General features: G+C 38.2%; 1 long non-coding RNA gene across 1 annotated transcript; it reads right to left on the minus strand.

The window, feature by feature from the left end:
* Positions 1-21,254: 21,254 nt before the first annotated feature.
* Positions 21,255-54,632, minus strand: LOC102029918. Its single transcript, XR_259050.2, has 3 exons — positions 54,534-54,632; positions 38,541-38,608; positions 21,255-21,513 (listed from the first exon to the last, which is right to left on the minus strand). It is a non-coding gene; the product is annotated as an uncharacterized LOC102029918 (long non-coding RNA).
* Positions 54,633-72,089: the final 17,457 nt, after the last annotated feature.

Here is a 72,089-nt window from a genome sequence, read left to right on the forward strand (position 1 = left end):
CTCATGGCTTCCAGGAGCAGATCTGTGGTCACCTGTGTAGGAGGAACAAATGTTAGAGCCCTACACTTTACCTTCTCTAACTATAGGGCAAAGTTTTATGGAGTTCTTGGGAGGACTGAATGAAATACATGAAAGTACTTGGTAAAGGACAAATCTGTAAAGCAAACGCTGAATGTTCATTGATTGCTCAGCATGTGACAGACTATGCAGTGAGAATATTCCACACCTTCAGCTACTTTAATGCAACCACTGCATAGCAAATACTGTGGGGGCTTCTCCCCACTCAAGATCCTTTTCCTTCTTTGGAACTGAATGCAGAGCTATTGAATTGACCCAGAAAATACTTGAGTAACAGTCTGACATGTGCAGAACTATTAAACCAGTTCTATCAGACTCCAAACTTTTAACCACCACCCATATTTTTGTTGTAGAATTCATTTAAGAGTTCTGATTTGATAATTGGTAAGGCATCATCAAAATTCCTTATTCTTTTCCTTTTTCAGGGTAATTTTGATAAATCATTAGAACATTCGATTAACTATAAAGGGCTAAGAAAAGAGTTAATCACCACTACCTAGCATAATAGGATGGCTATGTAGTAATAGGATTTTCCTACTAAAGCAAATATATTAAGCAAAAAACATTTATTACCATTTGTAGAAGACCTAAGAGCCATCTGCAAAACTGCCTAGTTATGTGTAAGCCATAAATTACTTCATGCTTTGTAAGCAAAGATATATTTTTTAAATGGAATTTCCTGAAATAGCAATTACAATGCTTCATGGCCTAAAATACCTCCATGAAAAAGTGAACTAGGGTATCCCCGAAATCTGTTTACCATGCTCTCTCTTGACTCTAGGGACTGGAGTATATATCCATCACTCATATTTTCAAAGTTCTTTCCTTATCATTTAATACTCACAGGAGTCTGGAGGTTATCAAGGCAGGTACTTTGACTTCATTTCATAAGAAGGAAATTAAAATGCAGAAAGGCTAAAGCATTCATAGACAGTCTCCCAGGCAGAATATGCAGGAGTTTAGATTTGGAGTCAGGACATCTGGATGGACACAGTTTTGCTCTCTGAGGTACAGTATTTTTTTTTTTTTTTTTGGTTTTTCTCCGGTACCGGGAACCAAACTCACGACCTTGCGCTTGCCAGGCAGGCGCTTTTGCCACTGAGCTAAATCCCCAGCCCCCTCTGAGGTACAGTATATACCTACTTCCGTATAACTGTACTTTAGTTCCTGTGCCACCTCTCCCAACATCCCTGCATCTTTCAGTTCCATTCAAACCAATGGAAATTTATGGGGAATCAACTTTATACCAAACATTTAGCTGGGTGCTAGAAATTATTGAAGGAAAAACACAATCTTTGCACTAAAAGAACTCCCAGTAGAGAAGGGACAGAAGCACCCAGCTACCAGGCAAACACAAGAGTGTAGAGAACTAAACTATACTAAATCTTTGAAAGCTATGGGATAGAAAGTTTGCCCTGGTTGAAGGAGTTTTAGACACCAGCTGGCCGCTGGGAGGTTATTTGGTGATACTGGGGTAGACACATGGGCTGCCTTGAGAGGAGCCTGCCCTGGCAGCCAAAGGGTAGCTGGGAAGAGGTCAGGAGAAATGGACCTGATATCCCCTCCCCAGTGTTTCCCCGAGATGACAAGCCACCTTCTATGGCCATTGCTGCGCTAGTTCTGACAAGGTTCCATCTGCCTCTCCCATCCATGGCATTCACCTTCATGACAGACACCAGGCTCCGATACGAGACTCCCAGAGTTTAGAAGCTGTTGCGCTCTCAGCTCCAACCCCCTTTGCACCCATAGACAAACCATGTCCTTGTCCTAGATATCTCTAAAGAATTTGCTTCTGAGCTTCATTTTTTCCTTTGGAAACAGAACATTTTTTAAAAAAGCAGAATATACAGTCTAGGAACAATTCTCCTAAGAATACTTTGAAAAGTGACTGAGTGTTTAGGATCTGGGGAATGAACAAGGGGGTAGAAAAGAAGAGTCCCAGGTACTGGCTGTGATGTCAACATAACAGATCCTTGCTTTTTAAAATGTGGCAGCGTGTAAGGATGAGCACCAAGTACGGCGGATGTGAAAATGTTCCATTCACCTCTGCTGCTACCCGGGGCATAGCTGACCAATAGCCCCAGCTGCTGCCCTACTGGACCTGTGTCTGGACGGAGGCCATGCCTCCAGCAAGGTGCTCCCACTCAGTGACCAGGGGCAGCAGGAAACCACTACAGGCCCATTCCAGTGAGAACCAGGGCTCCTCTAACAGGTGTCTGGGCTCACGGACACCACACCAAAGTTTCCTTGAAAACTCTTTATTTTTTCTACCCAATCTGCTCTGTTGGTGTAAGTACTGGTCTCCAGGCATATCCTGTCCCCATTCTTTTTATCCTTCCCAAGTATCTCCCCGAGGAAATATCTTGCACCTCTAATCCCATTTTGGCATCTGCTTCTTGGAAGACCAGCATTTACATGGTGTGTCTGATGAAACTTCTCTAAATTGTAACAATGATACTTTATAGACGACTCTGAGATAAGGAATTATAAGCAAAAAGTCACTAAAATATGCCTTGGTCCTATACAAGTAATAACAACTACAGAAACTTAGAGGTAATACTTACCATTTATGCCTAATTACCATCTGGAACAACTTTAATTATGCAGATTATTAAATTCAGGTCAAATTGACTTTTGTGAGTCAAATGTGCTAGAAATGAAGCTTAAATTCAGGACATCTGTAATCAATGTCTACAATGATTATAGCACTGAATTCTGTTAATTCTACCAATAAGGACTTAAAAAAAATTTTTTTTAAACATTAGAGGAAAATATATAGACCAAGGCTAATTTTCTTCAAAATCTACATATCAAAAAGGGACAAAATTAATAGATTTCCTGAAGAAATTTCTAACGAAGAAAAAGATTTGTCCTTCTTTGCCTCTGCCTGGATTATGAGAGTTTAAGAAATCAACTTCATTTCGTGTGGAATCCTTTCGAAATTTTTTTCCTCTGGGATCACTCCATATTCCCTAGGGAAAATGGCGGCATAAAGTGGTTCATGTTCTCCAGGTCGCCTGAGCGCATGCTCAGCAATGCGGACCCTTAATTTTGCACTGAACATGCTGAGCAGCCTGGACCGGCAAACAGGCAACAGCTCACACTGCCTGAGTCACGGAGCCCACAAGCCTGGATTTAATATTTAAACCCCAGGCAGCTGCTGCTGAGTATTATGGCGCCGCATCTGTGAGTACAGGCTTTCCATCCTCTTGATGAATCAATACAAGATGCTGCTGGGGGTGAGACAGAGCTGTTCCCGGGTCACAGACACACAAGGTAAAACACGAAAGGTAGAACGTGTGCAAGGCAGACCCACCCGCACCTGTACCCCAAGGGACAGATTTCAGCCTCTTCTTAGCTTGCAGGTGGGGACAAGCTCTCTAAGTCAGGCTTTTTGCTCTGACTCCCACTGTGAGACTAGGATGGACCATTTCCCAGAAGGCTCTAGGAGCTCCTGACCCAATGGAGAAACTACCCAGTGGACCATTTTCATGCAGTAAGCCTTAGTCTTGTGGAGTGAGTCGAACATTCCCCAAATGCTTGTCTTGAAGGCAATCATCTGTGCATGATGCTGAGCACTTTGCATATCTTACCACGTTTAACTCTCACCACAGCTCCTTTTCCTAAAGAAGAGAGGGTCCAAGGAATTACATAAATTACTCAAGATCATAGAGATGCAAAATGGCAACAGCAGGATTTGAATAATGACCTGTTCAATTCCAGCTTCTCTTCCTCCTTCATTGTATTCATCCTCAGGAGTTTTCTCTGAGAAAAAGAGGACATCAGAGCTCAGAGATGTTGTTTCCTATTGCCTCTGTAAAATGTCACCACAGATTGAGAACTTAAAACAACACAAGTTTGTCATCTTACAGTTCTAGAGGTCAAAAGTCTAAAATGAATTCTCGTGAACGAAAAGCAAGGGTTTGCTTGTTGACAGGGCTGTATTCCTCGTGGAGAACGTAGGTGATAATACATTTCCTGCTGCCTTTTCTGGCTTCTAGGAACTTCTGCCCTCATACCTGTCCTCCCTCATCTTCAAAGTGCACCATCCCAACTTCCGCTTTGACCCTTCAGACTTTGACCCCTTTGCTGTCCAATTATAAGAATGTTTGTGATTACATTGAATCCACTAGGATAATCCAGGATAAAGTCCCCACCTCCAGGTGCTTACATTAAACATGTTTGCAAAGCTCCCTGTCCATGTGAGGTGACATATTCACAGGTCTGGGAATTAGGGCATGGACATCCTTGGGTGGGTGAATTATTCTGTCTCCCACACATATGTAGTACGACCTACGTCTCGTTTCTCGTGTCATACCCATGGCTTATAACAAAATTCTTGTCTGTCAGACAAAATCACCTATAATCTCTTGAGGACTTTTACCCAAATCTAAAACAGAACAACATTTCTTTGCACAAAATGATCCACATCTATCACCTGAAATATCAAAAACATAGTTTTAACATTTTAAGAAGCTAAAATACAGGTACTTCTTTCTCTTTGGTTGTTTGGCTAAGGTGGTTGGTGATACTGGAACCTGAAGAGACTATTAATTCTCCTTCATAAAAGTTAACTTTAAACTTGAATTTTTTTCTACTTTGAATATTGAAAAGTTGATGTAACATTTAAATCACAACCAAGGACAGCAGTATAAAGTATGCTTTTTTACCCAAACTGATAGATTTTGCCTAACAGGAAACTGTGACAAGCAGATGAAATTAATATTTTGAGTAGAGTCTTCTACTGGTAGGCAAAAATGAATACCTTACCTTGACATTAAAAATACAAACTTGTTGTTTTGTTAAGGTATATTTATCTTGTATGATGTGGTTTTGAAATATGTATAAAACAGTATATATTTATATGTTAATAATCTGTTTATTCCTTGAAACTTTATTAATTTATCTTTCTGTAGTGGAATCACTAAATACCAAATATTATAGTGTTTGTTTTTAAATTTTGTTGTGGTAACTTTAGGAAAATTAACACAAACCATATAAGAACAAGGTTGTATAGCTGAATTGTATTTTAATGGATGAAAATTTTCAATAGAATACTCTTAAAATTTGTTTGGCTTTATGACTGGCATCCACATGGCTAAAGGATTTATCTCAATTTATGTCTGCAGTGTTATTCCATCTGTATGCTGGAGAGATAGGCCCAGGTTCCAGTCAGCAACTTTCTTTGGATGTCACTTTCCAGGTGACACTCACACATGACACCTCTTAGAGGTGTACGTTTTCCATGTGTTTTTTAGATATACATGGTGGGATAAAGCTAAAAACAATGTGTATGTACACAAGGGGAGTCAAGCAGTAATACAGAATGATTATAGTTAATAACTCCACGTCAGTATCTGAGTCCACTAGTTTTTGATTGGAAATATTACAGGCTCCACAATATATGCAATTCCACATTCCCAACTGCAAATTCATTCCTTTTTTTCTATATTAAGAAATAATATTTGCAGGGCTGGGGATTTAGCTCAGCAGCACAGCACCTGCCTGGCAAGCACAAGGTTGTGAGTTCGATTACCGGTACCAGAAAAAAACAACAAACAAACAAACAAACAAACCAAAAAAGAAATAATATTTGGGGGGTGGAGGTATGGCTTAGTGATAGAGCACATGTGTAAGGCTCTGGTTTTTGATCCCCAGTACACACATACACACACATGCACACACACACACACACACACACAAAGATATGATGTTAAAATGCAAGTGAACAAGACAGAAGAATTATAAAAATAAACTTAAACTTTGACCTTAATTTTATTTCTTTTGTAATAATGACAAAAATATATTTGTACAATATTTATGATAAATATTATATAGGTATATGTATAAATATTGATAATTATAAAATACACATAAATTTAATAAGATTAGCATAGTTGATATAAAAAAGAAATGGGGAGGCCTAGGCTGCCTTTTGAGATCTTTTATCTTGTCCCTGTCATTGTCTTTTTTCATTTCTGCTATGAACATAATTGGAAAGTAGAAAAAAAATACACCTTCAGGGTCTCCCACTTCCTATATCTCAAATATATCTTCAGTGCCTCTAGCCTTTTACCACTACTCCTGACTGCAGGGCCTCTGCCGTGTGTCCCCAGCACTGCCCCATACTTCTCAGCTTCTTCTCCCCTGTCAAAATTTGCCTGTTCTTTTCCATAGGACCCTGCTTTCTGCGATGCGAATATGACTACCACTATTGGGTTGGTGTGTTCATTCTACCACGTCCACATTGCATTTTAGCAGGCATCATCCGGGAACTTGCCTTAACTAAAAAAGTGCATTGTAGGCAACAACTATTGCCTCCCGTAGTACTAGACCTATGAGTAGAGCAGTGTGCTTTAACTTTCTCCTTTCCCTTCTTATGTCTTTAATAATAGAGTAGTACCAGTAGGCCCTGAGAAACATTTTTTTTTAACTGAATTCTCACACATACATAATCTGGTGGGCTATACCTCTGAGTTCTTTACTTCTAACTCAAGGTACTCACTGTACTGTCTTGGTTACTTTTCTCTTGTTGCTGAGACAAATTACCTGATGCCCAGAATTAAAGAAGGAAAGGTTTATTTAGCTCACTGTTTATGGAAGTTTCAGTCCATATCAGCTGGCTCTGAGGCAGAGCGGCACATGGCAAAGGGCAACAGTCCATGGTGGCAGAAGACAGCAAAAGCAGGAGCAGCACGGTAGGTGCGGCACTAACACCCATAATCCCAGCACTGGACCAAGAATCAATCACAAACTCTAGAAGCCACCCCATGACTGCACGAGGCTTTGGGAGCCATCTAGGCACGAACCAGAAGAGCAGCCCATACAGATTCTACTAGCGCTGGTTGTGATTTCCCTACGTTGCTCAGTTCATTCCACAAGCCTTTTAAACTTCTAACCATTTGGTCACCATTTCCCCATCCTTGACAGAGCTTCGCCCTTCTGTACAGTCTCTTCATCCCCACTTCTTGGTCTTTTCAGAAGCCCTAGTTCTTCCCCCACTTTTCTCCTGTGATCTTTAGGATGGACCTCTGGTCACTTCTTCCAACAGACTTTTTTATGTTTGTTCATGCCTTTTTTTTTGCTTATAATTATTATTTTCCCTAAATGGATCTGGATAAGACTTGAACTCATGAAAACAGTGGGGGAAATGGAAAAACAGTCTTATTTGGGTCAGATGTCTTCAAAGTGATCACATTTTTACACTGGCAGGACTTTTAGGATAATTCCCATGTGTTTTTAGACCAAAAAAAGGTCTGTCTCCTTTCTCTAGCTGCACTTTAAAATGATATGCACTTAACTTCAGAAGAGGAATAGAAAGATTCCATATTTTCTAGAAGGGGCCGGAAGGAGAAAAACCTATACATTACAGCTCATCCACTGATTGTACAAATATTATTTATCTCTCCCTCAACCAAGTAAAGAACTCAGATGTGGTTCCCTGCCCTGCCGGAGCTTCTGATTCAGATTCCTAGAGCTGCGGCAAACTTTAAGGACCCCTTAATTCAGTGGTTCCTAAATTATCTACCAAAGATCACTAACATTCATTTGATGTTAATGGCTCTTGGGGGTTTGGGGTGGAGGGAGGAGTTGCATTCCATGGTAAAATTAAGGTTGAAACATGAAGGTAAAGTTAAACTAGCTTACTCCAGGCTACTCAGAACCTGTGTACGCTGACACATTGTGCCTCTCTGAGAGGCTGTCCGGAAAGATGAGCTGTTATCTAATAACCTGCTTTCCTCGCTTATTCCAACACAAACGTTGTTGAAGAGTACTGTATTCATTAACATCAACTGCTGGCAGAACTTATTGCTATTAACGCTTCTAAGACCAAGACCTAGGTCCCCAGGCTTCCTTTGCACATAAAGAAACTGAGGCGGCCTAGACGGGAGAGGGGCAGAAGTGCGACCAGAACCAGGGTCTCATTACTCTCGCGATCCCTCGACATCCCAGACTGCCCGTTCTCGCCTCCTCGCACGTCTCTTAGAAAAACACACAGACAGGAAGTGTTTTTCTCCTTTATTTCTCTCCTTCCTCTCATGACGGTAATGGCACTTGGCTTTTCACATGTTTCCTGTGGTTTTTTTCTCTGTTTTCTATGGGTTTGAACCATAAATTCTTAAAAGACAAAGACTAAGCTTTTAAAAATAAAACAAGGGACAATTTAGTAAATGCTTGTAGCCAAAAGGTGACAGCTGATAACTTCCCTGTGGCTCTCTCCCTGCCGGGCTCATACAGACCCTCCTCCATTCTCTCCCACACCGGCCCCAAACTACTGAGGCATCCTGTGGGCAGTAATACCACCTCCTCCCCGTAGGGTATTCTTTGTATACTCCCTTAAAAGTTGTACTACTAAGTCTTAAATTTGATTTTGTCTGCTTTGTAAAAGATCACTTAATTATTACTACATAACATTCATACACAACTGTGTGCTAAAAAGAATGAGTATGCTGTATATGAGAGTTTTTGTGAGTGTGAGAGAATTTGAATTTATGAGGGTATGTGTCTAACTTTCAAAACCTACATAACTATGAATCAGGACATATGGATATGATTTTAGAGTTTAGAAACTTGAGGAAGAGAAAAATAATCTCTCCACTATCTGAAGAGATAGCTGTATCCCTAATAAGCAAGGGGCTGTTATACTGCCACCTTGTGGTAAATATGTGTGTGTCAATTAATTAAACGCTGTAAATAGAACTGGTCATTATATTTACTACTTTATTACACAATGCCCAAAAGAGGAAAAATGCTTTTATTAAAAAACATTAGAAACATTAACTATTTTGCCATATGGTAAATCAAATTTTTCCTTAATAGTCAAAACAGCAAATAATGGTCACACTGAACACTTAACTACATGTGTGACCTGTTCTATAGAGGATTTCATAACTCTCAGTGGATCAAGACACGAAACATATCTCAGTAAACTAAGGAGCAAGCATCAAGCAGGCTCTGCTGAGTCAGATCAGACCATGTCTCAGTGACTTTGCTTATTGGGTCTCTGCTCATCACTGTTGGGAGAACATTACTAAACTAGTCCCTAATTTGGTACGTTAGAGTGGGTCATTAAATATTCCACTTGCATGAAGTCTCATTGACTGCAAAGGATAGTGAAATGCCATGGGGGCTAATAAATCTGGCTGGGGGGAGCAATTAAAGCCATTCCACACTTCCAGACGTCAGCTAGCTTTCCACAGGACGAGAGATTCACCCAGGACTGGGTCAAGGTAACGTTCATTCCCTCATTCTTTCACTCAGCCAAAAATTATTACACATCCACTATGTGTCTTGTACTTGCTAAATAGAGGAAATGCAATTCTGAGCAAAATCAGATATGGTCTGTCATGGATTTTTATACAAAACCTATTAGACATGACCCACCGGGCCTGAACAAATACAATGCCTGGGGAATCAACAGAAAATGATTATTTTGCACATCTTATCACTTCTGTCTCCCCATCTGCCCTTGAGGGAAATTACCTCAAGTCCTGAGGGAGAAAAGAATAGTGCCCAACCACTATTTCTGTGCTTTAAAAGGCACAAAAGTCCAAAGGAGCTCAGCAAATAAGTGAGTTAAAGGGAAGTGCTGAGGAACTGAGAGAAAAAAACTTCCAAGTTAGTGGCCCATTGAACAGACATAATTATGGGTGCAACCCAGCTACCAGGTGTTCATAGTATGAGTCTAGCACTATGCAGAAAGATACAAACACCTTAAAACCCAGGGTGGCAAGTAGCTGAACTGTCATTGCAGAATAGCTCACACATGAAAAGTTCATTAATATCTAGATCTTAACGCAGCGTAAAATACAATGCTGATAGAAAGGCTAGAACTGGTGAGAGAAAGCTCCAAGAAGGAAGTCGGGCCCAAAGATGGGCGAGAATTGGGTAGGTGGCAGAGTAGGAAAAGGACTGATGGGAAGACATCCTAGATGGTGGGAACATCAGAGAATGATGGGATGAAACAGACCTGGAAATATACACTATGACCAGGAGAAGGAATTTGAGATTCCTGGGATCCACTAAGAAGTTCATTTCTCTGAGTATAAATAGAAAGTTACAATGTTGAAAGAGTGAATTCTGACCTGAGGTTTTCTCCTAGTTTTCCTTCCAGCTTTAGTGGCAGGACCAACCACCCAGGTGAGTGGAAATGTGTCACCAAACGACAAGGTCACTGGATGACAGCCAGAAGTAGGCAAAGGAAGCAAATCCCTGTTCCTATCTAGTCTCCCAGATCCTCTTTTCCTGCCAGGTTTCCTGTCCTGACCTCGGGGCAGAGCCTGCATCTTCTTGTCAGGATGTAGGGACCAGGATACTTGTATCAAAAGAGAGATGACAGCTTCTAGGAAACGTGATTCTCCTAGGGAGAGAGCTGAGAAAACAGTCACGGATGCCGTGGCAGTCGCACTACAGAGCACTTAGAAAATCACTGCTCAGCACCATTCATTCACCTCCCTCATCCATGGTATCTCCTGAGCTCCTGCCATCTCTCTATTAAGTAACCTCCTCATCGACTTACTTCTCTGAGTTCTTTCCTTGCTGTATGAATCACATTAGGTTAGATTGCATTCCTTCGCAGTCTATTAATATCTACATTTTAAGAATTCAAATGTACAAGATTATGTAATGGTCTATGAATCCTTACTCTTAACATCAGGCCAATTACAGCCTTATGGCATAGGACAGGGGTCTATAAACCATAGGCCACAAGCCAAGTAGGATCCATCACCTATTTTTATAAATAGGGATTTATGCAACATAGCCCATTTGTTTATGTATTGTCTGGATGTTTTCATGCTACAAGGGCAGAGTTGAGTGGTTGGGACAGAGACCATGTGGCCCACAAAGCCTAAATTATTTATAACCTGGGCCTTTACACAACAAAATGCTGACCATCTAAGCATAGGATGTATGTAACTGATCACAACATTTAGGTTCAAACTTACTGGCTGAGATCATGCAATCTCTCAAAGTTTCAGTTGTCTCATCTCAAAATGGGCAATAATGATGCTTGCTTTGTTTACTTCATGGCACCGTGCTAAGAAGCAAATGAAATAGCATCTAAGGTGTTACAAACTGTAAGTGCCCTCTGAGTCCCTAACCTTCCCACTACAATTTCCCCACAGCTCCGAGACACCATGCTACCCTCCTGCTGGCTGGATTCTTTACCTTGAATGGATTTTTCACTCCCTCACTGCTACTACAAGAGCACTTCTGAAATGCAGCTGGCTCTGTCTTAATCTCCTCGGTATGTGTTTGGTTGGTTGATCGGTTGGCTTTTTAAAAAATATCTGTCACCAAATTCACACCAAATTCAAAGGAGTTAAGCACAGTTACTCCATCAGTGGGTAGCAAAGATTTACAAAAGAGAAAAAACCATATAAAGATATCAAAAGATGGTTAGGGAGGCTAGATTCAAGAGTGGAGAAAAGATACGCTCAGATGTTTGCAGATGAATGAGAAGACTTTGAAGACAATGTGCAGAAGTTCCTTTCTGAATCCATGAATGATGGAACAAGTAACTAAGCTAAAGCATCAGGTGCAGAAAAGGATCTTAGCTGCAGTGCAGAGGTCCCCAAGGGGCTGCCATTCTGTACAGGGTTTCCAACCAGGCTCCACTTGACACTAAGACCAGGCCTGAAAGTTACCTTTCATGGCCTCCCCACCTCTCACCCTCTGGTTTTCTCCGTGATTAACAACCTGGCTCTGGGCCTGACAGTAAGCTGTAGCTTCCAACTCAAAGGAAGCTCAGCAAGAATGACCTTGTTAAACTCACTCCACAGAGCACTGTGGATGTCAGTGAGCATCTCCTGGAGATTTATGGCCATGAACCTAGTCTCCTGTTACTTGGTGATTCCACTGAACTTTCCATTGAGCAATAAGAGCAGGATACCAGCAGAGCTGCTCAAGGTTAGCAGTCTTCTGAAGTCCACCCAGTACCACAAAACTTCCTAATGGTATACAGAGGAGATTTATTGGGATGTTTTTGCAGATCAGGAAATTGCTACACGATTTTGTCATTGACAAAGGAGCAAACGTCACTGCCCAGTTTCTGTTGAATTTTCTCCACCTAATTAGCTCTTGATCTAAAAATGATGAAAATAGGCTAATCCCTTGTTCATTTATCAGGTGGGAGGGCCACCCAAACAACATTCTAATTTCATTGTTTTCATTTCAGGGATAATTGATGGCAACTGTAGGGCATAGCTTATATTTGAATTTCCACTTGGTTTCCTGTTCTTGTGGGATTTGTTTGAATGGCTACGAAGTTGGGCATTGAACATTTCTTTTATTGTGCCTGTGAGGGAAAAACTACCTAACTACAATGAAGTAGTTTTATTTTCATCATGCTTGTAGATGGATGTGTCAGACCTATTGATCAAGACATGTTTTCTATGTAGAACAGAAGGCTGTAGATGTGACATTAATTCTAATCTTCATAAGCTATTTATCAGACACTCTTCCTTAAAATTAGGGAATTCTCAAAATTCTTGTATTTGTTCTAATACTATTCATGTCCATCCTGACATAGAGGCAGTGAAAAAGCATGCAGTAGTATGATGGTTAATTTTAATTGTCAACTTGATTGGCTTGGGAGCTGCCCAGGGAATTAGTAAAAGGACACTTCTGAGTGTGTTTGGGTGGATCATGGATTCATGACCTACGAGTCTGTAGCTGGGCCCTTGGCCCTTTCTTCTCTAACACTGTTGCCCTGGTCTGTTTCCCGGTTCCCATGAACTAAGCAACTTTATTTCAGCGTGCCTTTCTGCCATGATGCATCTGCCCTAGAGCCAACTAACCATGGACTGAATTCCCTGAAATAGTGAGTCAAATTAAACTTCTCCTCTTTTAAATGGTGCGTGAGCAGTAAAGAGTTGATGATAGTCAAATTGAATGCACATAATATCACTTATACTTGGCATATTCCCTCCATGAGAGCAGTTAGGACCAGAACTAAGGAGCAAAACCATGAAGGAATGTCATCAAAAATGACTTTTTTGGAATGAGAGATTATGAAAATAATGATAGAAGATTGAGAAATTGGAAAATATGTGCCAGTTTTTGTAGTGCTTTTTGGTTTTCCTATTTTTAGCCATCCCTCTTACATGACTTCTGAAAAACATTAATACTTTCCTACAACTGCATTTAATGTGGTTCTCTGGCAGTCACTGGAGCCAAGGGTGTAAGGAGGAGAGGAAGTACTCTTAAACTGGAGAAAGAGTTCTGAGTCTCAGGAGGGAGAGATTCAGCCTAGAGATTCCTGTGTTCTCTCTGCAGCTCTGAGTCACATACTCTCAAAAATCACGTGGTCCATCTGCTTTAAAAAAAAAAAAAGGTATGACTACCAAGCCCTTTGGAAGTGCTGAAGTATAAAGATATCCCTCATCTCTTCTCATGCCAAAGGAGGCTAGATTTTTTTTTTTTTTAAAGGAAGAATATTTTACATAGAAAAGTGAAACAACAGCCCCTCTAATAGCTATCGGTAATGAAACCAAATCATCGATATTGGGGCCCTCTCTCATCGGGAAAGTAGAGCTCTCTGGCTGGAGACAGCCCTCCTGTGTCCTCACCCCACCTCATTTTCTGCACAGAGCCCCTCCACGGCCCCCATACCCCGATTCCCTGTGGTTGTGAGCTGTCTGTGAAGCTCCACTCCCTTCCTTTTCCCAAGTCATAGTTACAGGAATTATTGCAAGATTAACTCTCTCATATTATATTTCATTCAACAAAACAACGACTCAAGAGTTTTGGCTTCTGGAACAAAGATCTTCTAAAAAATATTAAGTTCCTCGGAAAGAATCTTTTAAGGCGATTTAGTGTTGGTAAAAAATGTCAGATCAGCAGCCACAAAGTCTGAGTTTATGTTTATTCATCTAGTGGGTAAAGATTCACAATACTATACAAATATCCACCAATCTACAGGTCTATTTCCAGGGAATAGGATAAGGCAAATTCCATGTAAAAGGTCATCCCTTGCTCATTCTCATGCTGTAATCTGCACATAATAACATGGTGCCTTAGAAGCATTTCCACATGAATTGTGTCACTTAACTATTTTGTGAATATCTAAAAGAGTGATGATCATGATGTATAAACACACCTCTTAACCTGCTTTAGCTAAAAGTGCTTATGTCCTTTTTTAAATTGATAGAGCTTAATTTTTTTAGCAGTTTTAGGTTTACAACAAAACTGAGTTATTTATGTCTCTTTTAGAGCAATTTTTCTTCTTAAAAGCTGCAGTATGTTTTGCTCAGATGAAAGTAACTTGTTTTGCAGAGTGGGAGGCGATGTTCAAGAGGGTAAGCGTGAACCCTGGAACCACATCCTAACTCGGCCCTTATCAGTTCTGTGATCCTCGGTATGTGAATTCCTTATCCCTTCTCTGTGTCAGTTTTCTCATCTCTAGAAGGGGAATAACAGCAATAATAAATAGTGTAACACCAAAGGGTTATAAGAATGAAATAACACAAGTAAGCACCCAACACAATGCAGAGTACAAAGTGAAAGCTTCACAACTGATTGTTATATTCCAGTTTGAATTGCACCTTAGGAGGCTAAGAAATTGCTGCATCAAGGTATAAACCTAGCCTGGGATTCTGCTCTTCTGCATGAATTTATGCTGCCTGAGGCCTTTTACATTAAACTGAGGAGACATAGAAGATTTTTGTGACCTTAACAGAAGCAGTGAGTTGGAGACATCTGATTTTCCACCCAACCTTGTTAACTGCGCTTTTTGATCCGCTCTGAAAAGATGGAATTAGAGAGAAAAGCGAAAAGAAAACTGAGTGTCAGCCTCTGGGCCAGAACAGGGTTATCCCTGGCAGGGCAGAATGGTAAGGAACAGCACAGCACTGGAGGACTCCCCATTGTTTATATGTTATAAACCAAATAGACCACGACAGGCACCCAGAGGAGCCCACCGCAGCTGGCATTGATGCAGTCTGATAAAGTGCCAGATAGCTTGGAAACTGCCAGCAAGGCGCAGGGGCACTCTGCAGGCGACTATGGTCCGGCATGACTAAGTGTAAACAATTACGGGCGGCAGAACCCAGAGATTCATGTCAGATGAGCCCCTCATCCATACTCATGAGCGAGAAACCCAAGAACATTTGGGTTGTGTCCTCACCCAGGGCGTGGATGATGGTTGCAAATCGGCCCATTCTGAGAGCTTTTCTCCACCCTCGATGGAAGAAAAGGAACAAGAGAACAAGGCACAAGAAACAATATTGTGTGAGTGTGTGCTGAAGGGGAACTGAAGGGAAAAGGGAGGATGGCAGGCTAAGGCCCAGCGGGAGGGAAAGAACAAAAAAAGCAAAGATTTATTTGCTAACTACGAGAACATTTGAGACTATTTCTCTCATATCCCAGCCAGAAGATTTCAAGGCCAGGAAAATAAAAGCACCTGAGGGATGCCAACTGATTACAGCTTCAGGGAAGACCATCAGATATCTTCATCTTCTTGGGCTCCTTTTTATAACCAAACACAGAAAGAGAAAGCTTTAAGTAGGTGCCCGAGGCATAAGATATATGGCATGTTTGACATGTTGCTTAATTCTACAAAGAGAAAATTCGGAGTAATTCATAATCAACTTTTCCAGGCTCCAGCTTGGAAGAGTTCTGAAATTCCATAAAACAGGAATATAAGAACTATAACTTTTATGAAAAATGTTAAATAAAGGCTTCCTCAAACACTGATTAATACAATTATGTGTCTGTGACTTCAGACTGAAAAAGGCAAGGACCTCACTTCAAGGGACAACTATTTTCGGATTCTTTGGTCTCCTTCTCTGTGAATAACACTTTATGGATGCAAACACAACTCTCTCGGAGTGACTGAGCCTCCCAGCACCCTGCTTAGACAAGCAGGTCAGCAGTTAACTTCCTGCTGTTTCTTTCTCTCTGAAGGAAGGTCCTAATACATCCTTTAAAGATGGTATCACCAGTACTTTAGAACTCCTCACAAATCATCACACCTCATTAGAGGAAAGAACTGAATATGTACAGTTTCTCACAAAGAAACTAAAAAAACAAAAAGGCTAAAAGTTGGTTATGAACTTCTTTAAAAGAAAGATAGGACAGTCTTTGAAATTGATCATTTCCTATGTTTCCTTCTTTTATTGAACCATCAAGCCAAACATAGTAAAAAAAAAAAAAAAATCAGTCTATCTTGAGTGACAGTTTGTACCAAGTAGCAGAAAGAAAATAACAAACAGCTCTTAGAGAAAAAGGGGAGCAAGGCATGGTGACACACACAGCCGCGGTCCTCTCACTCTGGGAAGCTAAGGCAAGAGGGTCACAAGTTCAAGGCCAGCCTGGGCAACTTAGTAACTTGCCAGGAGCCCATCTCAAAATAAAACACAAGAAAAGGATTAAGGATGTAGCGAAGGCCTTGGGATCAATCCCCAGTACTGCAAAGGGGCGGGTGCAGGTGCAGGAGAGGGGAGAGAAGGCACTCATTAAATATGATTTTTCAGTACACCTCCTCCTCCCTCCGTGTTAAAGGGCCCTTCTCACTTGACTCAAGGCTACAGGTTCCTCGGCAAGCTCAGTTCATCAGAGTGGACAGCTTTTGCAGATGCTTACAGTGGTTTTGTTGAAATTAAGCTTAGAGTTGAATTTTAAAAGTTGTTGAATTCCATAAATATTATGCTTTTACCCATCTATATGGGGGAGTCTTTGTAATTCTCTCATGTAGAATAAATGCCAAGTAAGCTGTGATCTTGGTATATGCACCACTGAAGGTAAAAATTCTAATCAAGTAATTAAAATAGTTGGTAACAGTCTGAATTACCAGGAGGTAATTTTATATCTGTTAAAATTCATATCTTAAATTATACCTTATATATCTTATAAATAATTTATATCTTAGTTTATATCTTAAATTTGTAAAATTTATATCAGGTAAATTTATATCTGTTTAGATTTCTTAAACCTGTTGAAGTTTAGATTTCTTATAGGTACCTGTTGAATTAAGTGCTGCAAAGCCAAAGAAAAAGAATAAAGAAAGAAATATATTGTACTTTGCTAAGCTACATTCATTTTCTAAGTGGATTTTAAAAGGAAGTGAGAATGTTCCATTTGATTGAATAATAGTGTAGCTAACAGGTCAGTCATAAATTTCAAGTTTATGTAAAAATTTTATAAAAATTTAGTTTAATACACATTTTTTATAGCATGTAACATAAGCCCTCACATAAGCACTGCTGCAAAATGTATGTTCAATTGAAAAAATCAATTTAAAGTGATGGAATAGAAGTAATTGATTTCTCATTCCATATTAGCTCCGTCCTGTGAAATGGTCACTTGATATTTTGCAAGTCAAAAGAAGGCACACTTGATCATGGCTTTGTCCTCTCTGGCTCTGGGACTTCCGGGCAATGGATAGCTATCTCATGTCATAGTCAGTAGCCTCAAGAATCACTGCTCATTCCCTACGCTTGACCCCACATAGGTCACCGTGTGTACCAGGTATAATTATGTATATAGGTAAAAAAAGAGGCCTTTCATTCTTGCCTGGTAGCACCACTCTCCATTCTGCACTGGTCTCTCGCATGTCCATCCTTCCCCTCTGACCTAGATCTCGTTCCCTCTGACCAATCTTCTTGGGAATCTCACTTTAGCTATCACTCCTCCTCCCTGGGAATTAAACGTCGTACTCTCTAGCAGTGATTTCTTTTTACCACCATGTGATTCATGCTTGAGTCGTTCCCACCTTACAAAACCCCTTCCTTCAGCTGCTACCCTATCTTTGTTCCGCATTCACAGCTAAACTTGGGTTATCCATGTTCGTGCCACAGTTTCTTTACATTCTTTCTCTATAACCTGCATCACCAGTCCACTGAAGTCATTTTTGCTAGGGTCATTAGTGTTCGCTGTATCATACTGTATCATTTAATCCAATGGACTCTTCTCTTGGCATGTGTGGGTCACTCCCTGATCCCTGCCCATCCTTCCTAGAGATCTTCCCTGAGCCTCCTGAGGTTCAGGACATCTGTCTCCTGAGGTTCCCTCCTGCCTTCTGGGATCTCCACCACACCATCCCAGTTCCCTGCATTTTGTACACCCTCCTGGAAGGACTCATCAGTCCTATGGCTTGATACATTAATTATCACCGAATGACTGATGACCCACAAATGTTCCTCTCGGCAGGACTCCTGAGCTCCAGCCACACATGTTCAATTATCTCTGAGTAACCCAGTTTGAGGTGTCATGAGTCTCAGCAGCATGTCCAAAGATAAACTTGGTCAGGGATATTTTGAACAGTATGTTCTATACAAAACCCTTCAATATCTGTGCCTCCTGCTCTAAGTAAAAACCCAAGACATTATAATGCCTATAAGGTTTTCTATAATCTGTCTCCACCCTTCACCTCTGGGACCTTGTCTCCTGCTACTCTACTCCCAACACACCCCACTCTAGACACACTGACCAGAACATTCCTAATGCCAAATCCTCTGCACATGCTTTTCCTCTGTGTGTTTTTCCTATAGATGTAAGCACCCCTTGAAGACTAGTCTTTGATAAGGATTTTTCCTCATAGCCCTGTATAAAATTGCAACCTACCCATGAACCAAACATTAATATACTTTTTCTGATTTCTTTGTTTTTATATGGTAATATTTATTGATATTTGTCATATTATACATTTTATTGTCTACCTGCCTCCACTAAACTGTACACTATATTACATCACCATAAGTGGTAAAGCTAGGATTTGAAACCAGATCTGTACAACTTCAAAATCCATGCACTTTTAGTATTCCATAAGCTGACATAAATTTAAAGTAGAATGTATTAAAGAATTATGATAAAAATAAAGTTACTTTAATCTCATAGTAGTTCATGAATATATTTAGTATTAATTAATTCACATGTATGAGCATGATAGAAAGTGACTACCAAGTATTTTTTTATCTTTTGCTAGATATAAATAGTGGAGCCATGAGCTTCATAAAATCTATGCCCTATTTTCACCAACAATGACCGATATCCAAGCCTGCCCAGTTTTATTTCACTACTCTGGCTTCTCTAATTGAAAGATACAAGAGTTAGATTATGCCTTCTTTTTACTGTGCTCTTTGATTCTTTTTCAATGCATAAATAATTAGGAATGAGGAGAAAATATAAACAAGCTCTACTGCTCACTTCCAACTCCAGTACATGAGGAAGTAGGTAGAAGGCAGCTAATGTCAATAAATTGTAGCTTTTATAATGTAATTCCAGAAATACGTCATCAAAGGAATATACATATGCATGAAAACTCTGATTCTTTGTTTTGTTAAAATTAATGTGCTCAGTATAAATGATTTGCAACTTGGACCTTAGTGAAACCTATTGACTCACTTCTTATTACTTGTAGGAAATCTGCGTGAGAAAAAAAAGAAAAGCACCCACAAAGATTTTTCAGAACAGTACAAAAATATGAAAGTGGATAAGTAAATTATGGTGGATATAATCATACTAGAAAATATTTCAAAGTCTAGGTAAGTTTATATTTATGAAGTCTTTCTAAATGGCATGGGAAATTCTTAATACATTAAATAATAATAAAGTAAATATAGTATTATGAGCCCAGAATTTTTCTAATAGCTTTGCATGTATTAACTAATTTAATCCTCTCAAGAAATCTACATGGTCAACAGTATTACCATTTCCATTTTATAGTTGAGGAAATTTCATCACAGAAAGGTATGGACTTGCCCAAGATCCCCAAACTTGTTAAGGGATAGAGTCATATTAAAAATCCCAGGTATAGCCCTACTGTACATGCCACACTTAACAATTTATACAGCAGGTAAAACTGTAAAGAGACTATTATATAAATATATATCTTTAGTATAAAAAGAAAATAATGGATGGAAATATAACTGATTGTATAGCAAATTATACATGTCTTCCTTACATTTATCTTTCTGTTCCATAATTTTATAATGGCTATTTTTCATGTTTATAACCAGGACAGAAAAAGAAGTCATATTATGAACACAATGAAAAATTTTTGTGTTTTGGACGCATGGCTTGGTTCAACTAAGTAATGTTCTTTAAAATTCACGTACAACAGTTGCAAATGATTTCCACTGTTCAAGTACATGCTGCGGGAAGAGAAGAACATTTTGACGGCATATCTATGTTTGGAGCTAAGAGGACCTTAAAGATCATCTAAGCCTATGCTTCTCAGACTGTGGTCCCCAGAGAGGCAGCGATCTGTGTTTTCACAATCCTTTCCACGATCCTGATGTACACTGAATTTTAAGAACCATTGATCTAGGTGTATGGTTCTCTGCCATGGCTGTGTATTAGAATCACCTGCGGTTTTGTTTGTTTGTTTGAGACTTAATACCTATTTTGAAGTGCCAGATATCCTAAGTTAATTGATTTTAAGTGAGGCCATGACTATGTTTAATTTCTTCTTATGCAGTTTAAGTAGAACCACTGATTTAGGGTGATTTAGTCCTTACTACTACTCAAAGCGGTGTCCTTGGACCCACAAAATTGGTATCCTTTTATAACTTTTTAGACATGTACAGTGTAAGGCCCCACTCTGGTCCTATTGAATCAGAATCTGCATTTTCACAAGATCCCCAATTGATTCCTATATACATTAAAGTTTGAGAAGCATTAACCATTCCCCACATTTTACAGAGGAGGAAAACCATGCTCAAAAGCGTTAACATCCTCTTAGAATCTCATTGCTGGGGGGAAGGGATGAGGAAATAGAAAAGTCATACTGGAATGCAAGATACCCATATCTTGTACCCTGAATAACTACTATGAAGACAACAATACACAATGTCTTAATTATTGTAACTCTCCTACTAACCCGTTTTGCAACTCTTTTATTGTTATTTTTTTCTCTTTAAAATACAAAAAATGCAAGATGCTCAAAACTGCCTTAGATTGTGCTCCTTCTCTGTGTTGCAAAGCTTTAATTTTGAAAGCTTTTCCTCCTGTTTCCCTTACCTCCAAGTGGTTTTCTCCCCACAGAATACCTAAAGCTTGATAATGCACAAACGCCGTGTCATTCCGTAAAGAAATTTAGGGTTGGCAGAGGGAGGCTTGGAAATTAAGTACCTGAAAGCCAGTAACTGGCCCCAGAGATTTCCAAGGACTGCTGTCCAGTCCAAGATTCCATGACATCTGCACCCCAGCCTTGAATAGAAACCAGAATGCCGGTATCCAATGCAGTGAGAATTTATTTCATAGTTATCAAAGCAAACCAAAGGTTATCAGTGGGTTGGACATTTAAAGATTAAGTACAGCTGATCGCACTCAACTCTTATGCAGGTAGCTTAACTTCAGTGGTTCTGGTCTCTCTCCGAAGGGAAAATGGAGGTGTTTATGATTCTGTATCATAATGGGTTCCAGGTGACCCAGGCTAGGCGGCTGAGTCAGACCCTCTCTTCTTTGATTTACATGGCAGGATCCAGGCCATCCCTAAATTGAAAAGATATAGTAATGAGCAAATACAGAAAGAGAAAAGAGGAAAAAAGAGCTGAGGGAAAACCTGGAGTGCTTTTCCAAGTCCAAAGTGAGCTATGGCTGCCCTCTCTGCCTCAGAAGGTATGATCATAAATTACTAGTTAATGTTCAGCACTGGGGCTCTGGCCCATGATATATTACAGAGGACAAGATGCCTCCAAGCAAAAAACACTGTAATTGGGGAGCAATAACATCTGTGTCAGTCACGAGACTGCAGTTAAAGTGGACTGAGAAGTTACAGACTGTGCTGCAGATGCATTGTAATAATATGCACATTTATTTTTTGCTAAAATGATATGTCATCAAGATATGAACCTCTTTAAATTCTTTGGTGTCATGATAGCCTGAAGAGTCAGTAGGAGCTCCAGGTTTCTGTTTTAACATTAGCACCATGTTAGCTAACACCTCGAGAGAATTACAGTTTATAAAGCAAGAGTCTGAGGAGCTCAGAATGTGGGCTTAGTTTCCTGGGCCACAGAATCTAGGTCATTGCAGTTCTCTGCTATGTTTTGCAGGTCACCTCATCTCTCTGAGCCTCCTAATCTGGCAAGGTCAAAGGATTCATACATGATAGAGCTGGGACTCAAACCCAGATCTTCTGGCTATAAAACCTGTCATCTTGCTAGTGTACCTCTGTGTATGATAACATTGATACTTAAGTACTTATAATATGAGTAGCTGCTCAGTTATTCGGGGACAGAAACATGTGCAAATTTCTTTTGCTCTTGAAAAGAGAACAACTTCCTTGTGACTTTCCATTTAAAAAATTATCCAGTTGGGTGACAATAGCTAAAATATCTAAATCACCTAAAAATGTTCAGGCCATCCCAGTTGAGGGTAGCCTATAGAGATCTAAGTTGAGTTAAAAACTCTGCCTAGATACAGCCACTTCTGCAGTCCTATTTAGCTCTCGTAATTGATGATTCTTCACTGAAGAGGCCTAGTGGGCCCGAAGCCCACTTTTGACTTCAAAGTGGTGGACCCTAAATCTAGCTTTTTTGTCAAAGGGTGATCAGAATTTTCCAATATTGCACTGAAAGTCCCACGTTTCAAGACTGAGTCCCAAGCAAGCAGGGATCACCCTACTTATCACCATAGTTTCCTTATCCCCTGTCCAAACCGGCACAGGGGTGTTAACTACAACCTCCCACCCACAGCAGAGCCTGAATGAACGCTATGAAAAGACTTCATCGCTCTTACTATGCATCTTGAGCAAATCTATGGGAAGCTTCACCTCCCACTTTCATTCCAAGCTGCATGCCCAGGTACCTAGGTAAGTACCTAGGTTTATTTCTCTGGCTAGCCCTCTTGGCATGCTGCTTAGGTGGACTACCTGCTTAACTTCACCACAGACACTACCTTCTAGGCCTCACAGCTTCATTATTCTCCTGCCAGGCCCATTTATATGGCTTGGTTGCTGGACCAATGCTCAGCAAGGACAGGTGTACTGGGTCAAGCTTAGGCTATTGCGGCTGCCTAGTCCTGTTGCAAATGTATGATATAGTCCTAGATCAAAACTACTGTGCCAGTTTCGTAGTGTCACACAACTGTCACACATCAGCTCTATATGTCGCCAATGTTCTTTATCAAAGCTGGTCATCTGTAGACATACACTTTCCAAGGACTTGAATATACCCTTTTTATGAATTTGTTTTCTTGTTGGTAAGGTTGCCTTTTACTATAGCCTCTTCTTGTACATTGAAATGCTTTACTTATTATGTATTAACCATAAATTACTTCATCTGTTAACAATGAGTCAATTCTTATTATCAGAAAATCCTTTACAGTGAATTGACTTATCCCTAAGAGTCAAGAGAACATGAAACATGGTAGATGAGAAAGCTCAGTCTTCCCTTGCTAGAATGAAAGTTGTTGGTTTGCTTTAAACTATTTTAAAATTGTTTGTATTTTATACTTATATCTCAGAAGATTCTGGTTAAATTATGTAGAATAGATCAATATTAAGCAGAGAACCCAAAACCATATGTCCAAAATATCTCTTCAATATACCCAAAGTTAGGGAGATTCCAAAACCAAGCCTGAATGTAGTTTGTTTTTTTAATTAATTTATACTTCACCCTATAGTAAAAGGGTCTGAAGAGTCTTCCAGAAAAATGAACAATGCACTCAAGGCTAAGAAGTGGGGTTGAAAGGAGGAGTCTAAGATGTCTTCAGCTGAGCACAGTTTTACACTGCTGTGAGATTCTGATCCATTCATCCATCTGACAAAAGCACTGGAACAAACTTCTGCCTGTGACAGAAACTCCTTCTTGTCTACCCAGTATCTATTCTCTCCTTCCTTCCTAACAGAATGTTAGTCTTCTTTTAGACCTTCATTCATTGTCCCTTGCGTCCAGGAGTACCCAGTGAGATGTAAATGAATGTAGGAGTATATAAAGGGGCCTCTTCCAACAGGGAGGACCTTCTGCCATCCATTTTTCCTTCTTTCTGCCTAAAATGTGTCACATTGCTAGATTTAGCAAATAGGAATAAAGGTTGCCTAATTAAATTTGAATTTCAGACAAAAATTAATTTCTTAGTGTAAGTTTGCCCTACACAGTTTGAAACATACTTATACTAAAAAACCAATTGTTAGGTAAAATTCAAATGTAAGTGGGCATCCTGCATTTTATCGATTTTATCATGTCCCTAAGAATGTGATCGTGAAGACAAGCTCCATCAAACAACAGAAAGACAACTTACTGCCAAGAGCTTCACATTAAGGATGATAGAAAAAAAATATGGGTGAGCCCAGTCACAGAAGGCCAGAGAGTACCACATAACCCACGTTCTTTCCTCGGAGCTTCCTCCCCATGAGACAGAGATTTATCCATTATTTGGATTTGTTACATGTAGCCAAAATCAGTCCTAACTAGTAAACCAGCATTTCCACATTTCTTTTCTTCTCCCCAGTGACCATTTGTATGCATTTGAGATTGATATTACCAATTGGAAGAGGAAAATAAACCCCTACTGTTATGTGGTCCCTTCCTACAGCCTCAGAAACAGCTTGAACTCTGGGGAGAAATATAAAAATGGTATCTAAATCCTTTAGGCAAAGAGTACCTAAGGTCTCCCAAAAGACCACCAAGCAATGAAGAGATTTCTTTCAAAGGGCCACCATGAATATATTGTGTTTGAGGAGGTTTGTCTTAGGAAAGCTGTGAAATTAGGCAGAGATAAAGAGCACTAATGAAATTCTACAAAGAAAAGTAAATATATTAGAAACATACAATTTTATTTTATCTTATCTCTGTGTGATACTGTGCATTACATTAACAATTCCTGAATATTTAACATATATCAAAACCATACTAAGCATTTAATACATTTTTATATACATAAGTGTTATATAAGCTTCACGTTTATCCTATTAGATTGATATTATTATTATTATTATTATTATTTGGTACTGGGAATTGAACTCAGGACCTTGCACTTGCCAGGCAGGTGCTTATGCACCTGAGCTATATCCCCTGCCAAAGACTGATATTATTTGTAGTTCCATTTTGCATATGAGGATATTCAAGGCCCAGAAAGAAAAAGAAACTTCTTCTAAATCAAAATGCAAGGAAGACTTGTAGCAGAAATTTGAATACAGGTCCTTAGCTCCAAAGCACAGGTTCTACAACCTTAATCCTCAGGTTCAAGATACTATATTATAAAATATTATAAATTTAAAATACAGTACACACAGAGAAAGATACTTCATCTGATATATTGTGTATTTTTTAAAAGCCAAAAGAATTTTGAATAATTTTATGATAAAGAAATGATACTTGAGGTGGCAATTAAGTTGACCATGATTTGAATATTATACAATGTGCATGTGTTTTGAAACATCACATAGTACTCCACAAATAAGCATAATTTTTATGTATTTGTTAAAAATTTTTAAAACATGTATAGGAACAACCAACATAGTGAAAGGGGTCATACTCCCAAAATTGTTATACAGATTTAATGCAATCCCAATCAAAACACCATTAGCATATCTCACAGAACTAAAGAAAATGTTCCTGAAGTTCATTTGAACCAGAAGAGACCTAGAATAGCAAAGCAATTCTGGGCAGCAAACGCGAGTCAGGGGGCATCACAATCCCAGACTTGAAATTATACTACAAAGCCACTGTGATAAAATCAGCATGGTATTAACAAACAAAACAAATCAGACTTGAGGATCAGTGGAACAGATTGGAAGATGCAAACACAATTCCAAACACACTCAGCCACCTTATCTATGACAAAGGTGCCAAACATGTTCACTGGAAGAAAGATTGCCTCTTTAATAAATGGTACTGGAAAAACTGGCTTTCCACATGCTGAAGACTAAAACTAAACCTATGTCTATCACCATTCACTACAATAAAATCAAAATGGATCAAAGATCTAAATATTAAAACAGAAACACCAAATCTACTGGAAGAGAAAATGGATAGAAATCCAGAAGACAGGTGTAGACAGAGACTTTTTGAACAAAATCCAGATCACATGGGAAATATTACAAAGAATCAACAATTGAGATCTCATCTTATAAAGCTTTTGCACAGCAAAAGAAATCACCAACAGAGTAAAAAGACAACCACAGAGTGGGAAAAAATTTTAGCCAGTTATCCCTCAGGTAAAGGACTTATATCTAGAACATATAAAGAATTAAAAATATTCAGACTTCCAAATTCAAAGACCAATCCCAAAATGGGCATCTGAGATGAATACACACTTGTCAGAGGAAGAAATATAAACAGCAAATAAATACATGAAAAAATGTTCAACATCATTGTCATTTGAGAGATACAAATTAAAACAACACTAAAATTTCATCTCATTCCATAAAGAATGGCTATCATCAAAAAATAAACCAGTCACAAATGCTGGCAGGGTTGTAGAGAAAAAGGAACACTTCTCCACCATTGGTGGGAGTATAGATTAGTGCAACCACTATGAAAATCAGTCTAGAGAGTCCACAGAAAAGTAGGATTAGAGGTCCCAATCAACCAAGTTATTCCCCTTCTGGGGATCTTCCTAGAAAAATTAAATCATCATACCACAACGATATATGCACACTCACATTTGTAGCAGCACAATTTGTCATAGCTAAATCTTGGAAACAACCAAAGTGCCCATCAATGAAGGAGTGGATAAGAAGATGTGGGTTTTTTATACATTGGAGTACTACTCAGTCCTAAAGAAGGATAAACTTGAGACATGTGTAGGTAAATGGACGCAAGTTGAGACCATACTCCTAAGTGAAAGAGATCAGATTCATATGCATAAACATCATATTATCACCCTGGTGTGAGAAACTAAAAGGGTAAATAAGGACCAAAATGTACAACAGATACTGTGAAATGGGAAGAAATTTTTCAAAAGGAAAGAGGATCTAAGGTGGAGGAAAGAGAAAAGCAAAAAAAAAAAAACCAAGTAATACTACTAGTTTCTCTTAGTTCATTGAAAAGAAAAGTTTGTGTTAATATCATTTGGAAAAATTTTTATGCCCATATCTTATATACTGAGTAACTACTTTGAAAATAACAATAGAGAATATATTAACTGTTGTTATTCTCCTATTATTTTGTCATGAAATTTTATTTTTTCCATAAAAAAGATTCCATAAAATTAAAAAACAAATGAATAAATAAAAATGAAACTATAAGGAACAAAAATGATTTGTCTATTCAAATGATATGCAAAAGAGCTCATGAAAAAATATATTATTTGTAACGATGTCCTAGACCAATGTTGTAACCATCTGCATTTCTCTTCATTAATGTATAAAAAAGAATAATATCAATACAATGCTTCTAAAAGAGGAAAAAACCCACATACTGAATCTGTAGGTTTAAGATATAACATTGCACTGATTCCATTTTATTTGATGATTTAATATTTCAAAAGGCATTTCAGGAAACACCTCAATTCTTTCATTCACACACACAGAATATATCTCATGTATATCTATATCTACATCTGTGTATCTATATCACATATGCAGATAGGCAGAGGCTCCTCAACATGTGATGGGATTTTGTCATCAGTGATAAATTAAAATTATCACAAGTTGAGAATGTATTCAATATACTTAACCTATGGAACATCATAGCATAGCAGCACACTTTTACTGTACAGTAGCAGTTATTTGCTTTTGTGATCCAGCAGCATATCGCTAGTGCCAGAAAAAGTCAGAATTGAAAATGAGAAGTATGGTTTCCACTGAATATATATTGGTTTCACACCAAGTAAAATCAAAAAATCGTAAATCAAAAAATTGTAAGTTAGGAACTATCCATATATAACTTCTGAACCAGGGAAGAAAGAATGTAACTTCACAGGCATAAGAAAAAGCTCACGTTAAGTGGTGTCCTGCTTCCCAGCATCCTGCACTTAAGCTCCACAGATGAAAGGATGCCCTGCTTGAACTCAGCTCCCTTCTAAAAATAGCTAAAAGCACAATACAAAGCACGAGATTTTTATCAAACTGGTTGCTGCTCTGAGATCCTCTTACTGAGTGGGGAAGCTGATGTCCAGGAAGCAGGTTAGTTCAGTGGGGAGAAAAAGGGGGGACATCTGGAGAAAAATTAAAGTTTAACATGAAGTTATCTGAGCATCATGTGTTGAAACTTCTCTGCCAACTTGTTCTTACTACGCAAACATTTCCATTTTTAAACTTCTTAGAACCAAAGATTGATCAAACCCACAACACAGACTCACTTTGCTGTAACAGGCTCATTTTGCTGCGACTTAGCTTTAGCATTCCTGGAGAACATCCACAAAATTCGGGCCAGACTTAACCTCCTTAGACCCCCAGACACAGGCCATGATGGTTAATATGATGAAGAGCTCCTTCTAAAGATTGCTGAATCACAGGAAATACACAAACTAAGCAGGAAAAACGTGCCTTGAACTTTTCCACGTAGTTTACCTACTGCAATTGGGGGTGGTTGGGTTTTCATGAATAGGGCACCCAAGGAGAATAGCTAATAACAGACTGATCCAGAGTTGAGAAAGAATAGCATGGCATCTTGCCCCAGTCATGAATAGATGACATAACAAAGAAAGAGGAAAAAGAAACAAGGAACTCAGAGTAATGGGGAGACCAGGGCTCACCAGCCAGGCGTCTGGTAAGCTTTGAGTGTGGGAACTTTTCCCAGCCTCTGAGACACATATTGTTGTCCAACAATGGCACAGCAGCTGACGTTGCAAAGTCTCCATTTCAAAGGAGAAAGCAGCAGAGGTGTTCTGCTCCTCCTTTGGGAAATCCTGGAAAGTGCCAGGCAGCTTGAATTATTGTGAAAGATGAGGGGAAAAGAAAGCACAACAAGCTCTGCGCTTAAAATGGGCATAGAATACGTTTAATAGAATTGGGGGGGCTTGTAACCGTGTTGTGTAGTAAAATATGACCTGGACTGAGCTCTAGAGGACAGCAGTGAAGTCCCAGTTCTGCCACCAACTTAACAAACAATTCCTCTAGCTCTCCACCAACTTAACAAACAATTCCTCTGCACCTATAAAGCAAAATGGTTCTGCTCCTGGATTAATAATCTATTTATTCAACAAGATTATTTAGCTCAAGATACATAAATGGATGCCTCGGGGTTCTTACACTCTACCAAAAAATATGATAGGCTATAAAGAAGTAAACTAATCAATAAATTTCCTACAGTGATATGGGTTATTTAAAAAAGCAATCATAGTAGAAGGAAGGAGAGCAGTGAGTAAAGGTTGGCATTGTAAAGGAAGGTTTCAGAGAGGACCGCTGTGAGAAGGAGACACGAGTGGAAACTCCAATGAGAAGGAGTCAACCAGGTGATGTAGGGAAAGGAATGTCCAAGCCAGAAGGAACAGTCGTGTGTGGTCAGGAAATAGGAGTATGGTTGACATATTTGAGGTCCATCGAGGAAACAAATGTGTCATGAGTAGGGAAAATGTTGAACTGAACATACAATTCTGTATATCACCCAAGCAAGACATGCATGTACCAAAGAGAAGACCAAGTATTTCCTAGAGTAGTCTAAAAATTAGAAATCCAAAAGGGAAGGAGTAGCAAGTGAAATAGGAAAAGAAGATGAACATCATGTTCCAGAAACCAAGTGAGGAAAGTGTTACAGAAGGAGGAAAATCATCAGCTTTCTCAACTGCTAAGTTGAATAAATATTAAAGATACCATCGGACTTGAAAAAAGAGGCCATAGGTGATACTGAGTAGTTCCAGTGGACTTCTGGGAATAAAATCCCAATCAAAGTGGATTAAAAGAAAATGAAAGGTGAGGGAATTAGACAATGATTTTAGATATCTTCTTTATGGAATTTGATCATAAGGGAGAGAGAAAAATGGGCACAAATACCAAGAGGGGCATATTTGTTAGGTTATCTTTCAAACAGAACTATAATTTTAAAAACCAACTGGAGAAAAAAAGCTTTTCATGGACAGAATCATGAACATTATTGAATGCTGATTGGTATGAGATAGTAGTAAGGAATGATTACTGATGTTTCTAAAAATAGTAATGGATTTGAGATGGTACAGTTTAAAAATTCCACATGAAGCATGTACTACTAAATAATATCTAGAGTTTTCTATAAAGTATTTGAGCAGGAAAAACAAAGTCCGGAAGAGACAGATGAAACTCATTTGGCAAAATGTAATTGTTGAAGTTGAATAATAAGTATAAGGAGTTTATTATATGTTTCTCTCTACTTTTGTATAAAAAATTTCCTAAAGGGAAAAGATGAGAACCGGTTATATTATGGCCGTATACTATTCCCACAATGGTCCAGGCACCCTACCTCTGCCTGGTAGGATGGAATCAGAGAAGACTGAGTGAGAAGCCTGGACTTTCACCACCCCATAAAAGCAGTGAGCTCCTTCTCTTCTTTAATGTTAGTAACACGGTGCCTCTCTCCTTGCCAACCAAGCTGGTGTCAGCAAAGTTCTAGTGGGGAGTCTAATCCTCAGTCCCTTAGAAGCAACAAAGCAATCCCCCAATTTAGAAGGAAGCTAAGTGGGAACTGGAGCTTTACCTCCACTTGACCGTAATAAGGTAGAGCCCCCTTCCCTTGCTAAGTCTGGAATTAGAGGTGTGCTAAAACAGAAGATTTAAATAAGATCCAGAATCCCATAACATAATAATGCCCAAAATGTCTAGTATGCAAATGAAAATCACTCATCATGCCAAGAGCAAGGAAAATCTCAACTTGAATGAGAAAAGACAATGGACACAGGCCAATACTGAGATGTCACAGATGTTGGAATTATCTGGTAAGAATTTTAAAGCAGTCATTATAAAAATGCTATGAAGAGCAATTATAAACGCACTTGAAACAAATGAAATAATAAGAAGTCTCAAATAGTATGTATAAACACAGCAGGTTTGGGAAATGAGCTTGCAGAAAATTATCATCTTCCACATAGTTCATATTGAGAAACTTAACGTTCCAGAGTCAGGAGACTTGAGTAAGTCTAGGTCCACAGCTGGTCCAGTGCATCACCATCCCTAGGGTCCTAGCTATTTTAACATATTACATATTTCCCAAAATTCAGACAACTCCATAGCCTATTGTATCACTGAATGGTTTCCCAGCCCTGCTCCCTGGAAAGAAGGATTAAGATTTTGGCATGTCACTTAGGTAAGAATGTTGAATCCAAAATAATCCTAGCTCCTGAAGACTAAGTCTTCACTGATTTCAAGATTTCTTTTGAGGTTTCATCATGCTTCTCCCTTCTCAGGAGTTCTACACTGATATTCATTCATATTTCAGAAAAATTTGATTTGGAACACACTCTAAAGAAATGGTCAGAAATGAATTATTGTACTAATACTACAATCATTTAGGAAAATGTTTGCAAGCTTCTTATCAGTGCATCATCCATCAAAAAGATGTAGATATCTAGGTACTCCACACCCAGCCAAGCCAGCCCATGCAGAGCCTGTGTATATGTAAATGTGAAAAATATTAGAAGTTGTTTTCATAGAGTGCCACACTCTCCCATAAGCAAAGTGTCAGGGGTATTGTTTTGTTTTGTGTTCTGTTGTTGTTGTTGTTCATTGTTTTGTTGATGTTCTTGTTGTATTGTGAAAGAACAAAGAGGAGGAGGAGGAAGAAGAAGGGGAGGATTGGAAAGAACAGAAATATTCTTGGAGAGATGATTTTATGGTTATGTCTAGATGTTACCCAAAAGCCTTATGAGGTCATAGGTGGGGCTTTTTCACAGGTGACTGGATCTACAACATGATTAATTCATGGTGCAATGTTGAAATTAAGGGTGTGTGATTACTAAATCAGCCCACTGATTGGTTTAGCACTGCCCTAATCCCAGTAGCCTAGGGGCTGGGGATTTAGCTCAGCGGCACAGCGCCTGCCTGGCAAGCGCAAGGTCGTCAGTTCGATTCCCTGTACCCAAAAAAAAATACAAAACACAACCCAGTAGCCTAGATAGAGCACAAAAGGGGCAGTAAGATGCCATTAAGAACTCTTACTTGCTTCACTACCTCCTGCCCACACCATGAACAGTTCTTCTTTGCTGTGTACTACCCTGCCTTGGAGCCAGCCTATTATGGCCTGAAACCTCTACAAACTGTGAACTAAATATACCTTTCCTTCCTTAACTTTGGGTGTTAGGTATTTTGTCTCAGCAACAAGAACAGTAACTAAGACAGACATTTTTTGATAACGAGAAAATTTGTAAGTAAAATCCAGAATACTTTGGGAATGTAAGTTATAAATGATGCATTCAAAACAAATTGCTGTATGACAATAAGCCTTAATTATAAAAAGCAGTGTTAAATTGGGACTAGCTTTTTTCTAAACTGTACACTTCTATATATTTCTCTGAATAAGTTCAAGGATATTTAGAAAAATAAAAAAAATCTTTTGCAATCAAAATATATGCTACTTTTCTTAATAACAGAAGTAATTTAAAAACAGGAGAGATGGGTAAATGATTACAGAAGTGTTTTCCTCAGTATCTTTTTCTGGAGGATGGATTAAGTTATTAAAGAATAAATAGTTTGATAATTATCAATATTTTTAGAGTCTTAGGATAATGCTGGAGATAAAGACTTTTATCAAGATAGTTTGTGAAGGATTTGTTTTGTATTTGTGGTGGTCAATTTTTCAAGAGACATTTGCTCGTTATTTTAAATAAGTCATGATGGACTGTAAATATGGACCAGCAGTAGGGCTAGAAATAGGGTTTCAAATGGTTTATTACTTCCTTTAAATAAATAGAAGGAAGATGAAAACAATGGTCGTTCAAGTTATTTTGATTATTTTACTTTCTTCAAGATATTCTGGAAATTTTGTCAATTTTTATTAGCACTAATAGTTAGCATGCATATAACTTAAAATTTTGTTGGACTGACATGGAAAATACTACAAAGAATCAACAAGTGGTATCTTATCCTATAAAAAAAGCTTTTGTATAGCAAAAGAAATCACCAACAGAGTGAAAAGACAACCCACAGAGTGGGGAAAAAGTTTAGCCATTTGTTCCTCAGACAAAGGACTAATATCAAGAACATATAAATAACTGAAAAAATCAGACACTCCAAATTTAAAGACCCAATCCAAAAATGGGCATCTGAGATGAATACCCACTTCTCAGAGGAATAAATACAAATGGCAAATAAATATATGGAAAAATTTTCAACATCACTGGTTATTCAAGAGATGCAAATTAAAACAATGCTAAGATTTCATCTCACCCCAGAAAGAATGGCTATCATCAACAAATCAACCAATATCAAATGCTGGTGGGAATGTGGGGGAAAAAGAACACCTCTCTACTGCTGGTGGGAGAGTAGACTGATACAACCATTGTGGTAATCAGTATGGAGATTCCTCAAAAAACTAGGATTAGAGATCCCATTTGATCCAGCCATTCCCCTCTGGATATCTTCCCAGAAGAATTAAAAACATTATACCAGAATGATATAAATGCATGCCCATGTTTATAGTAGCATAATTTTTAATAGCTAAATCTTGGAAACAACCAAAGTGCCCATCAACTGAGAAATGGATAAGACATAGTTATTTTATACAATGGAGTACTACTTGGCCATAAAGAAGAGGGGAAAGAAAGGAAGGCAGGGAAAAGAAAAAGTAGGAAAAAAATGGAAGCAAAGTTTTTGTAAATAAAAAGGGAAAGAGGGGTTGAAGGGAGGAGAGTTCACTGACAAAAGAAGAATCAAGGAATATCATGTACAGGTACAACTTCTACTAATGAATGTGATCACTATGTATCTCTAAAATGTACAAATTAATAAAATTAATAATGAAACAATTTTGTTGTATTGAAAGCCATAAGAAAGATAATAGGTGTTGGGAATGATATGGAAAAAGGGGGACTCCTTACAAAATGCTAATGGCAATGTAAATTGGTATAGACATGAAAAGCACTATGGAAGTTCCTCAAAAAATTAAAAGTTGAACTACCAGCAGTCCCACTTTTAGTTATATGTCCAAAGGACAGGAAATCAATATATGCAAGAGACATTTGCATGTCCACATTCACTGCGGCATTATTGACAATAAAATTAAAGATATACAGTTAAAGATATATAGTACACCTTGAGTTACAACCAGTCTCATATCCGAACAACTTGGGTTACAACCAGAATTTTAGGGTTAACTTACGACCAAAGTTTTGAGTTACAACCCAAATGGCAGCCACTTATGTGGTTGTAAATAGACGCCAGAAAAGCCTGTGTAAGCACACATAAGCATCAGCTTGAGCCCAGATCACATGTTTGTGGGTGTGATTTCAGTCAGTGCTTTATATAATCACTACAATTACTGCTATCAAAATGGTCCCAGAAAACTAGAAAAGAACCTAAGGAAGGAAGGGAAGGTAAAAAAAGCAATTACAACAAAAAGAAGGAAATTGTGGAGAAACATGAGAATGGCATTCATGTGACTGATCTCACTAATACAAACAGCATGTTGAAACCCACCATTGTGACAATCTTACAGAGAAAAGATTTGTATTAGGAAGCTAATGTTGCTAACGGTATTACTCAAATTAGTAAGTCATGATCAACAGTGTTAAATGAGGTAGAAAGGCTGTTATTAGTGTAGATAAATGAAGGGCAGATCACAGGATATAGCCTGAGTTTCTGAAAAAGCCAGGGCTATAAATGTAGATCTCAAAAAGGATAATCTATCAACAAGTGATAATGGTGAAACATTTCATGCCAGTAAGGGGTGGGTTTACAATTTTAAGGAGAAAACTGGAGTTCATAGCATAACTAGGTATGGTGAAGCAGACAGTGGTGATAAAAGGGTTGCTTAAAATTATATACATCACTTCTAAATGATGACACAAGAAATGGCTTTTACTCTCATCAAGTTTTCAACTGTGATAAAACTGGCCTTTTCTGGAAGAAAAAGCCCAGGAGAACATACATTGTCCAGGAAGAGAAGAAAATGCCAGGACAAAAGCCTATGAAAGATAGGCTAACTTTATTGCTATGTGCCAGTGCACGTGGTGACATCAAGAAAAAGCCACTCTTGGTTTATCACTCTGCGACCCCCTAGAGTGTTAAGAAAATACAAAGTCATGAAGAATAGGCTAAGAGTCATGTGGAGATCTAATGCAAAAGCCTTGGTAACAAGAGTACTTTTTCTTGATTGGATCAGGGAGGCTTTCTCTCCCACTATTAAGAAATATCTAGCAGACAAAAGTTTGCCACTCAAGGCTCTCCTTGTGTGGACAATGCTCCACACACCCATGAGATTTGGAAGAAGAATTGGTTGAAGAATTTCCATGGCTCCAACTTGAGTTCCTCCCACATAATACAACTCCTCTACTGCAGCCTATGCACCAGCAGGTGATAGCTAACTTTAAGAAGCTATACACCAAGAAATTGTTCCTGAAGTGCTTTTAGATGATCTCAGATACAGATTTAACCCTTAAAGAGTTCTGGATGAAACATTCTAACATTGCTTCCTGTGTGAGGTTAATTGAGAAATCCTGGACCAATGTCTCTTTAGGGACACAGATATGCTTGGAAGAAAGTGTGGTCTAAAATTATAAAGGAGAGAGATTTTTAAGGCTGTGTAGAGGAGACTTAGGCTTCAATTGACCCTATGGTTGATGACATTGTCACTATAAGCAGAGTCCATGGGTTTGCAGGCAGACAGTGGTGATGCTGAGGAAGTGGTGGAGGAACACCCAGAGGAACTGTCTACAGAGGAACTTCAGCAACTTCAGACTGAGCAACAGAGAATAGCAGCTGCGGAGCTTTTTGAAGAGGAGGGGGAGTATCACCAATCCATGCAGCAAAGTTCTTCTGAAGTAAAGGAAATCCTGAAAAAATGCACAGAGCTGCAAACATTTGTAGAGAAGATCCACTCAGACAGAAAAAAGCCAATTGCTGCTTTCACTTGCTTAATGACAATGTCATGTCATACTACAGAGCAGTGTTAAAGAAAAGACAGAAACAGACAACCTCAGACCAGTGTTTAGTTCTGAAAAGGCTGAGACCTAGTGAGCCAGAAGCAGGTCCTGGTGGGCTACAGACTCTCCCGAGGAGAGAAAGGACACCACAGAGCCATATTCCTGGTGTTCTTATGGAAGGGGACTCTCCTTCCGAACAATAACAACCTTCCATTTCATCCTCCCTGCCGGTGAGTATAGTATGAAATTATTGTTTCTAGTAAACTAGAAACATTTCATAACTTTTTGGTGAATACACTAGGAAAATTATTGGTGTTTCTGGTAAATTATATGCACATTATGCAACCCCTTTTATTGTTAAAAGGTTAGTTAAGGGGTGCTTAGGGAGGTTCAGAACGCATTATGGGTATTTCCATTATTTCTTATGGGAAAAAGTCTTGACTTACAGCCAACTTGAGTTATAACCATCCCTTGCAAACAAATTGAGTTCATAAGTTAAGAGTCCATGGTATTTACCATTCAGCCCCAATTTTTAAAGAAATCTTACCATCTACTACCACATATATGAACCTGGGGGACATTATACTAAGTGAAATAAGGCAGGAACATGAAGACAAATACCACGTGATTTCACCTATATGAAGAATACAAAAAGTCAAAAGTCAAACTTATAGAAGCATAGAATAAAAATAGTGGTTACCAAAGGTTTGGGGCAGAAGAAATGGAGAAGTGTTAATCAAACGATACAAAATTTTAGTTATACAAAAGGAGTAAGGTCAAGCAGTCTATTGTACATTGAGGAGACTATAGTAAGGAGTAACATATTGTATACTCTAGGACAGAAGATTTGAGTTTTCCTATCGCAAAGAAAATGATAAATACAAACAGGTGATCAAAATATATGGTGAATGTTTAAATTTTAAAATTTTATTACAGTAAAAGACAAATTGCTATTAATCCCTCTCTTTTCAAGCACATGTTCATTCATTATTGCCACTTCCAAAGCAGTTCTGTAAGTCCTCTTTCCTAAGTGTCTTTACAAGGTATGATAAAAAAAATACAGTAAATGCTGCTACCAAGTGCCACCCAATGGAAAAGTAGACTCATAGCATCCTTATTATGGTGCATCCTTATCCATCTTACTCACTGGATCTGGCACTGTGGAACTTCTGGCCCTAAAGTCAAAATGACCATGAAAGGCAAATGTTTTAAACTGATTCAGGACCTCCAGGCAACCATAACAGCACAAATAAAGACATTCACAAAAGAGGATTTCTAGAACTGATTCAGAAAGTGGCAAAAACAATAGCAAATGTGTGTTCAAAGTGAAGAGGGGGATTAATGGCAATGTATCTTTTAATGCAATAAATTTGTAATTTAAACATTCATTATATGTTTTGATCACAGCTCATATGTGAGGTAACACAATGTTAAATAGCTTGAATTAGCCATTCCACGATGTAAACATACATCAAACATCATGTTATACACATAACTATATGCCATCTTATGAATTTTTAAAAATAGTTTAATTAAATTTTAAAATAAAAGAAGTTTTAAGGGCTTGTCTAATTTAGGAAAAACTAGGAACGGGTCAAAATAAATACATAAATATAGATCATATTAAAGTGGTCTTATAAATAACTTCTAAAAGATAAAACACTATAATTATGATTAAAACTGGTTTATAACAGCATGCTTGTTTTGTATTTTTTAAATTTAACAACAAATTTCAGTTACATATATTTAAATGAGCAGTCTACTTAGGAAGGCAGGAAGGCAAAAGACCATTTTTATTTTTGTCCAAGAATTGTTGTGTTCATGTTATTTGATAAATATTACTTTTGATAAGAATTATTTTGAGATTATCTAAAATATATAGTTAGTATACCTATGTAAAATTAGCATTATAGCTTATCTTTCTTTTTTACATCAATTGTAGCCTCCTTGGAAATTATTATTAAAGTCTTGAATTCTGAAAACACACACACAAAGTGAGGACAGGAACAAAAGACAACAAAAACATTATGTGTATCCTCAAAGCCTCCTCCTTATGTGATTTTGTGCAGTTTTCAGGCCTTGACTCACAGTTCACCCTACTAGTGGATGTCTTATTGAACTCAGACAGAAATAAGTTTATTTTGGAAAGGAAAGGAAAGGGAAAGGAAGGAAAAGGAAGGAAAAGAAAGGAGAGGAGAGGAGAGAAGATGAGAGAGGAGCGGTGGGGAGGAAAAGGAAAAGGAATTAATATTACATACATACATGAAAACCTACTAGAGGCCAGAATCTACACCAGGCACCTAACATGTTTTTTGTTTTGTTTTGTTTTGTTTGTCTCTTTGAGACAGGGTCTCACTATGCAGTTCAGGCTGGCCTTGAGCTCAATTTGTAGCCCAGGCTGGTCTTGAACTCACAACAATCCTCCTGCTTTAGCCTCCCTGGAATTACAGCCGTGCACCACCATGCCCAGCATGAACCTTAAATGTTATATTTTGTATGTTTCAAAAAAATTCCATGATTTAACATCACTAACACCATGTTATAAATGAGGAAACTAAAATTCAAATAATTACCTTCAAGTAACTTACCTAATGGAAAATAATGTAACTGGATTTTGAATGCAAGTTGATCAGTGGATCCCATGGCTATCATGCACCTGTTATATGATAAAATTGACCAATGTGTTTCAGATTCTCAGAAGGATGTTCTGGTTGAGGGCAACTCCAATCCCCTTTCCCCCTCTTTGCCTTGGGGAAGTTTTTGAGTTTTTTTAATTATAAATTTAAACCCTAATATTAATGATGCTGCATGTTTAAAAAGAAGTTTAGCTGCATTTTCAGTAGGTAGAATATTCTTACCTGGGTAATGGATCCTATTTTTCAGAAATAGCCTAAATTCAGGAGACATATTTGGGAAAACTAGGCCTAACGGATTGTGCCCAGCACAGTGTAAGAACTGAAAACAAGATACAGTGCTGTCCTTCCAGAAGGCTGGCAAGGAAGGATCACATAGAAAGGTCCCAACCTGTAGGTGTTTCTGGCCCTGACCTAAAAACTCCAACATTCAAACAAATAAGCATCCCAACCTCCCTGCCACCAGGGCTTTCAACTCGCTCTTTCTAAAGCAAATCAGTAGGAGTTACTGCTGCTGAATCTTCACTAGAACCAAAGGTGCCCTATTCTCATGGGCAGAACCCCTTATTAGTATAGTGCTTTGCATCAAACTTTTCAAAACACATTAGTACACATTTCTCTTAGGTTCCAGTCCTGAATCTTTACAATGATGTTCTGCTATGAGTTAAACAGACTCACATGAACTAGAATAAAAATCACTGTGACATTTCAGCATTGCCTTGACCACCATGTATAACATTATTCCTACAGGAAAATACATAAGGTTCTTAACAAACTGACTTACAAACAAACCTGTGGAATGCAGCATATTTGTAGGATAATGGTCAGATGGGCACAGGGGAGGCTATCAGTATGGGACTAAGTGTCAGATGAGATGTCTAAGCCAGGGAGAGAGAACTGTGGACTGAAGTAAGAGATCACTTTAGAAGACTAGGGATGGGCTTCACTTGGGCTATGGAAGACAAGATTTGGAATGGTGGAAGTTAGATAGCTTTTATAGGTAGAGTGTGCTACAAACAAGCTTTCAAAGTTGGGAAAGGGAAAAATTCAATTAGTGGTCTTTTTCTCATCAAAACGTAGGGTCTGCTTTGGGAATGTGGTGTATTAACTACTGGTCAGCTTGTAACAACCAGCTGAACTGAGTCAGCATGGTGGTGGTGTGGAAGGCCCACCTGGGGATTGCTGCCAACAATATAAAAAGAGAACTGGAGGGGAAGATGGTGCACTGTTGATTCTCCTGGAGAAGCTTGTTGTGCTGGTTTTACTGATATGAAGTCAGATGCTCTCATCATTGGAGCAACGTGGGTCCTTGGTGTCACTGAGGATGGCTGTAGTTCTCTCTGGGGGAGCTCTGGTCCTTACCTTGAGCATTGCTTTCTGGCTCGAGTGCAGATCCCTCAGCCTGCTGACACAGATCCGTCATCCTGCTAGTGCAGACTTTCTAGCTTCCACCACTGACCTTTGGGCCTTCCCAATGAATGAGACATTGCCATAGGCTCTAGACCTCCAGCTGGACTTGTGGAGGACATTGCCATCGGCTCTAGTGCTTCAGCTGAATTCATGCAGAACGTTGCCTAGGGATTCAGGCCCTGAGTGGCATTCTTTGGGTCTCTAGTTTGTGGACAGGTCTCCCGTACTCTTCTGCATTTGACTCTTTGGGCGAATATTATGAAATAATCCTATAAATTTTGTGTCCTGTATTAAATCTTTTCCCTTATAACCCTGATTACAACGGAAAATAGAATTTAAATAGCTGTAACCATAGTTTAGTGCCTGTTATGGATTGTGTATGGATGCCTTCCCAAAGCCTCACACGGTCATAGGTAGGGCTTTTTAGAGGTGACTGGGTCAGAGTGTGTGACATGGGGTTGATTCATGCAATGTTAAGGTTAAGGATGCTTGAATTAAGAGTATGTGATTACTAAATTAGTCCACTGATTGGTTTGGCACCTACCCTAAGCTAGGTAGTCCAGATAGAATATAAAAGGGGTAGGAAAATGCTATTGTCATTTGTTGCTTTCCTGCTCACTTTTGTTGTCTTCTGCCTGCCATGAACTGTTTCTCCTCTGTGATGCTCCCCTGCCATGCCACTGTGCTTTAGAGTCATCCAACTATGGACTAAAACCGCTACAAAATGTGAGCTAAATAAACCTTTCCTCCCTTAACTTTTGGGTGTTGGATATTTTGTTTCAGCAATGAGAAAAGTAACTAACACAGTGCCTGTATCAGTAAGGGCCTAATAAAGAGTCAGAAACCTCACTAATTATTTCAACACAGAGAATTCGTATAGAGAAGTATTAAATAAGTATAAAGTTATTTAGTATGTGAAAGGGTAAAAAAGAGAATGCCAAGATATCATGGCACTGCAGGAAACATTTCTCACCCATAGGATTGGAAGACCAATGGAACAGGAACTATTGAGATGTAATAGCTTAAAGCAAGATATTCCTGTGCTTGGATGCCAAACCTCACAAGAGGGGCTGAAGCTGGAGTCTCTGAGAGAATTCAATGAGATTGGTTCTGCAAGTCTGAAGACAATGGCAAACTGGATTCAGTTACTACCGTGGGAAGGAACTAAGGATGTCACCATGAAAAGACAAGCAAACAACAATAACAAAGAGTCTGGAGCTACACTCACAGGAACAGCAAACAGGAAGCAAAGGAGACAGCAGCAAGTTCCTTCTCCACCTCCACAGTACCAGTGTCTCTCTAGCACCCCTACTGGCCAACCCAACAGAGATCTAGGTGGCAGAGCAAAAATGTAGCCTGCAGTCAGCTTTACTGGGTGGGGTCCACAGTGGGGTTGAATTTAGAGGTTACAGCGTGTTAAAGGTCACAGGGCCAGACATAGAGTACCTGGAATACTGGTTGCAGAAATTTTGACCATCTTCTATAATACAAAGGGAAACATAGAAAGCAATTGCAGAAAGTTATATGATGAAAATGTAGCTTTAAGCTTAATGTGTTTGCAATATGTTAGGAATGAGGAGACTAAAAGCAGGAAGAACTATTAGTATATAGCAATACTCGTAGACTACAGTCTGTTTAAAGCAGGCAAAAAGAATCAATCCAAAAGATACTGCATTGGGAAAACTCAGCATGGTATGACTAACAATATGAAAAGATGAGTGAAAATTCGAAGACACTCAAATATTCTGCATGTATTTATATAATATGAGCTTGCAGATTATTCCAAAACTAACTTCCTTAAAGGTCAGAAGAAACTATGACTATTTAGATTATGATGAAATCCAAGGCTATAAATTTTAAAAATAAATTATTAGGGGATTTCCAATTTTCAGTCCTGCAAAAAAGCTGAAAGTTGTAATTTTTTCCTAACAAGTAAAAAAATAAACAAACTGAAAAATCAACAGCTTTCTTTAGACTTATCAGAAAAGTGAGGTCATGGGGCAAACCACTACTTCCAAGACTAGAGAGACTGGCAGGCAGATGAGAAAGCCGCCAGCACAAGCCACAAGAAGCAGTGCCAAGGTGGGGAAACCTGAACCACAGCTAATGAATTGCTGGAGCCTCCGTGCAGACAAGTCCAAGAGATTAAGAACTCCAGGGAGACTCAGCCATCAGGACTCACACACTTGTGTGAATTTTACCTCGGGAGTTCAACCAGATTCTCACAGTGTCTATTGGAGGAAAATTCTCCCATGCTTTCAGCAGGGAGAGAGAAAAATGAAACATTTTTTAATACTCCAGAGCACTCTGTTCTTAATAGAGGATCTGCCCTCAAGAGAAGATATTTAACTAGAACTGAAATGGCTGGGTTTTATCAAAGCCTAACTGACCTGGGGGAAGGGAAACATCCAACTCCAGCCCTCTCTTGCTTTCCATCTATAAGAAGGGGAATCCCAGCTCCAGTTCATTTTATCCATCACTTTATCCTCACCCTGCAGGGGAGGAGAGGTGGGCTGAGAAACAGAGTTCACAGCCCATAGGTACAGGCCCCCTAAAACCTGAAGTTTCATAGCACTGTAGAGCTCTTCCCCTCTCCCCGGATCTTACAGCCACATTACTAAATACCTATCCACAGATGTTTCTGTTATCTAATACATCACATCTGGCAAATAAGAAAAATTTACAAGAACTACTATAAAGGAAAAAAATAGCTCTGAAGAGACAGAGCAAGCACCAAAACCAGACTTAACGGCAGAGAGGTTGGAGTTACCAGACCAGGAATTTAAAAGAATTCTGATGAAGATGAAAAGTGTGCTAATGGATAAAGTAGACAGCATGCAAGAACAGATGGACAAGGTAAGCTAAGAAAGAGCACCACAGCACTGTAACACGTTATTAATGCGAGCAGTGAAATGTAGAGCATTCAATGCATATATTAGAAAAGAAGAAAAATCTAAGATCAGTCACCTAAGCTTCCAACTCAGGAAACTGGAAGCAGAAGAGCAAATTAAATCCAAAATAAGCAGAAGAAAAGAAATAACAGAAAGTAGATCAGATATCAATTAAATTGAAATAGTGAAACAATAAAGAAAAATCAACAAAACCAAAAAGCAGTTATTTGAGAAACTTTATCCAAAGTAACTAAGAAAAAAGAAAGGAAATTATTAATTAATTATTAATATGAAAAATAAATGAGGACATCACAACAGGTTCCATGGAGTTTAAAGAACAATAGGGTTGGGTGTGTAGCTCAGTGGTAGGGTGCTTACCTAGTATGCATGAGGACCTAGGTACAGTCCCCAGCACTACAAAAAAATAAATAAAAGAATGCTATGTATAACTCTATGCCCACAAATTTGAAAGCTTAAATAAAATGGATCAATTGTTTGCAAAACACAATGTGCTAAGACTCATATGAAGAAATATATCATATAATAGGCCCCTATCTCTTAAAGAAGTTAAATCACCAATAAGTAACCTTCTAAACAGAAAGCATAAGGTAAGGCCCATATGGGTTCACTGGTGAATTCTACCAAACACTTAAGGAAGATATTATGTCAATTCACTATAATTTCTTCCAGAAAACAGAAGCAAAAGGAATATCCTAACTCATTCTATGAGGCCAATGTTATCTGAATATGAAAACAAGACAAAGAACAAAGCCACAGACCAATCTTATGAAGAGATATAAAAATTCTGAACAAAATATTAACAAATATAATGTATAAAAAGCATCGTACAAAAAAAGCATTATACAGCACAAACAAGTGGTATTCACCCCAGGTAGGCAAGGTTGGTTTAACATTTGAAAATAAGTTAATGTCATCCATCACAGCAATAAACTAAAGGAGAAAAATCATATGATTATATGAAAAGATATGGAAAAAGGTTTTGGCAAAATGCAACACCCATTTATGACAATAACTCTCACTAACCTAGAAGAGAGGGAAACTTCTTCAACTTGATAACAAATCTCTACAGAGAAGACTATAGCTAATATCATATTTAACAGTAATAAACTCATCTTTTCCATTAAGATGAAGAACAAAGCGGGATTTCTTCCCTTACAACTGGTTTCAACATTGTACGTGAAGTTCTAGCTAATGCAATGAGATGAGTAAAAGAAAAAATGTATATATATTGGGAGGGAAAAAATGAAACTCTTTACTACTGCCAAAAATATTCCTGGAACTATAAGCAATTACAGAAAGATTGTAGAATACAAAGTTAATGCAAAGAAGGTATGTTATGCCCATGTACCAACTCCCCATGATGAATATAATCATTGTGTACTGTAAACATACTAATAAAAATCAAAATTTGTAAGAAAAGAGCCTATCAGCAATGGACATTTTAAATTTTTCGACTAAAAACACAATACAGTTTATATTAGCAGTCTCAAAATTAAAATTCTCAATTATAAATCTAACAAAACATGTACAAGACCTACAGGAGAGAAAGCTATAAAACTCCACTGAAAGACTCAAAGAACTAAATAGAGAGATGTTCCATGTTCATGGATAGAGGACTCAATATTATCAAATGTCAGTTTTTCCAGGAAGTTATTTTATGAATGTCAACAAACTAATTTTACTTTTTTTTTTTTTTTGAACGAGGAATTGAGCTCAGGACCTTGTGCCTGCCAGGCAGGCCCAGTGCTGCTGAGCTATATCCCCAGCAACAAACTAATTTTAAAGTATATATAGAACAACAAAAGACAATATAGAAGAAGAAAAATTTGGAGGACTGAAACCATTGTAATTAAGACAGTGACTGTGTATGATACTAATGAAAGGACAGATAGATAAATGTAATGGACTACAAAGTCCAGAAATAGTCCCACAAAAATCAAGTGATCTTTGACAAAGAAGGAAAAGCAATATAATGGATCAAATATAGTCTTTGTTTTCCACAAATGATTCTGCAACAATTAGACAGATACACATAAAGGTGATTAAATAAACGTTGGGGCTGAGGATTTAGCACAGTGGTAGAGCACTTGCTTAGCAAGCGTGAGGCCCTGGGTTTGATCTCCAACACCAAAAATAAAAACATAAATCTTGACACAGACATTATACTCTTCACAAAAAGTAACTAAAAATGGATCACAGCCCTAAATACAAAATTCAAAAACTACAAAACTCCTGGAAGATAACATTTAGATGATCTTAGTTTTGGCAATGGCTTTTTAGATGTGACACCAAAAGCATAATCAATGACATAAACAATTGACAAGCTGGCCTTCATCAAAATGAAAAAATTCTGCTCTGCAAAAGACACAGTCAAGAAAATGAACAAGCAAGCCACAGACTGAGGAGAAAATTGCAAACAACAAGGAATGAACAGGATTGTTATCCAAAATGTATAAAGAAATTTCAAATCTCAACAAAAACACAAAAAACTCAACTAATAAGTGGGCCAAAGATCTAACCTAACATCTCACTGAGGAAAATATACAGATTGCAAATAAACATGAAAAGATGTTCTACATTATAATCCTTAAGGTAATTAAAATTAAAATAACAGTACCACTACAAATCCATTGGAACAGTCAGGATCCAGTACACTGACATCACCAAATGCTGGTGAGGATGTGGGGCAAAATCAACTCTCACTCACTGCTAGTGGGAATGAAAAATTATTCAGATACTTTAGAAGATAATTTGGTGGTTCTTAAAAAAAATTAAGTATATTCTTATCATATGATATAAGAAAATGCATTGGAATTTTTCCAACAGAGTTGAAAACATTTCCATTCCAAAAACTGCACTGATCTATTTTCCTCTATTGCCACTGATTTTCTTTTCTTCCACCAGAGCATAACCCTGAAGATATTTTCTTCAGGAAGAGGTTGATTGGCTACAAAAAGCTTCACCTATTTTCATTTTAGAGATGTTCATATTTTAATAAGGTATTATTTAAAAGGCCAAAGCACAAATGTTGACCATTTAGGCACCAAGAACAATTGTGAGTTATTTGATGGAGAGAAACTTGCCTAGTAAATAAGTAGCACTGACAATGCACTTCTCATCTCCCTCACATATTCACTGGACCAACCAACCCTGTAAAGACCTACCTTACTAGATGAAGAACTACAGTGCTACAGTTTAGGTGTTTGGCCTTGGGTGCTCAGAATGTCAAACTTGGAAATAATATTTATTGGCCCTCATTCTACTAATAAGTGTTCCATAGAGGGTACTTTGAGTTATTTTGAAACTATATGCAAACAATGGCATTTTTGACATACCTACTTCATATCCACTAATATGCAACTATATGATAGTTAACTGATGCTATTTTTCATATTCAGCTTTCCCTCCAGTAAAAATCAGAATTTATTTGATTTTAAGTTCTGCTTCTCTTTATTATTAAATAGATGGTATTCCATTTAGGAAAGAATAACAATAAGGCAAGCAGGACTACCCAGTGAATAGCCAACTGGAATTCAGGGCCCTTGCCTCAAAGCATTTGGGGTCCTACTATGTAGAAAAGAAGGCAGAAACAATTCTGGAAGAGTTATAATAAACACAACAATAATAAGAAACACATGGCCTTATATGTCTATAGACCTGTGTCACAAACTTCACATGCACACCTCAAGTCTCACTTGTGTGTGGGCCCTGAACTATTTGTTTGGGCCCAACTGTTGCTATACAGACCAAGTATTTGAGGACTCAAGTCAACTTTATATGGGCACAATCTGAAAGTGCCTTCCATACAGCTATCTCATCATTACTGGGAGAGGCAGTCCATCATGAGCCTTGAGTGTCCCTACACTTTTTTGCTAAAAGTGTTGAACTGCAAGGTTTAAGCAGTTTCTGATGCTGAGAAGTTTCTATAGCTATTTATATGAGCATTTAAGAAGGTCATGGTCACTGTAATTTAACTACATTGTAAATTCTCATTCCCTGTGCAGAAGGAGAATTTCTTTTTCTGCTTGCTCAGAAAATGCTGGCTCCTGGGTCCCTTGTTTATTGGTTGCAACACAAACTCACAGTATATACAGAATCCATCTGGACCCATCAAATTAAGATAGAATCAACCTAGGTACCCATCAACAGATGAGTATATAAAGAGAATGTGACATGCATGTATACAATGGAATATTATGCAGTCATAAAGGAAAATGAAATCTTGTCATTTGCAATTAAACAGATGAAATGGAAGGACATTACATTAAGTAGGCGAGACACAGAAAGACTAACAGCAACTTCTAGGTAGTGGAGTGGTGAGCAGCAGCAGATCAACCTTTTCCAGATTTAGAGTCCATATGCTAAAAAAAACAATGTGGGGGAGAGAAGAAGGAGAGAAGTGGATCCCTGGGACCTAGCAAGAATCTGAAGTGAAAATTGAAGCCCACGGGGAGAGTGAAGAGACAGACCTCAAGGCAGAAGAGGGAGGTGGCAAACAGCACTTTCTCCCTGAATTCCAGCTCATGGTATGTGAGGAGCAGCTTGAACCTACAGAGGCATGGAAGCCACAGGTGACTCCAGAGGCCTCCATATAGAAACACACCAATGGAATGGAGCAGTGGACACTGCAGGCTGCAGTGGCTAGTGAGTGATTCTGGTTCTGATATGCCCAGGAAAAGGAAACTGGCCAGTTGACATTTTGGAAAGGGGCCAGCTGAACCCAGCAGACTCAGAGCAGTCTCAGGTTGGCTCCATCTCAGGCCTACCGGCGTCAGGGTATGGTGCAGCCATGGCAGGCACCCACGGTCAGGGAGCGGAGTTCAGCCTGGCAAGAAGCACCTGGAATCTTGTGAGTGGAAAAACTAGGGTCCCAGACTCACAATCAGAAATCAGGATCAGCCTGAACTTCAGTGGAGCTGATAGCTCAGGCTTGCTGGAATTATCCACCACCCCACCATAACTCTACTGCAGGCTTGCTGGGATCAATCAACATGAATCTTGGCTCTGTCTGCCCTCTTTGTCTACTGTGATGGCAGAGATATGCCCTGAAGTGGACATTTTTCTTCCTTTCTTTGCTTTTTTTCCTTGACTGTTTGTTCTTGTTTTTATGAGCGCGAACATTGTTTCTAGGTGGGTTTTTTGTTATTTTGTTCCATTCTTGTTTCCATTTCTTCCTTCTTTCCTTCCTTTCTGTCTTTCTCACCAGTTTCTCAAAGCTTGCATAATCTTCTTTTGTCCTTCAGCCTTGCATCTAATTGTTTTTTCTCTTCTTCTATTCCTTTATTTTTCCTTCTATCCCTTTTAAATTTTCTGTCTTGAGGGTAAAATCACTCCACTGAGGGGTTATTCACTGTATACAACTTTCTGGCTCATTTTGTGTTTTGTTATATAACTACAAATCTTGTTTATACAGGTAAAGGTGGCAAATTAATACCACAGTTTGTCATTTTCTAGACTGTGCTTGATGTTCTTGTTATTACTGATTGCACTACTTTAGCCAAGGCGACATAGTTGTTCTAATCAATTGTTCTTTCTTGTATGCCAAGACTGAAATTGCCTCATGGTCATAAACAAAACTATAGTCCAGTGCCAAAGAATCAGAGGCTAAACCAAGTAGGTTGCAACTATTCCCAATAAACTGAAGAGACAGAATCTTGCAACAGATTCAAAAGCCAAAAGCCAGCTACATTAGATGACATTACTAAGGAGTTCTCAGGACTAGCAATAAATCTACCTACCATAAGCAATTTATAAGCATCAATGCAGAAACTAAACTAATGAAAGAAACAAAAGAAAAGAAAGAAGCAAGAGGCACCCAAAGACTTCCAGGGCAAACCCAAGGGGCAGCAAGGTGGAACAATTAAAAAAAACTGCCCACCTGAACTCTCTAAAATAGTAACAGTGGAAATAACAAAGCAGATGAATGAGGCTCTAGAAAAAAATCATACTAGAAATAGAGATGATGATTATAATCAAGGACATAGTGAATAGAGAGCAGGTACAGAAAAAAAATACAGGAGCTTAGGAAAATGATGGAGATCATGAATGCCAAACATAGGAAAGAAATAAAATCATTGAAACAGATTCAGACAAATATCCAGGAGATTATAAACTATTGAAAATATACACAGCACAGTCAATCACTGTGAGGACAGAATATAGATCTAGAAGATAGGTTTGCAGTTAGTGATCATGAAAAGAAATATTTCTTAAAAATAGCAAGGGACCATGAAAAGTCAATCCAGCAGCTACTAGATAATGCAAAGAAGAATAATATATTATTAGTCAGAGTCAGTGAAAAAGCAGGAGATAACACAGACAACATTTTAAAAAACTGTTAATAGAAGTAATGGCAGAAAACTTCCCATCCATGGAAAAAGAACTTGGCATACAATAAATGAGGCATATAAAATTATAATTAGCCATGGTCAAAAAATCTACACCAAGACATAATAGTCAAGATGCCAGAAATTCAATACAAGAACAGAATATTAAAAGCTGTTAGAGAAAATAAACAAATCACTTAGAAAGGAAAGCCCATCAGAATCACAGCAGACTTCACAGCACAAACCCTCCAAGTAAAGAGAGCTTGGGAATGAAGAATTTCAAGCTCTAAATTAAAACTTCTAACCCAGATTGCTGTGCCCTATAAAACTATCTTTCAATATTGATGAAGAAATAAGATATCTCCATGACAAAGAACACCTAAAGAAATTCATGACCACCAAACTAGCACTCCAATATGTTGTGAAGGATATTCTAAAAAGAGAATATGAAGTCTACAATTCCATGAAGCCCAATAGAATGAATCCATCAGGCAAGGCAAGCAATTAAACAGAGGAGGAAGAAAGGGAACTAATAACAAGAAACAATGTGACAAGGATAAGTTAATATATATATATATCAATTATAACCATCAGTTTAAATGGTCTCAATTCACCACTCAAAAGAAGCAGATTGGCAAAGGGATCAAGAAACAAAATCCAACAATATACTGCACTCAAGAAACACATTTAACTCAAAAAGAAATTTAGACACTGAATGTCAAAGGATGGAAAACAATACTCCCTTTCAACAGGAACTCAGAAAAAATCAGAGGTAGTTATTCAATTTGGAGACAAAGTTGATTTCAAGCCAAGACTGATTAAGAGAGACAAAGAAGGTCACTATATGCTTTTTAAGGGAACAATCCCAGAGGAAGAGATAACAATCATAAATATATATGTACCAGTGCAATCAACTGTATGAAACAAGTATCAATGGACATGAAAAATAAAATAAGCTCTAATACAATTGTAAAGGACGATCTCAATACCCCACTGTCACAAACAGACAGATCAACTAGACAAGAAAATCAACAAAGAAATATCAGAACTGAACCAAACCTTTGAAAAAAGTGGACTTAGTACACGTCTACAGAATGTTCCTCCCTACACCAGAATGCATATTCTTCTAAGCTGTACATGGGACATTCTACAAAATAGACAACATAATAGCTCATAGAACATGCTTAAGTGCATGCAAAGAAATTGGAATCATCTCATGGATACTATCAGACCATTGTGCATTGAAATTGAAAATCAATGGCAAAAGAAACCACAAAGCTGCATAATCACAAGGAAATTAAATAACATCCTCCTGAGTAACCAATGGGTCACAGGAGAAATTAAAGAAGAAATTAAAGAGTTTTTATAATTAAATGATAATGCCAATAAAACATACCAAAACCTATGGGATGCAATTAAAGCCATGCTACAGGAGGCATTTGTAACAGTGTATTTCCACATCAGAAAAAGAATGAACTAAAATAAACACCTCAATGTTGAACCTCGAGCTTCCCAAAAATGAAGAGTAAGTCAAGCCCAAATCTTGTGTGAGGGAGGAAATGATAAGATCAGAGGGAAAATTAATCCAATTAAAACTAAGAAAACAATACAAAGAATCAATGAATCAAAGAGTTGGTTCTTTGAAAGATTAAATGAAATTGACAAACGCTTAGCCAACCTTATCCAAAAAAGGGGGGACAAGACTTAAATCTATGCAATTAGGAATAAAAAAGGTGAATTAATTACAAACCCTGCAGAATTCTGGAAGATAATTAATACCTACTTGAAGAACCTGTATTCTAATAAGATGGAAAGCAGAAGAAAAAGACAGATTCCTAGATATACATGAATTACCATACCTGAATCAAGAAGATATAAAAATTCTAAATAACCTAATATCAATCAATGATATTGAAGATGTAATTAAAAACCTACCAATGAAGAAAAGCCCAAGTCATGATAGATTCACTGTTGAATTCTACTAGAAATTTAGAGAAGATTTGATGTCAGTTCTTCTCAAACTCTTTAATGAAATTGAAAGGGGAGCAGTTCTCCCTAACTCATTCTTGGAGGCAAATAGTACCCTGATACCAAAATCAGAGAAGGATCCAACCAAAAAAGAGAACTACAGGTCAATCTCCTTATTGAACACCAATGCAAAAACCCTCAATAAGATACTGGCAAACACAATGCAGCAAATCATCCAGAAGATTACATACCATGACCAACTAGGATTCATCCCAGGAATGTAGGGATGGTTCAACATATGAAAATTAATAAATGTAATAAACCATAGTAATAGAATCAAGGACAAAAACCACATGAACATTTCAATAGATGCAGAAAAAGCATTTGACAAAGCCCAATACCTATTTATGATTTAAAAACCCTTGTAGAAAATTGGAATAGATGGTCTTTATCACAACCTGATAAAAATCATCTATGACAAACCAATAGCTAACATCACACTAAATGGTCAAAAACTGAAAGCTTTCATTCTAAAATCATGAACAAGCAACAACGACTACTATCACAACTCCTATTCAGTATAGTTCTGGAAATATTAGCCAGAACAATTAGACAAGAGAAACAAATAAAATGAGTATGGATAGAAAGTGAGAAGTTAAATTATCATTATTTGCAGATGATATGATGTTCTACATAGAAAATTCCAGAAATTCCTCCAAAAGACTTCTAGATTTAATAACCAAATCCAGTAGTGTAGCTGAAAACAAAGTCAACACCCAAAAATAAATACCACTCCTGTACACAAATAACAAATTCACTGAGAGAGATATTAAGGAAACCACAATCTGTATAACATCATCAAAAAAAATGAAACACTTAGGAATCAGTTTAATGAAAGAAGTAAAGATCTTTACATTAAAAACTACAGTACTATGAAAACGGAGATTGTAACCAGATGTGGTAGCTCATGCCTGCAATCCCAACACTCAGGAGGCTGAGGCAGGAGGATCGTTGCAAGTTCAAGACCAGCTTGGACTACAAAGTGAGCTCAAGGCCAGCCTGAACTGTATAGTGAGACCCTGTCTCAAAAAGACAAAAAAAAAAAAAAGGAGATTGTAGAGGATCTCAGAAAATGAAAAGATACCCCTTGTTCTTGGGTAGGAGAAGCAAAAGCGGCTCTGGGCAACAAAGACACAGCAGGTGGCACCAAAATCCTTGACTTGAAATAATACTACAAAGCTACTGTGGCAGAAATAGCATGGTGTTGGTAAAACAAAACAAAACAAAACAAAACAAAAAAAAAACAGACCCAAGAAACAATGGAATAGAGTAGAAGATGCAGAAACTATTCCAAACATACTCAACAATTATCTTTGAAAAAGGGGCCAAACAACTCATTGGAAGATAGATAAACTCTTTCATAAATGGTGCTGGGAAAACTGGCTTTCCATATTCCAAAGATTAAACCTAGGCCCATATCTCTCACTATGCACTGAACTAAAATTTAAATGGATCAAAGATCTAAATATTAAAAGAGAAACACTAGATCTGCTGAACACAGAACAGGTAGAACTCTTGAAGACAGAGGTATAGGCAAAGACTTTTTGAACAAAACCCCAATAGCACAGGGAATATTACAAATAATCAACAACTGGGATCTCATCATATTAGAAAAGCTTCTGCACCACAAAAGAAACCACCATCAGAATGAAAAGTCAATCCACAGAGTGTGAAAAGTTGTTGCTAGCTGTTCCTAAGACAAAGGACTACTATCTTGAATATATAAAGAACTCAAAAAAAAAATCAGACCTCTCCAAATTTAAAGATCCAATTCAAAAATGTGCATCTGAAATGAATAGACACCTCTCAGATGAAGAAGTACAATAGCAAATAAATATATGAAAAAATTTTCAACGTCACTATTCATTTGAGAGATGAAAATTAAAACAACACTCTAGAAAGAATGGCTATGACCAAGACTTGACTTGAAATAATACTACAAAGCTACTGTGGCAGAAATAGCATGGTATTGGTAAAACAAAACAAAACAAAACAAAACAAAAAAACAGACCCAAGAAACAATGGAATAGAATAGAAGATGCAGAAACTATTCCAAACACACTCTAGAAACTCACTCTAGAAAGAATGGCTATGACCAAGAAATCAACTAATAACAAATCCTGGTGGGGCTGTGGGGAAAAAAAGTAACTCTTCCCTACTGTTGGTAGATTGGTGCAATCACTGTGGAAATCCATGTGGAGATTCCTCAAAAAATAAAAAAATAATAAATTTGATCCAGCTATTCCCTTTCTTGGTATCTTCCCAAAAGAATTAAAAGCATACCACAATGATAATGTACACCCACATTTATACAGACACAGTTTGTAATAGCTAAATTTTGGAAACAGACCAAATGCGCATCAATGGGTAAAGCAGATGTGTTTTCTTTTATACAGTGGAGTACTACTCTGCCATAAAGAAGGATAAAATTGAGACTTTTATAGGTAAATGGATGCACCTTGAGACCATACTCTTAAGTAAAATAAATCAGACACACATGTTTTAATATTGCATCATTTCTCTGGTGTGAGAAGCAAAAAGGATAAAAATAGGGGCCAAAATGTATAATAGATATTGAGAAATGTGAAGAAAATGTTCATATAGGAAGGGAAACAAGGGAGAGGGGAGAGGGAAAAGAAGAAAGGGAAAAAAGAGAATGGGAGGAAAAATGAAAACAAAGTTTTTTTATATAAAGAGGAGAAGAGAAGTTGAAGGGAGGAGAGGGAATGGAGGGAAAAGGAGAATCAAAATATGTGATGCATAGGTACAAACTCCCTATGATGAATGTGAACTTTATGCATATCTGAAATACACTAATAAAGTTAATTTTAAAATAGAAAGACAAATGCTACATTCTCATCTGTGCAAGCCAAAAAAATTTCAACCTGAATGTAAAATACTTATTTCTAGAGATTGAAGGGGTAGGAAAAGAGAAGTTGGATGATGGGTACTAAAACATAGTTAGAAGGAGTAAGTTCTAGTGTTCAGCATCCCAGAGGGATAACTGCATTTTCCAATAACACATCTATGGTATACTTTATGAAGATCTGGAATACAGGAGCTTCAAGGCTCCAAACATACAGCAGTGATAAGGAGAGGCAAATGCTAATGACCCTCATTCAATCAGTTCATGGTATGCACATGTTGAAATGTCACACTGAATACCATTAACATGTATTAACTAATACTGGTTAATGAAATATACTTAAAGGCTGAGAAGCAAAAAATGGAATTAAAACAAGCCATCCAATGGTGCCTTAGTTACTACTTACACTCCTCCAGACTGGGCGATGTTATCATGAACATGCAGCAACATATCTGTGGCTGCAGCAAAAGGCAATGTGTTTGTGGCTTAACTCAGGAGTCTCCAAACCAAACCTGAAATAAAGAGTGCCAATAATGATGCCTTTGCCTGTCCAGATAGATCTTTGCATAAAATAAAAACAGAAGTTCACTTGTTTGAGCATCAAACTCTGAAACCAAGTGAATACAAGGCCTTCCTTACCCGACGCTGAGCTGCTGTTTCCTACTGCGTTGTACACACTCCTTCCTCCTTCCCTCTTTCCTGACGTTGGTGCTTTAAAGTGAAAGATGATTAAGGGTAGAATTGAAGTCTTCCTGATCCCAAAGGACCTAATATCCTCCCAATAACAAGCAAAGCCCAAAGCCTATTTTGCTGTTGGAGATAATATGTGCCCCACATGGGCATTCTCACTGGTCCTTTACATACATTAGTCTGCAAATCAGCATTGAGCTTTAGAGAGCTCAGACGCAATTGCACTGAAATTTATGTATCAGGCAATTGCAAATTCCGTACATGCAGGACCCCACAACCCTAATAACCTCTTCGAAATACAAGTCTCTGTAACTGATGATTTTGACAAATATAGCTCCCGGGGACATTAGAGTTCCTCCTAGAGGCATTCCTTGGGATTTTAGACTCACCATCGCTCCAATATGGCCATTCCTTTAAAAAAACACTATTTGCCTACTATTTAAACACTATTTGCAAAAACACTAGGCCAAAAAACACTATTTGCCTATTCTTGTCAAAACTCAGTACATGATCTGTGGAGCCTTGAAACTCAACAATCTGACATGTTTATTTTGAGCTGAGTCAACAAGGAATTGACTAATAATGTAGGCAAGGTCTAACAGGTCTCACCAGCTGAATGGAAATGGTGTACACAAAAGCATAGCCAGCCTGACCCTAGCAACATTTCAGCCTTCAGCAAGAATGTAGCTACCATCCCTTTGGGGAAACATGAAGCAAAATGCCACCTATAGAAAAGTGGCTTGCTCAGTGAGGTCCCTCACCTCACAGAGTTTCCCCTAAGTGTCTGAGACTAATGATTCAACTAATGTGAAAGCTGATGTATGCACTGGGTAGTAGTATCTTTCTGGTCACACTGACAACTCCAGAAGAATGAGTGGCAAGGTCTCATCATCACAATGGACAGAATGAAAAGTCTTAATCCTTATCTTATACAAAACTTGTGAGGGTCAGGTATGTAATGTTTTTCCTAACTCTTGGATGAATACCAATGGCCTAACCATCTGATTTGCCCCTTCCTTGGAGGAAAGATCACAAATTAAAGATAACATTTTTTGTTTGCTATGCACTACAAAAAAAATTGTAACTGGCGGTCTGGCAATCTGGGTGACTTATATTGTTCCCCACGATAAGAGACCATTTTCTGATAAAATTAACTAGAATCAAACCTGTGCCACTCTACTGGATACCACTGCCACATAGGTCCATCATTGCATATGACATGGCAATACACCCACCATCATGAACTGTGTACAAGTGAAGCTTCTCCTAGTACCAGGGATCAAACCCAGGACCTTACATATTCTAGGCAAGCACCCTACCACTGAGCAACATCACCAATGTGAAATAAGGATTCTGATACAGAAACTATCACTGCCTTGTGACGCATGCCAATAACTAGTCTATTTGTCTGCTGGTGAAGGGGGCCATAATGGATGAGGTAGGTATTCCCCTACTCACTCCTGGCAAATTGATTACATCAGATCTTTGATCTATTTTAGGTTAGCAATGGCGTCTCAAGGTTGCCGGCACTTATTCAAGTTACAGTGTTATTGTTTAGTTGACTAAGTGATAGGCTATGGCCTTTATCACCAAACTTAGTCATTTGTAAACTCTGCTAGTCATTTATAGTCTGACAGTAAGGCACTTTTTGTCACAAAGACACTCAACAATAGGCTAACAGTCAAGTATCTGATGAACATTTAACATTCTTTTACTTCATTGAGAAGTAAAATGGAAATGAATTCTACAAAATAAAGTCAAAATGATTTTGACTCTGCATCCCTCGCTTCCACCTTCAGACACTAAGAGTAGCCATCCCTCGAAAGAGCTTATCTCCTTTCACCTGCCAATAGGTTAATTGTCAAGAAAAAAAGAATAGATGTATCATATAGGTTGTATTTTGAAAATTTTGAGTTTTCCCTTGACTATTCTGGATATGATGCTTTTTTCCTTCTCCTAATAGCAACCCTTGACCAACCTAGGGTTCAGTGTATCCTCTGGGTAGCAGCCCAGCTGAAAGACCTAGAGAATTTAATAAAACTTAACCTTAATTAAGCCTCATGGATTCTTTTTTGGACTCATATAGTCTTAGACCAAAGAAGTATGGTCTGGACATAGGATGACCTCTTAGTTTAGTACACTACAGTGTCCCACATAGAATGAAAGAGGGGGATAAAATGAGTCCTTGTAAACTTTATTAAAAATAAAACAAAAAGCTTATCTTTCTCATTCTTGACCACTGCAGGTGAAAAGTTTTTAGTTTAAAATGATGATTGAGGAAAAGGTGAATTTAGTAGTCATGGAAGGGGACACGTAGATTTTATGGTGATAGAAAGAACCCTAGAGGCCATATTTTAGACCCAAGTACTTACATGGAAGGATCATTAATGACTTTAGTTTTTCAGAGGTAGCCTTAAGGCCTCCTCACCAGAGAGAGCAGAAAGCTGACCTCCTGCTTAGTGCTCTCCTGTCAAGATCCAAAATTATTATTAGAGCAAGCTTATGTGACCACAATTTGTGAGAAACTCACAACCATAACTACTACCCAACCTGAGGAAAAACAAAAAAAACAGGATATGCACAGACAAGTAAGTGACTGTCTAGCTCTTTGTGACAAAGTAACTCCATTGGCTTACACACAGGACAAAGCCACAAATGTGACACTCTATAAAACAAAAAAGGGAAGAACTGTAGGAAGAAGGTGGACTCCTCCTCTGCAGGAATGCAGATGTCTTAGAAAAAGACCCCCTTTTATAGAAGCAGGAGGAGAGCAGATAGTTTATATCCCATTTACCTCCCACTTCCCTGTACAATATAGCTGAGATTTTGCTTAAAAAGATTAAAGAGAATTTGCTTTCTAGAAGCTTGGAAATGATGTAATAAAAGTATATCAACACTGACCACAATGTTGAAATATATTTCTTATATTAAATAGTATTATAAATTATAAATATAATGTTATAAATATTATTATATTATAGAGGTGAGAATATTCATTGAATTTAAAGCCAGTGAAGCTTTTCCTTGGAAGAACCTAGAAAGTGATTCTCATTGGAAGACAGTACACAAGAAGCAATTCAAAGTGACCAAGGAAAGCCTTTAAGCATTAAGGATCCGGGTTCTAATCTGAAGTTAGGCTTCCTTTCAGGCTTAAGAATTAGAGTATCTCAGAAAAAGCAAGTTGTAGAAAAGATGTCTCAAAGAACAGAATAGTAATCCACAAGTATTAGGGGGTAGAAGTCCTCAAAAATACTATTTCATGTTTCAGTTATGCTTTGGGCAGAAGAGCAAATTCAAGTCACATTAAAGCAGAGTAGTATAATGGAAATAGAACAGATTTTTGATAGATCTGAGTTCAAATTTCAGGCCTCATTCCCTAATAAAAAGACTTAGAGTGGCTGAATGGACTTTTTAAAAAAGACCCAACTATATGCTGCCTACAAGAGAGTCACAGACTTGTTTTTTTGCAGTTGTTGTTGTTTTTGTTTTTTGGTTTTGGTACCAGGAATCGAACTCAGGACCTTGTGCTTGCCAGGTAGGCATTTATGCCACTGAGCTATATCCCCAGCCCTGAGAGTCACAGACTTGTAAAGACAAACATAAACTCAAAGTAAAGGGTTGGTGTATTAGTCCATTTATCATTAATATAAAGAAATAACTAAGACAGGCTACCTTTATAAAGAAAAAATGTTTATTTAGCTTACAGTTTTGGAGGCTAAAAGTTCTAAATGTTTGGCACAGGTGCTGATGAGAGACCTCCTTTGCTATTTCACAGCAGATGACAAAGATCCAAGCATGTAGGGGAAAAAGACCCAAGGACCTCCCACAGAGCCCCACCTCTTAAAAACCCCATCTCCAAACACTGCCATACTGAAGACCAAGCTTCCAACCCATGAGCTTTTAGGAAACAGGCTCAAACCATATCCAAACCATAGCAAATGGAAAAAGAACTCCATGCAAGTGGAAACTGAAATGGCAGGAGTAGCTAAACTTATACCAAAAGAATGGAAACGCACATGAGCTTAAGGCTTGCATGAAGGCAGTTCCAAGAGGGAAGTTTAGACAATAAACGGTAATATTAAAAGAGAAGCAAAATCTCAAATGAGCAACCTAATATTATACCTTTAAAAATTAGATAAAAAAGAATGAACTAAGCCCAAAGTGAGCACAAAGAGAGAAATAATAAAGATCAGAGCAGAAATAAATGAAATGAAGCCTAGAAAAACTATACAAAAGGCAGACAAAACTAAGAGTGGTTTTTTGAAAAAAAAAAAAAAAAAGCAAACTCAATGACCTATTAACTAGGTGGGAAAAAAAAGATTCAAATAGATAAAATCAGAAATGAAAAAGAGGATGTCACAACTGATACCACAAAATTCAAAGCATCGCAATAAACTATGATGAGTAATTACTATATTGCCAAAAAGTAGCACCATCTAGAAGATATGGGTAAGTTCCTAGAAATATACCACCTACAAGAACAGAATTATCAGGAAACAGAAATTATGAGTAAAATAGAACTCTCCTTAACAAATAAGGAGACTGAATTAGTAAACAACCATTTCCCAACAAAGAAATCTAAGACTCTATGGTTTCACTGATGACTTCTACCAAACGTTTCCATGCAGCAAAGGAAACAGTCAACAGAATGAACAGATAACCTGTAGAATGAGGGAATATATTTGCAAACTATACATCTGATAAGGAATTACTTTCCAAAATATGTAAGAAACTTAAACAATTTCATAGCAAGTAAACAACTCAACTTTGAAAAGTAGACAAGTGACCTGAATAGACATTTCTCAACAACAAGAAAAAAAAAAAGACATTCAAATGGTCAAAATATTTTTAATGTTCAACATTACTAATTACAAAAGAAATATAAATTAAAACAATGGGATATCAACTTACACCTGTTAGAATGGTTATCATCTATAAGACAAAAGATAAGTGTTGCAAAAGATGTAGAAAAAAGAGAGACCTTGCCCACTGCTGGTGTGAATGAAAATTAGCATAGCCATTATGGAAAAACAGTATGGCAGTTATTAAAAAATTAAAAATAAAATTACTACAAGATCTAGCAATCTTATTTCTGTTCATATATCCAATGAAGATGAAATCAGTATATGAAAGACACACTTCACTCCAATATTTGTTTCAATATTCACAATGTGCAAGACATGGAATAAATTTAAGTGTCCATGTCAACAGATGAATGGATGAAGACTATGTGACATATATGCATATATATGTATATAAAAGCTACAATAATTTGGAGCAACATGGACAAACCTGGAAAACACTATGTTAAGTGAAATAAGCCAGGTACAGAGAGACAAATACTGCACCATCTCACTTATAGGTGGGATCTAAATGTTGAATTAAGAAGTAGAAAGGAAAATGGTGGCTACCAGGCACGCTAGTGGGTGGGAGGAGATACTGGTCCAAGGATACAAAATTTCAGTTAGACAGGAAGAATAAGTTCAAGAGATCATTGAACTTCAGGGTGACTGTAGTTAAAAGCAAAGTATTGTCCTCTTAAAAATTGTGACTGCATGATTTTAAGTATTTTCACTGCACACCAAAAAACTGAAAAGTATGTGAGGTGATGTGTATGAATTAGTGTGATCTGACTATTCCACAATGCATCCTAGTATCAAATAACATGTTGTACATGATAAATACATATCATTTTTATTTTAAAATTTAGAAATTAACTTTCAAATAGTCTCATATCTTCCACTTACTAACTGTGTGACTCAAGACAAGATATTTAACCTCTCTGAGGCTCAGTTTTCTCACTTACAAAAAGAGAGTAACATTGCCCACGTCAGTGCGTTATAAGAGGCAAAGAAGATAATGATAGTACGGAGTTTGACTCCACATGCGTCTTCCTTAATGGCAGCTGTTAGTGAAGAGAACAGAAACAGTAGAACTATATAAAATAGGTATTAGCATGTTAAACTTTAATGAAAAATGGCTGTTTATTGATTGAACCTCATGGAGGACATAAAATGTGGACTTCTGTAGATTACTGTTTTTCCTATGGAAATTTTTATTGTTTCAGTTTTCCCAGTTGATCACTTTCTGTGCTGGTTATTTGCTTCAGCTGACAAGAGGGACTCCACAAGTGACAAATGCCTCCCTATGAGAAATGTAGTTTCAGCCTCACTGCCGCTTGGGACTCTCCAACTAAGACAGCAGCAAATTAATAATGTCCCAACTTGCATGGGGCAAATGTATTATGATGGCCACTCTACTTTTTCTATGTATGCTTTACTCCATTGTATGTTACAAGAAAAGACTTTTCCAAGACAACACTACACAAACACAGGAAACATTTTAAAGTTTAAAGATCTCTAGCAAAATATTGAGCCGGGCGTGGTGGCGCACACCTGTAATCCCAGCACTCAGGAGGCTGAGGCAGCAGGATTGCTGCAAGTTTGAGACCAGCATGGGTTATAAGTCAGTTCTAGACGATCCTGAACTACATGAGAGACTTTGTCTCAAAAATTAAATAAAATTTTTATCAAAATACTAAAGGTTCCCAGATACTCGGTCATGAGGCCTTTAAAGACCATTACTAAGATGAAATTTCACTGATGAGCGCATTTCAAAGGGCAATCTGAGATCTATTTTTCTCACCTTTTAAAAATGATTTCTAAATGAACAGACATAGTAATCACATATACACATGTATAAAATGAATTGATATTTGAATTTTTTTGGAAGAGACTTGAGTTAAAATTCCAAAGCACATATACTGTGAAGGCAAAGATCTCAGAATATTGTCCACATGCTTTTGCTTACATTTAACAGAGGTCAATGACCACAGCACGGGGGACAAGGTCCATGTTGAAAGCTTCTTAAAACACCATCTCAAACCAGTCCCCTAACTGTGCTCTTAATTCTACATAAAGAGCCTTGAGAATTACCTCAGGAAAAGACACCTCTCTCTCCAAACCACATAATGACAGAGATAGAAGGGATTGTAGAATGATCTTCACTAACAACGAGCTCAATTGAGAATTCTCATCTTCAACAGCTCTGAGAAGGGACAACCAGATTTTTTGTTACGTCCAGGAATTGGGCACTGATTGCCAGTCAGGGCAAATCATTTGCATAGTTAAACAGTCAAGATTTTCTGGAAAGTGCTTTTGAAATCTGAGACAAGGCCATACATTGAGCTGTTACTTAGCTTTCTAGACAGCCAAGGTTTCCATTTCAGAGTGGGAAAAATACACTATGAAATTAGGCTGAACAACCATGCTGGTTTGTTACAAACTGTTCTGGGTTTCGCACTGAAACTCCTGTGTCCCTGAAAACCCTGTGTGAACTTGCCATAGTGCTAAGAATCCTCGGCTGTCTAGTCACACAAGACCTGGGCTGGAGCAGCAACTTCACCACTTAACCTGTTGCAAAGATTTAAGATAATCAATTTTTCAATCTAGGCCTCAGTTTCCTTATCCATAAAATGAAGATAATAATACCTTGCAGAACTGACGTAAGGACTAAACAAGCAATGCATAAGAAGAGCTTAACAGACAGCCTGTGTACTGAGAGTTTATATAAATGCTAGCACATACAACCATAAGGAGTACACTTTACTCTGCATTGACCAACATTTCCTTCTCCACATTTTCCAATCATAATCTTTCTTTCAGCCTTTGAAACACTCAGTCTTAAATATTTGAAGCAGTAGCATGATCTGCACTACCCGCTTTCCACTCCCAGTGTGCACCATTCCACCCTTCTTTTCCAGACTAAACATCCCGGGTGCCTTGGACCATTGCTCGAATGATATGATTTCCAGAACTTTGACCCTCTTGCTAACCTGATTCTAGTTCTATCTCTCTGGAAATCCAGGCCAAGAACTGAGCACAACTCCCTGGATGTTGTCTGACCATTGTGGGACAGTTGGATGATTATGTTGTTTCTTCTGGATACTCTATTTCCATCACATGACCTCGGACCATATGAGCTTTTTGGCAGACTTAACTCAGTTGGCTTGTGTTATGCTGATAGTCAGCTAACACTTCTGAGCTTTTCTCTTTCTCTTATAAACAAGGTCTCCCTTCCTCTGGCTTCAGCTGATTCTTTAAACACAACAGTAGGAGTCTAAATTTATCCCTATCAATTTTATCATGCTGGTGTCAGTCTATCTTTCTAGGTTGCTGATTTGTTTGTGGCTTGTCAGCCTGTCAGCTTACAGACTATTTCTCTCAATTTTTGTGTCATCTTCAAATTTGATAAAAATGCTTCAGACTGTTAATTTTAAATGCTTAACAGTTTACGTGAAGAATAGAGCCATTCAAAAGTCCCATCAAGGTTAAGTCTGGTTAATATTAATAACTGCTACCATTTGTGCAGTGATTGCTCTGAGCCAGATACTGGGCTAAAAAAATCATGAACATTTAACTGCACACAACTCTTCGGGATGAATCTCAGATTCTGGAATGTCAATTGTCCTACTAGAGCTGCATTTTGGAGCAAGAGCTGTCTGACCTCAACATCAAAACCCCTCCTAGAGAATCATTGTGCCTTTGGAAGGAGTGCTATTAAGTCCATGAAAAAGTCTTTAAGCCACAGTCCTATCTGAAATCCCCAGGTTAGGTTAAGCCCCAATCACACCCATCCTGCCAGCCTCCCACTTCTCCGTGGTCCCCATTACAATGATCCACCACAGCTCAGGGTGTAAACAGCTCCCCTGTTCTACTCTCCCTTTCTCAGGGCTTCATCCTTTCCTGCTCCATGCTCACCCTTGTGGCCATCTTCCCACTATATTCTGTAGTATTCTGGCTCCGTTTTCAAGAAACTCTCTTTCTTCATTACTCTTTTTCTATAACACTCCCTCTCTGCAGCCCTTTATAAAATGAAAACCACTTCTCTCATTAATGTCTGTCTGTGAAGTCTATTCATTCAAACCGTCATTGATTTAACAAATAATTACTGAGCACACACCGTGTCAGGCTCTGTGCCAGGAATGGAAGAGGACAATAAAAAAGAAAAACAAATAAGCAAACATGGTTCTTACCCTCAGAGAGCTTATACTCTAGGGGAGGAATAGATCAAAGAATTGCACAAATAAATATGTAATCATGAATCTGGAAAATTCTACAGAGGAAGCATATTTTATGAGATCATACAGTACAAGAACCTATTCTTGTCTAGACAATTTTTAGAAAGGATCCTGCTTTAAATAAACCTTCATTACATGTGTTAAGCACCTACTAAGTCTCAGATATTAGTAACATCTATTATAAATGATGCAATATACAGACATACAATCATAAATAACATAGAACTAAATTCCCATGTACAGTACAGTGTTAGATGTGATATATATGCAAATGACAACATAAGAATATTTGAAAAATGGCAGGAAATCAGGGAAAACTTCCTGGGAAGAATGTCAAATGCCTCATTTTGATATGTAATTAAGAATTATTGAGCTGGAGAAAGGGGGCATTCCACTCAAAGGAAAGAGTACATGCAGAGCTTTGAGGAGGTTGTATCTCACAATTTGGGAAGGCTGTGAAAAATTCACTATAGCTAAGGCAGAGTTTATATAGGACGAGGGATATTTTAACCCATCTATACATCAAACTGACTACCGAGTCAGGAAGACCAGAAGTTAAAACAAACTGCACTCCAGAATTATTTCACAAAGAGCCCATAACAGTTTAACTAGAAATTTGTTTGTAGTCTGGATCATGATACTATAAAACAGCCAGAAATGTAATTATGATGCTACCTAAACAAAAGAAAAACAAAGAACAACAACCCTCTTAGCGGACATGTATACTGGCATACATCTCATTAATTAGAACAATTTAAAATAGGTGTAAGCGTCCAAATGATGAAAGGAGGTTTTTAAGAATTGGAACACAGAGCTGCAATTTGTCTGTCCCGGCAGTGGTGCCTATAGACAGTCATTAATCAGAATGCAATTATTGGTTCCTCATGAAAATCAGCTTCAAGTGTTTTTTTTTTTTTCTTCCTCTTGAACTTACCTGGAAATCTTTACCACAGAAAGTCATGCTAGATCCTTTCCTAACAGGAAAATTCAAGCCATCCTTCAAATCTGTCTCCTGGAGCCCACTTCTTTTTATTCAGTCAGAATGTACCAACCAAAATTGAGTTCCTTTTCTAATGTGCATGTTTCTGTCAATGTTAAGAATCTTGGCAATTAATTTTAAATGGGGAGTGATTAAAGATCTACGTATGAGGTTATTTAAACAAAACCACATCTTTAGCCCTCAATTAAATAAGCCAGATGATCTAACATCTAAACTTTGAAAATTTTACTTCTCTTTTATGCTAAGATTTTTGTTTTTTAAATAAAAGAACAGCTGAGATTTGGGGAAGTGGCCCAAGCCTCAAATAAAATTTTGGCTATCTTTTTAAAAATTGTATACGCCAGCAGGTGTTTTCTTACTTTGACTTAAATGCTGTCATTCATTTATTACTTCTTTTTAAAACTAAGAAATCATATTGTAAAAAATAAAGGTATGGAAATACTATCAATTTCTCCCATTACACCAGGCTCACCGCACAGAGCTTACTCTACTGGTTAGACCTTTAGCTCATTGTTATAATGGTATGAATAAAATTTATGATATAGTAATATAAACAGCAAAGTTGTTTCACTGTTGGACTGTAACTTCCATTGTTACTTGCCTTGCTGTCTTTAGCTCTGCCCTCCTAATATCAATGACTAAGATGGAAGTAGGAAAAGTGTGCTTATTGTAGATGATGAATATCTATAACTGACAAGAATTGCTGATAAAAGGATCAAACTTCAGAAAGAGCTACAAGAATTTGCAACGGTGGACCAAAGCAAACAAATTTTAAAATCAGTAAGCACAAGATCCTATACATGTGTTCAAAAATCAACCAAATCCAATATGTGTCAATAGTTTAATATGATGCTAAAAGAAATCCAGTGGTATTTCATGGTTCTCTACAAAATATATAGTATTAGGAATGGTAAGGAAGGTAACTCCGTACCAAATTTAGCTTTGAGTACACTAATTATAGGGTACGTTTATTATAGTATGAGTGGGATGTGTTTGGTAAAAGAACTTGAATCTAAGTTCCAAGATAATTTCTTCCAAGAATTAGATTGCTCAGTCTGAAGATAAAACTTGGTGCAGCCTTTTATCATATGTATCAACTTGAATGGATTAAGAAACACCTGCCTTATTAGCAAGATATAGTTCTGGGTGTGTCTGTGAATGATTGACATGTAAGCCAGCAAACTGAGGGGAGATCCACCCTTTGTTGGTTGCACCAACAAATAGGCTTATATCCTATATGGACTAAAAAGGGAAAGAAGGAAGTCTTCTCATTTTGAAGACCTCTAATCTTCCTGAGCAAGTCCATCTTTCGCTGCCATCACCTTGGAACATTGGTCCCTAGGTCTCCAATTTCTTCAGCCTTCCAGCGCAGGCTTGTACCAGGGAGCTTCCAGGGAGCTTCCAGGCCTTCAGCCTTGAACTGGTGCCGCATCCTTGGCCCGACTTGTGCTACTTTTCTATCTTCTTGGTTAGGCAGCTACTGCAACTTCTGGCTCTCCAACATGTAGATGGCCACTGTGGACTCTCCTACCTCTGACCCTGTAAGCCTACGTAATAAATCTCCTTGCATAACTGCACATATATTTTCTCTTGATTCTCTTCTTCTAGGGAACACTAACTAACACACTTGGTAAACAAAAAGTAGCTAACTTCAAATAGTTAAAAAGGAATTCAACTCACTATGCATAAATTTATTGAGGGGAGAACCAGGATTAAGGAGTAAGAGTTTCAGGAAAGCTCATTTCAGCTCAAAGAGAAAGAATTTCTTCATTTTCAGGCAAATCTAAGGCAAACATGGAATGGGCTGCTTTGAGTCCCCTTCCTCTCATGAGTGATATTTAAGCCCAGGCTGGACAACCCCTACCAGGGAAAAACCAAGCAAACATTACAGTGATGATTCAAGCATTATGTGGGTTACCAGATTGGACGTGTATGATCCAGTCTTTTTGGATAAACTCTGCTATCACATAGGGATCTCTACAAAGATCGCTCACCTGGGTCCCCACAAAGCATCAGATCTCTTACATCTTTCAAAAATTATAGACCCAAATGCGGTAAAGTTAACAGGATGCTAATATTTTAGTTGTTCTTTATGGGCTCTTGGCCAGATGGTCAAGAAGCAATATATTTTAGCAGTGCGCACTGCCTGAGAGGGAAAAGGACCATTATTTTATTATGAGGCCCTTCCTCCAACACTGTGAGATCATCTTTGTATTTCCAAGAATATTGCCCAGACCTTGTGGGAACGGTAGCGTGAAGTAATGCATACTTGGACCTTTCAGAAAAATGATGTGCTGAGAACAAACCCAACTTAAGAGTCCTAAACACAAATCTAAGGGCTTTTTAGTCAGAGCAAAGAATATAAAGACCTGTAAAGACAGAAGCCTCAGGGATTAAATTGAATTGGGAATTTATTTGCCTAAAAGTGTTCAGATCATGGATCTTTAATGCTTTCCATCTTGATGCATTCAAGAAAAAAAGAACAGTATAACGCCATGCTTCATTTTATATCATATCTTCTAATATGGGGTAGGATAGGGACAGTATTATAAAATCTATAGTCCATATGTCTTCAGATTTTGTTTGAGGATTTTTTTTCTAATTTTGTGAAATCTCTGTGTATGTGTCTTCATCCCTCCCTCCCTCCGTTGCTGTCCCTCATAATATCTGACATCATAACCATTCTCGAAGCTGCAGAACTAATTGCCAGGAAGATGAAAAAAATATCCCCCTCAAATCACAAGGGGTAGGGCCAGGAATATAGCCCAGGCGCATAGCGCCTGCCTGACAAGCACAAGGTCATGAGTTGGATTCCCAGTTCGCCCTTCCCCCAAAAAATCACAAGGGGAACAACTAGAAGAGAAGGAAAAGCATAAAGCTACAGTACTCTGAAAACCCATGGTTTCTATTACCAGTAGGTGGGAAGGGGATACTACTTATTTAGATCAAGGAAGAACTTTCATATAGTCAGCTATGCCCAAAAATAATATGATTTGCCTTGGAGAGCTCAACCTGTAGGAATCTTTCCCTGAAAGAAAGGGGCCAAAGTCAACAGCAAAGAAACCTAGCACCTACCTAACACTTCCAGGTCTCTAACTCCCTGGAGACATGCTTAAGCTTCAGAGCCACTGGGAGATCTCAGCCAAATGACTCTGCCAAGATACCATTATCAGACTCAGTACTTTTGCTATTCAGTTCTAAAGACATAAAACATACACAGGCTGGGCTGCTTCAGCTGAATGGGTGGTCATAGGTTTAGACAGGAAAGAGAAAGAAGCTTGCTATTATTTGCTTTGAATCTTTACTATTCTGGGTAAAGATTTCTCCGATATGCCAGTGTCCTGCATGAGTCTAGCTGAAGACCTAAATCCCATAATAATGCTCCCCACAAGTCCAACCAGGGGCCTGGAGCCCACAACAATGTCTTACATAGGTCTGTTTCATGGATTTGCCCTGGAAATGCACAAAGGTCAGCAGTGGAAGCTAGGAAGTCTGGGCCAGTGGGATGAAGGATCTGTGCTAGCAGGCTGAGAGATCTGCATGGGAGCCAGGAAGAAATGCCTAATGTAAGGACCAGAATTTCCCCAAAATACCATAGCCATCCTCAGCAACAATGAGGTCCCAAGCTCCTTCAATAATAAAAACAGCCTGGTTCATAAAGAAAGCCAGTGGGACAAGCTTCTCCAGGAGACTAAACAGTGCACCATCTTTTCCTCCAGAGCCAGGAAGCGATGCTCAAAGTAAGGGCCAGAGCTCCCCCAAAGTGAACCATAGCCATTCTCAGCGACAAGGTCTTAAGCACCTCTGACAACGAGATCAGACGAATTCATCAGGAAAGCCAGCATGGCAAGCTCCTCCAGGAGAACCAACAGCTTCCAGGAGAATCAGTAGCCCCCTAACAGCTTCTCTTCTTTTTCTCCAGTTCTCCTTTTTATTTTGGCAAGAGTCCTCAGGTAGGCCTCCCATACCTAGCACCACACTGATTCAGTTTAGCTGGGTGTCACAAGTTGACCACCAGCTGTCAGTCCACCACAGACATTAATAATTTAAATATCTACTTTCAGTCAAAAAATCAAAACCCCAAGCCTCCTTTGGAGTGAGTGTACTTTCTCCTCAACAGCATGGGCTGTGTCAGGCTGGAGGCCTACGGGGCAAAACAGAGAGACGGTCACCTTTTCTGGGTGCCTTTCTTTCTTCATTCTCCCCATCAGCTCACTGACTGTGGTTTCTGCCCTCCTCGGAGCTGGGCGTAAGGAGATGCTATTTGGTAAAGAGAAGGACAGGTTGTACGTGCCAGGAACTGGAGGTGCATCCTGCTGGTGCTCTCTGATTCTGGTGTGTGCACAAGGTAGTCTCTCTTTTTCATGGGCCAGTTTTGATATTTCCTTGGTGACCTCTGTCCTCCATCGGAACAGCTAGTAGGGTGAAGTTCCACTGGACAGATCAATCTCTCTCCTCTGGCTAGTTGCTCAGAGACTCCTCACCCGTCCCCATCTGATTCTACACTCCCAAGCTCCTTTCTGTGCGATCATCTTGCCTGTATCAGAAACTCTTTTACATGGGCTTCGTAGCCAGCTCTTTCTGGCCTGATCCACAGAACACACACACGTAGTTCTGTGTCTCCATGTCCTCATCTGTGAAAAGAGGGTCTTAATAGCAATTGTCTTCTACAGTTGTTGTAAAGATTGAATAGAACACTAACTGGTCCAAAATAAACACTGAAACTACAACAATAATATTAATTTCCCAACGATCACATCATTAGTAAGTAATAAAACGAGATCTGTCCTCCTTCACATCCATATGGTTCTCAGGAAAGTGGTATACGGAACAAAGGAACTGCTTGGTCCTGCTCAACTCATCTACTCTGCTTCCTCAGGACATTGGCTGTGGGCAGGACACTGGCAGCAAGCTGACTGCCAGACACCTCTGGATCAACTCTCTAATAGAGCTCTGGAGCCAGGGATCAAGATCAGAAAACCCAAAGGATCCCCCTGACCCCTTCACTCCAGAGGACCACACCAGATTGCTCTCAAGAGTTGTCACCATGCTGATCACAGTCCAAAACTAATGCCTAGAGATGAGGCTCTTTGACACTTGAAATAGAAAAGAGGATGCCTCTCTTCCCAGTCAAACCAACATTATAACTTTAAATCCTCTTTCTTAAGAACCTTGAATAAAATCATGCTTTTTTTTTTTTTTTTGGTTTCTCTCCGGTACCAGGAACCAAACTCACAACCTTGTGCTTGCCAGGCAGGCGCTTTTGCCGCTGAGCTAAATCCCCAGCCCCCAATCATGCTTTCTTAATAAGCAACCTCCAAATCACGAAGCCTGTCTCCCTAGGTCTTTGCCATGATTAGTTATGTGACTATTTGCTAGCAACCCAGCAAAATTGAAGGTGATTTCTGCCCTGCTGACCAAGTCTTAAAACTCACACTTTTACCACCCTGTATTCTTTCAAAGTATTCCTCAGAATATTCCTTACCTAATACTGTTGAATTAAATTATAGAGCCAGTCTTATATAAAATATTCATTAAATATTTCCTTCTAGTACACCAGAGACACACTTTCTACTCTTAAAGGTCAATAATCCTATTGCATACCTCATGTATTTCCACCCCAAGTGGAGATTCAGCTTATAAATTCGCTTTCAGAATTCCATTGTATACAAAGAACATCTTTCTCTGGAAAGAACCAGTTCACTTCATCAAATCATCTCAAAACATTTATGCAGCATTCCTATAGGCTACTTGCTCATTTCAAAGGAAAGATATATCTTTACAATGACAAGATCCAGTACTTTTACAAAGTAGTCTAACTAAGCATCACTAATAGTGTAATCTGATGTTATGTTCTTCCTTTCATGTGATATAGAATACAAAGCATCACTTATTACTTATTCTTGCCAAACACGTTTAACCTGAACCTTATCGAATCTTTAAACCTAATTTCCACTTTACAGGAAATACAAATATAAAGAGATGAAGCTAAAACAAACAAACAAAAATGAGAATCCATGAAGACAAATCTAGAATGTACAATGTCTTATAAAACCATTGGTCTGCAAAAAGCCAGTTTCAGAGAGTGGGAGAAGTTGCTGGGCATCTAAAATTAGAGACTGAAGTTTCATGCAATGCCTGAAACTTTATGAGGGCTTCATCTGAAAAAAGTAAAAGACGACATGAGGGAAGACTGAGAAAATTTCAGTGTGGATTAGATATTAGGTGATATTAGGAAACTGTCAATTTCCTGACGCATGATAGAATTAGAATTACATGGTTGAATATACCTGTATTTAACATACGTGATTAAGTATTTATATCACACATGTATCATATATATATATGAAGTGTGATCAAACTATATGATGACTGTTTAAAATTTTTGAAGTTATTACAGTAAAAGACACTGCCATCAATCCCCTTCAAAATACTCTCCCTCATTTCAAACACACTTATCTATCATTACTGCCACTTTCTGAAGCAGTTCTGGAGGTCTTGACGCTCACGAGTGTCTATGCTGCCTGTCATAGTTGCCTCCATGTCCTGAATAAATTCAAAATGCTTACCTTTCATTGTCATTTTGACGGGAAGAGCTGGAAGCTGCACAGTGCAGACTGGTGAGGAAAGGCACACACTAATGTTCTCATAAACCAGCCTTTCCATGGGACGGCACATGGCAGCATTTTTTGATCCCACCTCAGAAAAACACAAAAGAGGACTTCCAGAACTGCTTCAGAAGGTGGGAAAACAAAAGGGGAAATGTGTCCAAACCAAGAAAGAGTATTTTGAGAGTCATTAATGGCAACGCGTCTTTTATTATAAGACATTTTTAAACATTCACTGTGTATTTTGATTGCAGCACACACTCCACCTATGTTAACAATTACATATATCCAGGTATTCATTATAACATTAAAAGTTTGGGTATATTTAAAAATTGCTAAAATGTGGTTTTTTTGCAGATGACAAGTATTTAAAAAAAAAAAAATCCCAAAGCATCTACAAAACAGAACAAACTTCCTAAAATTAAGTTCAGCCAGTTGCATGTGCAAAATCAATTGAATTTCTTTATACAAGCACGGACATATGGCAACCACAATTAAAAACACAGTGTTATTTATAATTGCTGAAAGAAAATAAAATACTTAGGTGTAAATGTAACAAATATACAGAACACACCTACTTTAATT

This window comes from Chinchilla lanigera, unplaced genomic scaffold (assembly GCF_000276665.1).
Source record: "Chinchilla lanigera isolate Chin_1 unplaced genomic scaffold, ChiLan1.0 scaffold00001, whole genome shotgun sequence".
Taxonomy (NCBI): domain Eukaryota; kingdom Metazoa; phylum Chordata; class Mammalia; order Rodentia; family Chinchillidae; genus Chinchilla; species Chinchilla lanigera.